This window comes from Cetorhinus maximus, chromosome 22, assembly GCF_964194155.1.
Source record: "Cetorhinus maximus chromosome 22, sCetMax3.hap1.1, whole genome shotgun sequence".
Taxonomy (NCBI): Eukaryota; Metazoa; Chordata; class Chondrichthyes; order Lamniformes; family Cetorhinidae; genus Cetorhinus; species Cetorhinus maximus.
Genome location: NC_135900.1, coordinates 28,059,451 through 28,127,621, shown reverse-complemented (window position 1 = coordinate 28,127,621; position 68,171 = coordinate 28,059,451). Strand labels below are relative to the sequence as shown.

The 68,171-nt window shown below is 42.2% G+C and overlaps 1 protein-coding gene across 3 annotated transcripts; it reads left to right on the top strand.

The window, feature by feature from the left end:
- The first annotated feature begins 19,777 nt into the window (after window positions 1–19,777).
- Window positions 19,778–49,241, top strand: mdm1 (Mdm1 nuclear protein). 3 transcript variants are annotated; one of them, XM_078567982.1, is made up of 15 exons: window positions 19,778–19,885; window positions 23,649–23,763; window positions 25,386–25,774; window positions 28,263–28,397; window positions 36,714–36,881; window positions 37,525–37,643; window positions 37,747–37,828; window positions 38,184–38,222; window positions 38,525–38,700; window positions 39,146–39,436; window positions 40,025–40,188; window positions 42,838–42,971; window positions 44,035–44,281; window positions 44,981–45,049; window positions 48,844–49,241. In XM_078567982.1, exons 1-15 carry the CDS (start codon window positions 19,868–19,870, stop codon window positions 48,957–48,959), a joined length of 2,262 nt encoding a protein of 753 aa, XP_078424108.1. In that variant the 5' UTR covers window positions 19,778–19,867; the 3' UTR covers window positions 48,960–49,241. The 3 variants fall into 3 exon arrangements, with proteins under 3 accessions (XP_078424108.1, XP_078424110.1, XP_078424109.1); XM_078567984.1 differs by lacking the exon at window positions 28,263–28,397; XM_078567983.1 differs by lacking the exon at window positions 38,184–38,222.
- The last annotated feature ends 18,930 nt before the right edge of the window (window positions 49,242–68,171 follow it).

Sequence of the window (68,171 nt, the reverse complement as noted above, 5' to 3'; positions counted from 1 at the left end):
ACAGGGGAGTCAGACTCCGTCAGACAAGCTTATTTCTGAGGGTGAAGCCCATTACATGGCAACATCCAACTTCAGTCATTGCGCTTCAGTATGCAGATGACGCTTGTCTGTGCGCTCTCTCAGAAACTGAGTTCGAGGGTCATTGTTGATTGATCAGTATATGAGAAAATGGGTCTTTCGCTAAACACCTGGAAAACTATGCTCTATTCCAACCAGTTTCAATGGACAACAACCTTGCCCCATCGTTAAGATCAACAGAGAGATCCTGGAAAATGTGGACTATTTTCCATATCTTGATAAAGACAGGTTATAGATGACGAAATCATCATTGCCTCCAATGTGCCAGCTCAGGCTTTGAATGACTGAGAAAAGAGTATTTAAGGACCAGGATTTCAAACCCAAGACTGAGGTCATTGTTTATCGGGCAGCACTGATCCTTGTGCTCCTTGGAGATTTGGTTAACATAAAGCAGACACCTCAAAGCACTGGAGAAGTAACATCAGTCATGCTTTCGCAAGATCCTCCAAATCCAGTGGCAAGAAAGCTGTCCAACAGCAGCGTCCTCTCCCAAGCCAGCATGCCCAGCATCAAGGTGCTCAGTACTCAGAACTCAGTCGTGGCAGGAAACTTCCAGGATTATAGCGGAAAAACTTCAGGGATGTCCTCAAGCATCCCTGAAGAGGTCAAACATCCCTGCCAACTCATTAGAATCCCTTGTCCTGTGACCAGCCAAAATGGAGAAGGGTTATTTGGCAAGGCACCAAACATAGAGAGCTTTCGTCAAGACCATGCAGAGGCAAAGTTGAGGAAGGACATAAACCTGCAAACACCTCATCTACCCCATCTTTCAAGCACCATCTGCCCCTTATGTGGCAGCGTCTGCAGTTCACACATTGGACTTATCAGCCACCTCAGAACCCTTTGAACCGGAGTGGAAGCAAGTCATGCTCGATCCTGAGGGACTGCCTAACAGAGAGAAGAGAGGGGTTCGGCCAGACATCCATTTTGCATCGCCCTCTTTTTACTTTACAGCGACTTCACCAGAGAATAATTTGGATTAGCTGTAAAACAAGTGGCTGACCAAAACCTGCCCAGCAGGTTAGTAAAATAACCTGCTGTTGCTCAGGCAACCATGAGCAAAAACAACCAAGATCAACAGGATTCTGTCTTGAAAATGGTCAGATGCACAGATTTCAGAAGAGACTTGAAACATTTGGGCATTTATAAATGCGATGAAAACTGTCCTCTTCTTTAAAGCAGCATGCAGTAAAAGTCTCTCCCAAATTTCAGAACAGATCTTATTGGAAAAAACTATAAAGATTGAAGAAATCGGTTTTAGCAATCTTTCTAAAGTCAATTGGGAATGGATCAGGAAAGTGTTCATGATTTAACTCATAAGAAAATAGCAGGGAAAGCCAGTGAAGTGATCCCAGAAATGACAAATAAAAGACTTTCATAAAATCTGACTGCATTATTACGAGAGCACAGACCTGTGTTTTCAATTTTGATGAAATGAGTTTTCTAGAATCTTCTTGCGGGGGGTTCATACTTTTTGCGACAGGAGGTGTAGTGATGGAAAGTAGAGCAAGCAGCACGTGACTTGTTTTCTAAGCACAAATAAGGCCAGGTCTGAGAAAAACCCCTCTCCTAACTTTACTCAGTTCTGCCGAAGGATCATGAGGACTCGAAACGTCAACTCTTTTCTTCTCCGCCGATGCTGCCAGACCTGCTGAGTTTTTCCAGGTAATTCTGTTTTTGTTTTGGATTTCCAGCATCCGCAGTAGTTTTTTGTTTTTATCTCTGTGTTTAATTGCTTGCCACTCCTCTTCAAGAAATACCTACCTTGAAGAAGTATTGCTCTGCTCTCCGACAGGATTTCCGCCTGTCTCTTCTGCCTTGTTCACCTTCATTGCTTTCCATTTCTCTCCTGGTGTTTGCCTTTTATCTGTGACATCTTTTGATTATCTGCTCCTATCACTGCTTCCTTGTCCCTACAACCCAACTTCTCTCCCCCCACCCTACCCCGCCCCCCAACCTTAAACCAGCTTGTATTTCACCCCTCTCCTAACTTTACTCAGTTCTGCCGAAGGGTCATGAGGACTCAAAACATCAACTCTTTTCTTCTCCGCCGATGCTGCCAGACCTGCTGAGTTTTTCCAGGTAATTCTGTTTTTGTTTTGGATTTCCAGCATCCGCAGTAGTTTTTTGTTTTTATCTCTGAGAAACTGTCTCTTTGGCTTATTGATAAAACTGAGGGGCCAAGTGTTTCAAAAATAGTTGACACTGCCTTGGAGGCATCATTACTATTCCAATCAGCAATCTTGGATGATTTTGATGATTTTTTGGAGAGTACATCTTACCTCTGGATAGAAAATGTTGAATTCAGCATATTAAACATGGGGCAGAGCTTTTCGCTCGGCATGCAGGCACGCGGTCAACATGCTCGAGTGTAAAATAGCGCATGATGAGGTTGGGTGAGCGCCCCGACGTCATTGCACACTTGTGCGATATTTTGGTCGGCGGGTGCACATGGATGCCGGAGCCAATCCAACTATTAATTAAGAGGCCAGTTAAGGCCATTAAAAAGCCAATTGACACCAACTTTCTGTTGATGGGTGATTTCGCGCTCATCGCTTGGGAAAACGGGCAGGCGGCCATCTGTCAATTTCAAAAACCTCATCCACGGGCAGGATAAAAAGGGTCAGCAGCATTGCCAGTATGAGTAGTGAGGAGTTTGGTAGATAGTTTACTGCTGGTGACTTATTGGTATATGGCAGCTTCATCTCTGTTCAGGGCTTCATTGTTAGCATTTCTAGGCTTCATTTCAGGAGTCCTTAGTATCTCCAAGGACCCCGGAGATTTCAGACCACGTGGACCCTCCCAGGTATCAGACAGCCTTCCGTTACCCTGGTAATGGGGATTGTGGTCTCCGCTGATGGCAGCTCCTTTGAGGAGGAAGAGAGGGGCAGAGGGGAGAGGAGGTCAGGTGTCCCGATGCAGCTTCCAGGGGAGGAGAGTTGCGGCACAGGGGGAGCAGGGCCAGCTGGCCGTCCAAGGCGTAAAGGGTCGCAGAAGATGCCACTATCCTTCTGCCAGGGTTTAACAGGCGGCGATGCAGCTACCTCAATATGCCTGAGGTGCAATGCCAAAGGAGGCGCCGCCTCTCAAGGGAGACAGTGACCTCCATCTGTCAGATGATTGGGCCTGAGATCACCTCCGACTGTGTGGGTGTGCATTACATGCCAGTGGCTCTGAAGGTCACAGTGTCCCTCAGCTTCTATGCAACCAGTTCTTTCCAGGGATCAGTGGGGGATCTGTGTGGAGTCTCCCAATCCATAGTTGCATCAAGCTGGTGACAGAAGCTCTGTTCAGGTGTGTATTGATATTCATTCATTTCCGTATGGACGAGGCCAGTCAGACAGAGCGAGCCAGAGGCTTTGCAGTGATTGCTGGGTTCCCCTGCGTCCAGGTTGCAATAGACTGCACACATGTGGCATCAAGGCTCCAGCAGGTCAGCCGGGTGCCTTCGTTAACAGGAAGGGCTTCCACTCCATGAACGTGCAGATAGTGTGTGACCACAGGATGCGGATTCTACAAGTCTGTGCAAAGTACCCTGGCAGCTCCCATGATGCGTACATCCTGAGGCACTCTCAGGTGCCGAGGCTCTTTAGTGCTCCAGCCTGACTGGATGGATGGCTGCTGGGTGTCAAGGGCTATCCTTTGAAAAGGTGGCTTATGACACCTCTCCGCTACCCAAGAACAGAGGTAGAGCAGCGGTATAACAGGAGCCATACCTCCATAAGGGCGGTGATAGAGAGGACCTAAGGACTTCTGAAGATTCACTTCTGATGCCTGGACCATTCAGGGGGAGCACTACAATACCCCTCAGAGTGGGTGTCGCTGATAGTGGTCGCATACTGCGCTCTCCACAATCTGGCACTGGCATAGGGATGTTGATGCAGCTGCACAGGCCACAGATGATGAATCCATTAATGAGTCAGAAGAGGAACACGGTGAGGAGAATGTTGAGGGCGTACAGTAAGACCTTTGTAACCTCCAGGGAGGCAGGGACACCAGGGATACCTTGATCCAACTCTCATTCAACTAGGCTGCCAAATAAGCGTTACCACCTCATGCCAGGGCTGCCACCTCCATCCTGGATGTCTGAAATTACCCTTTCCTGTGACCCCAAAGTTTACTCAGTGCCTGTGCAATAAAGTTTCGAGGCACCCATGTCCAGCATTACATACTGGCATACCCTGCACCACACTAAATAAAAAAGGTAAAACATACTCAGGCCATTACGACAAAAGGAAATTTATCTCATGTTGACAATCAAAACAAATTAACAGAACCTTCTCTGGTCTTCAACCCCAGACCAGTTAAATAAACAAAACATTGCACACCAGGAGGTCCCCCGTGACCAGTCCCTCTTGTGCCCATGGTGCCTTAAACTTACGTTTGTGAGTGCTACGTCTTGGTGCTCCCCCTTCACTGGTACTGGCATTGAAGACAGCCTGCTGACTCTGCTGTCCGGGTGGCTTTGATGACCTTGGTGGTCGTCCTTTGGTCAGTGGAGCCTGTGCTGGCCTCGCCTGGGAGGGAGCGGCCAGTGCCATGGCTGACATCTCGCCAGTCGCCGCGGTCTCATCAGGTGCCATGATCACTGGCAGAGGGGCAGAGGAGCTGCTGCCATCATCCAGAGCACCCTGAGAGGAGCCCGCAGAGACAACAAGCAGCTTGTGAGCCAACGTGAGGTCGCTCTGGACCTCCCTGCTCGCCATTGATGGATGGGCACCTAGCTGGGATACTGGGTGCCCCATCCATCTCCCACACAGACACTGACCACCTGAGATCAGTGCCTGTGTGAGGGCTTTCAGGTCCGAACGCAACCCCAGGAACCCCTGATTCTGTTCCTGGAGCTGCCTCTCCATGAGAGTCACCACTGTCTCAATGGAGGAAGCAGTGTGCTCGGCCATGAGGGTCAACGCTCTGCATGGATTCCTCCATAACGGAGATGATGGCACGCATACGCTCATAGATCTCCGCCAGATCCTCCCGCACATCTCGCTGGGCATGCAGCATCTACCGCCTAATGGACAACTCCAGAGGCTCATCATCTGCCTTTGTCTGAGCATCGTCCTGGTCTCAAGCAGTGCTTTGACTGCCGGCGCCCTGGGAACTCTCTGCTTCCACCTGCATCTCAAGTGAGTGTGAAGTGCCCTCACCGCTGTGCACCGAAGATCTAACACCCACCGAGGTGCTGGTATCAGTGCTGGTGCCTGGTTCAGAGAGCGGGTGTGACACAGGTGCATCTGGAGCCTGGCGGTCCTCTGACATCAGGGGTGGGTCTTCGGGGTCCTGCGATTGGGTGCATGGTGGCAAGTGTAAGGGAGAACAATGACATGTCATTTGTTTAAGTCATCACACTGTCATTGTGCATTCCAGACAACCTGGTGAGACCATGGTCATCTGCATCATGGTGCCAACGTCTTTCAATGATCAATGGGGAATCCAGTTTTGAGGCTCCCATCAATGATGCGGCTACACAAGGATGTTTGCACCATCCAAAACTCTCACCTCTGTGCACTGAACTCTTACCTTCGTCAGACACCCCAGCCTCCCACGGCCGGTTGACCAAGGTGCATGGTGTCTCTCCAGCTCCAAGGCGTCCTGCTTGTATCTGGTTAGGATTAGGAGGCTAGCATAGCCTCCGCCAGTCTGTGACCTTTTAATGTTGTTATGGGCCATCTTCTCCTGAAAGGACGTATGAGCATTGACTAGTCCACTTGCTATGCAGCGCCATTGCAGCCTGGCCAACCCCACCTGAGGAACACCTTGCAGGGCAGATCTGAGTCGTGACTTTCGAGCCGCAAGGCACTCAGTCCAAGCAGCCGGGGCTCAGCCCCTTGGCCAGCTCCAACATCATTGACAGTTGGCACTCAGACTCTAATGCCCCTGAGCTCCACGGGTGGACGGCCAGCCCTTAACACTTCAACACTCTGATCCAAGCCAACATGGTACTCACTCTTCCTGAGCGCAGCAGGTCATTAAACCTCTGGCGGCACTAGACCCAGGTACGTCACACAACATTGTGACTGCTCACCATCACTGCCACATCAGCCCAAGTTCTTTTTGTAAGGTGAGGTGGCCTCCTCCTTCCATCCCTGGGGACAAAGGTGTCCTTCCTGGCAGCCACCTCCTCCAGGAGGACCACGAGGCACTCATCAGAAAATCAGGGGGCCAAGTGCCCATCCGACCTGCCCTCCTGCCTGGCGCCTGCAGCCGCATTTGTACCATGATTTTTACTCTCCTTCTGACAACACCGAAGATGACTTCGTCGCCGGCAGCCTCCCAGGGCCTGACCGTGCCGATTTTAAACTGGTTGCTGGGTCGCCATTGGACCTGGCGGCCGAGAGGCCCCCTTGCCCCTTGGGGAGCCACTGTTCATGCTCAGCGGGCCTTAATTGGCCCGCTAAGCGTGAAATTGCGGTCGAGGGCTGATCGCAGGCGGCGGGCCGTTCCCTGGCCACTCCCGGGCCCACTGACCGCGTCCGCCCGCTGAATTCAAAATTCTGCCCATGGGTACCTGCTCTGCGCATCCTGAAATTTCTGGCCTAACAAATATGGGCAGAATCTAATTCCCCATGTCCCGCCAAACTGGACTGTGAGGTGGGGGGGATGGATGTGTATAATCAGGTGGGAAGGCACTGAGTGGGGGAGCCTGTCACCTTCCTGACTCCCTCCAATTAAGTCAGGGGCAGAGGAGATTTGAGGTTGGCCTTTTAAGGGCCACTTAAGGGCCTCATCCCACTACCGCTGCTGTTATACTACCAACAGGCAGGACATCACGTGGGGAGGTCATCAATCTTCCACTTCTAAGCTGCAATTGATGTATGCTGGAGTTTTCAAGCTGTTCAAAGGTTACGTTTGGAAGTTTCTGGCTAGTACTTATGAAGCCAAGACTGAATTCTCCTTCAGAAATAGGAGCAAGAAAAGCCCATATCGTAACTTGAGCCTGCTCTGCCATTCGGTTAAATCATGACTGATATTCTACTTCAACCCCACTTTTCCATTTTATTCCCATATCCCAAAAGTCTATCGATCTTAGTCTTGATTATACTCAATGACTGAGCATCCACAGCTCTCTGGAGTAGAGAATTCCAAAGATTCACAGCTATTTGAGTGAAGAAATTTTTCCTCATCTCAGTCCTAAATGGTCAATCCCTTATCCTGAGACTATGACCTCTAGTTCTAGACTCTTCAGCCTGGGGAAAACAGCCTCAACATCTACTCTGTCAATCCTTTTGTGAATTTTAATTGTTTCAATGGGATCACCTCTCATTCTTCTAAACTCCAGAGAATACATAGGCCCATTCTATTTAAGCTTACCTCGTAGGAAAACACTCTAATCCCAGGAATCAATCTAATGAACCTTTGATCCACTCCTTCTAAGCTACGCATATACTTCCTAGGTAAGGATATCAAAACTGTACACACTAGTCCAGGTATGGTCTCATCAAAGCTCTGTACAGTTAAAGAAGGATGCCCTTACTCTTATACTCCAATCCATTTGCATCAGTTTGCTGAATGCCATTAATTTTATTGCTATTGGCATTGCCAATTGCTTTTGCCACGAGGGTATGGCTGGTAAATGAGAGGAGAATTGAGAAATTTGAAGAAATTGAAGCTGATCCTGAGCTGCAGAGGATTTATGAGCAACTTCAGCATGTAGGACTGATCCATGGTGTTCCTCAGTCTGAGTGAATTGCCATTAATGACTCTGAGCACCCGAACATACATAGGAGCTTTCAACTACCCAAGCAGGAAATACTGAAATTTATGAGGAAACGGAGCATTTTGAAGCTCACAGCTTTGATCCTGATCGTCTGTCTCAAGATACTCTGAGATTGTACACAATGTTCCTCTCGTGACTTCAATTTGACTCAAAGATGTTGGCTGGACTGGCAAAAAAATGATTCAGCAATTGCTCCTTTTTTAATTGCTAAGGGAAAATGGTCAAAAATAACTGATTTTATTAAAAGAAATATTACAGTAAAACTTAAGTAAAATATTGGTGTTTGTAGGTTTGTCTTGAAATTGTTAAGCCTGCATGTGCTTATAAGGAAATATCCCCTTTATTATAGAAATATAATAGTATAATTTGTTTGGTCTGACAGGGTATAACATTAGACAGTTTTAATTAATTTACTTTTAGATGCTGCAAACTATATGGTATGTTTTACGTTATATTTATGTGAAATGTATATATTTTTCACCATTTTACTTAATAGCCCAATTGAAAAAAAAAATCAGAATAAGAACGTAAAAAGAAAAATGAAGCAATTGATATGTGGAAAAATGGAAACTATGGGCAGAATTTTACGAGTCGGCGAGTGGGGGTGGGGCCTGCTCGCCGACGCATAAAATGATGCGTGGTGACGTCGAGGGGAACTCCCGTCGTCACCGCGCCCGATTTAAATTTTCAGGAAGGCAGGAGCGCAGTGAAATCAGCTGCGCGCCCGCCGACCTGTCAATGGCCAATTGAGGCCATTGACAGGGTCAATTAAGTAATTAAAGGACCTCCCCGTCCAACCTTAAGGTTGGCGGGCAGGCCAGGAGCCCCAGCGGGAACTAGAAAAAACATGAAACCTCGTCCACAGGCAGGAAGAAGGCTTTAAAAAATTTTAATAAAGATTTTGTAAAAATTATGGACATGTCCCAACTCATGTGACATTGTCACATGAGGGGACATGTAAGGGAAGTTTTATTTTTCTATTTTTATCTTTTTTACATGTACAGCTGATCTCCCTGAGGCAGCACTTAGCCTCAGGGAGATGTGTGTGTTCTTCTGTGCGCTTGCGCGAAAGAGTGCACTCTCGATTTTGGGAATCCCCCCCATCCGCACAGGGAGCGCATAGCGCTTCTTTGCGACGTCACGCTATGCGGGCCTTAATTGGCCCATCCATGTAAAATGGCGGTGCGCTTCCGATCGGGGGCGCCTATTGGAAGCGCGCCTGTACACGCCCGGCCATCAACTTCCTCCCCGACGGGGGGAGAATTCAGCCCTATAAGTGCAGATATACTGTCATTACACAATATTAAGCTACCAAGCTGTTGAGAAAAGCTTTAGTATGCTTGAAATATACAAAAAGCAGAAAAGTGTAAATTATTTTCTAGACATTATTTTACCAAATCACGCGTAGGTTTCAAATCAAATCTTGTATTGCACAAACCCTTAATGTTGTGTCCTCCATAAGGCCAGGTCTGTTTGTAGTCTCAGTCATTAATCTGATTAGAATATTAGCCTAGTTACAGCAGAACAAGGTAGCTATTAGTTTCCATGCAGAAGAAAGGAGGAAAGCAACCTCATTTAAAATTCTATCACTTCATTTAATCATGAAAATGGCACTGTTGATTTACTTTTTGAAGTGCTCTTTGTATATAAGGTGCATTTCCATTTTGTGCAAACCAAGCACAAATGTTGCCATTAGGGATCACCATCAATAACATCTGAGTTACCTTTGTTATCTCTATTTCACCCTTTACTGAATACTTCAATGTTGTTTTTACAATATCACTGTTAAACACTAGGATATAGGGCAATAAGGGGTGGGTGGTAGGGCAGAGAAATGTGTTGATAGTAGGGTAAAGCACAATACATGAGAATGGCTTCCTGGAGCTTCCGTTATTGCTTTAAGGATTTGGGGAGGAATTTCACAAGTACACATGTCAGTGATTAGGCTGTAATTTGAATATTTTACCCAGTTTTGGGTGCATCAAAATGTACCAGCTGATTGGTGATTAGGAGCTGAAGCTTGTGTGGCAGGAGGCTGTTGTTTGGCACCATAAGCAGACATGGGGCAGTGTTTCGAGAGGGACTTTCAGAAGGGACATGGGTTCCCAATGGTAGGGGCGGCCATAAATTTTAAAATATGTTATTATGAGAATATATGAGGCAATGGCTTTGGCAGGAACTCAGCTTCAGCCAAGGTAGTGTTGGAAATTAAATATTCTTATCTACAAGTTTTTCAAAAGGTATAAATAGACCAAAAAGGGGGGAGAGATTGAATTATTAACTAAGGACATCATTAGGCAAGGAAGGTAATGTTCAGACTAAGGCACCGAAATTCTGAGTCCTGTAATTGGCCACTGGAAGTATGGCAGGGTGAGACTCCATAATCATGGTGCTGACCTCAAAAGAACTCATGGTATTATTTCATTTAAATATTTCTGAGCTGCGCCTGGCAAATATGTAAGGATATGGGGTGGGGAGGGAGCAAAGGGATTCATTTTGAGCGTTCAGCTGCAGCAGTTAAAGCAGTCAGCAAGTTGACGCATGGCTCCAATAAGTACAAAGAAAGCAGGGAGTGTTATGGATATTCTTCTTACTGAAATTGGATTGCATTAGTTTGAGTAGGTGGCAAAAGATCTGGCAAGCATTAAGGCTGCCATTAATGTATATCTTGCAGACATATTAAGAAAGGAATTCTGGCATAAAGTGTACACCGCAACTGGACAGACTGCCAAAGACATCAACCTGAGGTCTGATCAAAATTAAGCCTCGAGCCTCATTTGCATTAAACAGGCAAGCTGTGGATGCAATCAGGTGTCCTGATGCAGTTCATAAATCAGGGCCTAACCAGTCCCAACCAGAGCTTACAGGCGACTGGGCGCTGGAGAGTAAAAATGCAAATTTAATGAAGTAAAGTTTCTTTATATACAATGTAAGCAAACTAATGTAGATACTTACAGGATATCACACCAATTATAATGCTTTCTGGGAGTTTTCACAAATGCTAACTACTGCAACCAATAAGGGCCACCACCAACTGAAATTCTCATCAGGGGTTAGTCAGCATTTTCTTAGCTTGTGAAAGCAACTTTAACATTCTTAAAAAAAAGCGGTGTAATATTAGCCTTGGAAAATTACATTACAACTATTAGAATAACATGGAAATATATTTTTCTTATTATCTGCTAACCTCAGGCTAAAAATTCCTTTGGATGCTTATAAGAATATAGCTTCCTGTTGGCTTTGGTTCTTTAGCACTCAACAGGCCTAAATGTCTAAATCATCATCTTATGTGTCCCTGAGTTCTAAGAATAACATACTCTTTGAAAAGTAGCAGGTGGCTTTTTAAACTTTTGGCACTTACTGTAACATACATTATGAATATGGTTCAAAATTGAGACTTCCCATTTTAAGGAAAGAACTGACATTGAGATAGGCTATTTTACATCCTCAGGATATAACAAAGTTCTTTGCAGCGAAGGAATTAATTTTTTAACAGTATTTTTTTATTTACCAGGTCCTGGCTTAGTGCATTGAAGCACTACTAAATAGATAATTAGCCTGTTGTGTAAAAATACAAGTCTGTCATTAGCACGGTGGTGGTGGAGTGGTAATAGCACATGGCTAATAATCTAGCAGCCTGGGCAAATGTTCTAGCACATGGGTTCAAATCTTGCCATGGCAGCTGATTGAATTTAAATTCAATTAATAAGCCTAGAATATAAAGTTAGTCTCAGTAATGGCAACTATGACAACTATTATTGATGGTTGTAAACATCCATCTGGTTCATTAATGCTCTTTAGGGAACAAAATCTGCCATCCTTACCTGGTCTGGCCTGCCTGTGGCTTGTGCCCTGAAATGGCCAACCAAGCCTTTCAGTTCAAGGGCAATTAGGTTTTACAACAAATGCTGGCTTTGCTAGTGATGCCCACATCCCATGCAAGAATAAAGAGAAAAAGGACAAAGTTGTAAATTGAATACATTTTAAAATATGTTTTGGTGCTGATTCTTTAACTATATTTTAGATGTTCCTACAAGTCAATACAATAACATCCTTCATATATGCAATGCTTTTAACAGTGTAAAATTGCCCAGTGTGCTTTATTGGACTCAAAGGTAGGGGGAGAAATTAGTGATGGGCTGAAAAAGTAGGATTTATGGAAGCTTCATAGAGACGAACAATTCATTGAATGAGTATGTGTGAAATTAATACAATAGAGAAAAGACTGTGTTTGTGTTTTCACACGCAGTTACATGCCATGTGTACAGGCAGCAATGTGCAGCAGGGCACATGCGTGGTCTTCACTGGCCCTGGAATTGCAAATATTACAGTGTCGGCAGCATCAAGGTAACATTTTTAACAATCTGCTCCATCCACAGCCCACCTTAAACCTCACGGACAGGGCTGGAAAGAGCAAGTGGCAAGTGGGCCCCACTCCATTTGCCCGTGGTCACCCTCAACTCCCAATTAAAACGACACATAACATTGGCTTCTTTTTTAGAAATTTATTAAAAGATGAAATATCGAAAGAAATGGCTGGGGAGAGAGGGAAAAAGCAGGAGAGACAGGGAAATGGCTGTGCCCCGAGTGCTTGCCTGCTGCGGGGCTCAGGAGGCGTGGAATTGTTTGAAATTTCAGGCCAGCCATTTAATTAGTTCAGAGGGATGGTCCACCTGGATGCGTTTTTTTTGTGGTACAAATCATTTTGGGGATACATGGGCAATGAAATACGATTCATTATTAAAAGTTTGAAGACTGTCGAAAAGAAGCTGTCACCATTTATGAGGGTCGATTTGTGTCTCCTGCAAATGATGCCATTGGATTCTGCGCATGCGCTGCCAAGTGCATATGTGCAGACAGGTATCGCTGGATATCTCGCATGGCCATCTTGCGTTAGCAGGAGATACAGTGTAGAGGAAAATGAATCAATAGGATAGGAATCATGGGAATATACCATGACTGGTATAGTCAGTTAGGGTAAGGATAGGTAATACATGCTCAAGTGGTGTTGCTTTTTTAGGAGTATGGGTAAATTAATTTAACAACAAGGGCAAGGGCACTGGAGAGTGAGTGGCTGGGAAAAGCCTCTCCAATGGGGCCAAGGCCACTCTCCTGGTGCTGTGTCTTAGGACTTCAATTGTTCTGCACAACAACAGTTGTGGAATTCTGTAACTCCTTGTCATTGCTGGACGCCAGAGCAAAGTTTTCTGAGGCCTCAGCTTCCATGACAGCAATGTAAATGACCATTGACATTTCTGTACATGGCAACTGATTGAGGGTAAAATGTTGTTAAAGATTTGAGGTAGATTTGGTACTGACCATGAATGGACATAAACCATTTAGCACGTGTTAATTTTAAAAAGCTATGTTTTAATCATTTTTGTTGATTCTCACATCTCCAGTTAGTTTTGCAATTCAAGCTAACAATATTTTAACACTATTTTAAATATATATGTTCATTACTATATGGCATGACTTAGCCTCAGATATTTCAGTAGTTCAGCGATAGATGTGCTGGTGAGCCTATTAATTCTGTCGCCACAAAAATGGGGTCAGGTTACAGCTGGTCATGAGTTTGCTGCTGCAGAGTCCTCAGCGAGCCTACAATAAAGCCGATTGTCCTGGAGGAGTGCCACGTGAGCTCTGATATTATTCATTTTTAATTGCAACTACTTTTAAAAATAAATATGCTCACGGACAGAATTGCTGTGCTAGCCACTAAAGCTAAAAATTCCACAAATAGAAACTCATGATCATTACAAACCAACTAAATTCAATGACACTGCAACAGGATGAGGTTCAGCTAAGTAAAAATATAATTAGAGGAGTGGAGCACTATTAATATTGAGTGCCTTGTTTTTCAATCCAGCTTTTAATCATTGCTTGCTCACAGTAATTAGAATTACAAATACAGCAAATCTATTTTTTAACTCTGTATCTAGTGCAATTCTGTTAAGGAGCTTCACTGATATCTAAGTGGCTGTGAATGTGTATTATGAGCAGCCACCTGAATAAAACATACATTATAATTAAATATCTTAAAAATAATTTTAAGATAATTTCAACATCTGTATCTTTTCAACAGCTCTGCAAACTATTCATAAAAAGCAAGAATTCTTAGGAAGAGGAAAAGCCATGAGGTCCAACAACCCTGTTACCTTTTTGGCAGATTGACCTACTATTGTTGCCATAGAAACATGGTTAGAGTACAAACAAGACCAGCCACTTTGAATTAATTTGGATTTAGTTACTATGATACTATGAAATGACAGTGAGAAGTAAACTCATCACATGGGTGTAGCTTGTGAATGGAATATAAACTTTTTTAGCTTATGTACCATACAAGACAATTTATGTAATCCTACTCGATGTTAATTTCATTCTATAATTTATTTTGTTATAAGGTTCATTACTAAATGAAAATAAAGGTTAATATTGAGTATAAGAAGTGTAACTACTAAATGTTTAAATAGTTGCACAAACAAAACAACAAATGAATGTTGCTGAATGCAAAAACTGTTATTGATGGTATCAGGATTATCGCCAGAGGCAGAAGATAATGTACAGGATAAACAGCAATTGCATTTACTACATATCAGCACTTAATGTGCTTTCCCAAAAATGTTGTCAATTGAACAAACCAATGATAACTTCTTAAGAGTCTACAAATAGCAAGAGGCTCATAACAATGCAACACTGTATTGCAAACTACTGAATAACAACATTTAATGGTAAATAAAACTAGCATCAAAAGAGCTAACAGGAAAAAAACTCTCTTACAATGTATTTACAGTACAGAAACAGGCTATTCGGCCCAACAGGTACATGCCTTTGTTTAACTCCAAAAGAGTCATGTATCACCCTCTTTCATCTAACTCCATCATTTGTTTGTCTAGCATCCCCTTGAATGCATCTTCGCTATTTGCCTTTTACTCCATATGGTAGCAAGTTCCAATTCTAACCAGTCTCTGGCCAAAGGTGTAAACCTGAATTCCATTTTAGAATTTGGATTTATTAGTGATAACTTATATTTATGGCCCCTAATTTGGTCTCACACAGAAATGGAGATATCTTCCCTATGTTTACCTTATCAAAGCCTTTCATAATCTCAAAAACTTCTATCAGGTCACCCCTTGGTCTTCTACTTTCTAGAGAAAATAACCCCAAGTATTGTATATATTCACAATATTTAATGTAGTCAAAACTATATTCACACCATTTATATAAAAGCAAAAAACTGCGATGCTGGAAATCCAAAACAAAAATAAAAATACCTGGAAAAACTCAGGTGTGACAGCATCTGCGGAGAGGAACACAGTTAACGTTTCAAGTCCGTATGACTCTTCAACAGAGACTGTTGAAGAGTCATACGGACTCGAAACGTTAACTGTGTTCCTCTCCGCAGATGCTGTCAGACCTGCTGAGTTTTTCCAGGTATTTTTATTTTTGTTTCACACCATTTATGGTGGCCTAACATTTAATTTTCAATTGAGTTTAAACTTAGAAATTGAATTATTCTAATGAAACAGCCGACTTTAGATTTTGCATTTTAACCTGAATATTGGTCTACCTCTGGCTGTGTGATTGGCCAAGCAGTTTCTAACCTTATAGCTGAAGTCTAGGCATTTTTGAGGGTTATTTTGGCGAAAGGGAGAAAATGTGTGCAAAATGGGCGCTGTGTTACTAAGAAATGCCTATTTGAAGATATGGTTTCATCTCACAATTTTGTTGATCACCCTAATTTTTGATTACCATAATTTGAACTTGCTTGAAGGTGCTAAAACATAGATGTCTGCAGGGTTAGCATCAAAGTTGTTGTTCCATTACAATCAACCCCATCTGAAGCCCGCATCGCCTTGTGGAAAGACCTGCTCGCCAGTCTCGAACAACCCCCAGTGATGGAAATTCTACCAGATGAAAGCCTTCCCCCAGGAGTTAATTGCAACTGGGCAACCTGGAAGTGCTTTAACAGACTTAGGACTGGTGTAGGTCATTCAAAGGTGTCACTAGGCAAATGGGGATATACAACCTGCCCGACAACTTGTGAATGTGGAACTGAGCCACATACTATGCAACATCTTCTGCAATGTCTATTGCTAGAGGAACCCTGCATTGTTGCAGATCTTGCCGAATTCAACAACAAGGCGCAAAAATGTGTCCAGTTCTGGCTGGGCCATGTATAGACTGTCCGTGGACACGATAAGAAGAAGAAGCATCAAAGTGTGATTAGATGCAATTTTTTATGGAGCAATGTATGTGGGCTTCATGCATCCACTTCCACTGAAAGTGTTCCACCAAACTATTTTACCTGCTGCAACCGCAACTGGAGCCTTGAACCAAGAGATGGAGAGCTGTGCCTGTAGCTGTTTAGGTCATCATGGCCCTTAACATTTTTTGCCACTGGGTTGTTTCAGGCTGCAGCAGATGACATCAGCAACATCTCCCAGTTTGCTGTACACCACTGTATCAAAGAAGTCATGGAGGACCTCCCTGCCAGAAAGAACAGCTACATTACTTTCCTAATGGACCGAGTGAAGCAGAATTATGGAGTACTTGGCTGCAGTACATAATCATGTGTGATTTCCGCCAGTATCCTGACATTTTTCTGAAGGAAAAATAATCCAATCTCGTAAAGTTCAGCTTCTTTCAAATCACAGGCAATGTTTCATGCAGATCTGTGGCCAATGTCCTGGCAGCAGTCATGATGCATTCATCTTGGTCCAATCCTCCGTGTTGCTTTTATTCCAACCAGACTAGGTCACAGGCTAGTTACTGGGTGACTGGGGATATTACCTTCTGACATGGTTTGTAACTCCTGGCAGGAGACCTGGCACAGCTGCAGAGCTGACGTACAATGAGAGTCATGCTACCAACAGAAGCTTAATTGAGCAGGCCACTGCATGCTCCAGCAATGCTTCTGCTGCCTGGGCTATTTTCTGAAGCAGTTCTGCATGACAGCAATAGCTGTCATGTATATCCAGCTTTGTGTTGTGTACTGCGATAATGAGGGACCAACCCATAAGAGGATGAACTTCCATTGTGAGCTGCTGTGAAAGCTGCCAGAGCTGTTAGCATAGGTTCCATCATTGAGGGCACCTTTGTCACGTTCATGGAACTGCCACTCGTTTCACATTGGACAGAATGGTTTTCATGTTTTATTCATCATAGTTAAATCATATCACAATTTGTACCATAATTTAAATGTTGTAATACTTTTTGCAAAAATGGCAGAAAGAAAAGATACGTTTTCATGGTTATGCTTGTATCACAATGAAAAAACAATAAATAGCTTTAGAATATTTTCTGGTGCTACAAGACTCTTTCCCAACAAAGCTCCCTCATCCTGAAAGATTGTGGAAACTTTTTTATCTTCCAGTCAGCAGAATACAAAGTCTCATTTTACACAGTCTAAAGGTGCCAACATGGTCCAACTGAATAATATACCATGAGCTGAATTTAAGCTTCCCCGCCTGCAAAGCTGCCATCCACCACCTTTCCACTGCCCTCCCAACAGCCCCGACCTCTCTGCAATTTTACAGCGGGATGGGTGAGACCTAGGTCGGCCGGCCTGCCCGCCCTTGCCCCCTCTGAGGCCCTTAAGCGGGCAATTAATGACCACTTAAGGGCCGTTTTCATCCGGCCTCGATTTTCAGGTTGGTGGGAAGAGTTCAGGAGCAGAGGCAGCCCATAAAGTCACCCTGCTCAGGCCTCGGTGGGAAGGCCTCCTTCAACGGCCTCCTCTCTACATTGGAGTCCACACGGCTGCTCCCTCCACCCTCCCGGTCTCTTCATCAAGATGCCCAACCCCTCTCCCCACTCTGAGACCACCCACACTGATGTGGTCCTTTAATCTGGGACTTGACTCTGGGGACTGCTTGTAGTCCCAGTCCAAGCCACTGCGCTCCTGGCACCGCTGGAACGACTGAGCTTCTGACCAATCAGATCGGCTGACAGCTCTTCTGAGGCGGGATTTCCTCCCGAGTGACGGGTGGGATGTCCGTCTCCAGCCAATTAATGCTCCAGCGGTAAATGGCTGTGGGGAAGACAGTATTGGCGGGGATGCATTGCTCGCTGACACTTCAGGTGGTGGGGTGGAAGCGCCATGTTTATAGCCACAGGTGAGTGTAATAAATTATTCAAACAACATCAAAAAATATTGCACTGCAATAGATGTGCAAACTTGCCAAGGGAACATTTATTGCTGCACTTTAATTATAGATTTTGATTTTGGCTGTTACAGGAACTATATTTGTATGAGATTTGCTTGATCTAAGAACACCACATCTTTCAGGCATAAAGCAAATCAAATTAATAACTAGAATTAATTCATGGATTCTAATTTAAGATTAAATTGAGCTCTTTGGATTAAACAGAAAAGCCATATTTTGAGTTATTTATGGCTTGTCTTCCAAAAAACAATCTATATATTATTGACAATCTCAAATACTTATTACAGAAAGATGCATAGCACAGCCTTAGTAACAAAGATGATCCCTTTTACTTCATTTATGTCCCTTTGTATGCCTTTGGTTTTGTGTACCTCTGTGTTATCATTCACAGTTGTCAGTATAGATGATTCTAACTGAATACATTTTATAATTAATTGTCCTGGTATAGCGCTTTGTGTGACAAGAAAAAATATCAAGAGAGAGACAGGAACCTTTAATGATGCCTGTTTTCACATTAAATCAATACTTGGAAATTGCATTTGCAGTTTACAAAAATCAAGAATATACTTTTTTGTTATAAATATTGATCATCCAATAATTAGTAACAAGCTCTTAATCAAATTTTGGAAAAGAGTATTTAATTCAGTAAATGTGTTAATGCACCTAGCAGCTTTATATTAGTATTAGTGAACAGAAAATTTAGTTCTGCCACTTATATAGACTAATCACAGTAACCAAAGGCAACAGAAAAAGGATAATCCTTTCTCAGCTGATAAAATTGTAAGATAAAATACAAATAGTTAAATTCTAATTTAGAAGATATATATATACATCAAATACCACACATTAACTATCAATTTCATAATTCTATTACTTCATTTACCATGTGACAGATCAGCACATTAACCTGCCTCATGGTTTAATAATTACATAGGGCAGAATTTTATGAGATCTGCAGAGCTGGAAGTGGGACTAGGAAGGAAATCTGAGAGCTGGTACGGACACGACAGGCCAAGTGGCCTCCTTCTGTGCTGTAACCATCTAACATTCATATACAAGAGGTTGTGACACAAGATAGGGGAATCATGGGATCGGGGGTAATAGCACGGATTGAGGATTTGTTTTGATGGGACAGAAAATAGTAGGAATAAACAGGTAATTTCTGGGATGGCAGGATGTAACCTGTTGAGCACAGTGTTGTGCACAGTTGCTTGCCCTGTTCACCTGATCCTCTACAGAGGACATTTGTGTATTTTGGTTCTTTAATTTACAGTCGGTGCAAACGCTCCTCCAGCCCCACCCTCACTTCACAAAGTTTATGCCATGTACAATTATAAGGAGGAAGTCTTGTGGTGCAGTGGGTAGCATCCCTGCCTTTGAGCCAGAAACTCCAGGTTTGAGTCCCATCATAGGACTTGATGGTACAAGGAGTGTGTGTTTGGCATGTGGCCAAATAGGCTGAATAACAACCTGCAAAACCTCTAACACTCACCAATTGGCAGGTGTTAAATGCGGCAGAGACTCCTGGGCAGCCATATGGTGGAAAGCAAGTTGGAGCCTCTACCATCACTACCCATAGCTCCAGACTACAACACACATTGCCACAGTGACTCGGATTCCCTAAGTGAACTATAACACACAATCGCGATTGTAAGGTTAGCTGCTGTCACCAAAATCCGCTGTGGGGGGTGGTCCCTTTAAGAGGAAGACACGTCGGTGATTGGTTAAAAGTCGGCCCCGCGCTCCCAGTGCGCATGCGCGTGTCGAAGGACGCTGCATTTGCCAAGGAAACGGAGAGAGAAACAGAGGGAGAGAGAGAGGGGGAGAGGGGGAGAGAGAGAGAGGGGCTGCTTTCCAGACAGACCGAGAGAGGCACTGACGGCCTCGGGCCGCCGGGAACATGCCCCTGCAGTTTAAGGTGAGATCTTTGATTTTAAACCATTGGATTTTAATAACCTGCGTCTCTGCCAACCTCCAGGCCCCGCTCTGCCTGCGGCTCCCCCTCCCTCCTTTTCCCTTCTCCCCCTCCCTCCTTTTCCCTTCTCCCCCTCCCTCTCCTTTTCCCCCTCCCTCTCCTTTTCCCTTCTCCCCCTCCCTCTCCTTTTCCCTTCTCCCCCTCCCTCTCCTTTTCCCTTCTCCCCCTCCCTCTCCTTTTCCCTTCTCCCCCTCCCTCTCCTTTTCCCTTCTCCCCCTCCCTCTCCTTTTCCCTTCTCCCCCTCCCTCTCCTTTTCCCTTCTCCCCCTCCCTCTCCTTTTCCCTTCTCCCCCTCCCTCTCCTTTTCCCTTCTCCCCCTCCCTCTCCTTTTCCCTTCTCCCCCTCCCTCTCCTTTTCCCTTCTCCCCCTCCCTCTCCTTTTCCCTTCTCCCCCTCCCTCTCCTTTTCCCTTCTCCCCCTCCCTCTCCTTTTCCCTTCTCCCCCTCCCTCTCCTTTTCCCTTCTCCCCCTCCCTCTCCTTTTCCCTTCTCCCCCTCCCTCTCCTTTTCCCTTCTCCCCCTCCCTCTCCTTTTCCCTTCTCCCCCTCCCTCTCCTTTTCCCTTCTCCCCCTCCCTCTCCTTTTCCCTTCTCCCCCTCCCTCTCCTTTTCCCTTCTCCCCCTCCCTCTCCTTTTCCCTTCTCCCCCTCCCTCTCCTTTTCCCTTCTCCCCCTCCCTCTCCTTTTCCCTTCTCCCCCTCCCTCTCCTTTTCCCTTCTCCCCCTCCCTCTCCTTTTCCCTTCTCCCCCTCCCTCTCCTTTTCCCTTCTCCCCCTCCCTCTCCTTTTCCCTTCTCCCCCTCCCTCTCCTTTTCCCTTCTCCCCCTCCCTCTCCTTTTCCCTTCTCCCCCTCCCTCTCCTTTTCCCTTCTCCCCCTCCCTCTCCTTTTCCCTTCTCCCCCTCCCTCTCCTTTTCCCTTCTCCCCCTCCCTCTCCTTTTCCCTTCTCCCCCTCCCTCTCCTTTTCCCTTCTCCCCCTCCCTCTCCTTTTCCCTTCTCCCCCTCCCTCTCCTTTTCCCTTCTCCCCCTCCCTCTCCTTTTCCCTTCTCCCCCTCCCTCTCCTTTTCCCTTCTCCCCCTCCCTCTCCTTTTCCCTTCTCCCCCTCCCTCTCCTTTTCCCTTCTCCCCCTCCCTCTCCTTTTCCCTTCTCCCCCTCCCTCTCCTTTTCCCTTCTCCCCCTCCCTCTCCTTTTCCCTTCTCCCCCTCCCTCTCCTTTTCCCTTCTCCCCCTCCCTCTCCTTTTCCCTTCTCCCCCTCCCTCTCCTTTTCCCTTCTCCCCCTCCCTCTCCTTTTCCCTTCTCCCCCTCCCTCTCCTTTTCCCTTCTCCCCCTCCCTCTCCTTTTCCCTTCTCCCCCTCCCTCTCCTTTTCCCTTCTCCCCCTCCCTCTCCTTTTCCCTTCTCCCCCTCCCTCTCCTTTTCCCTTCTCCCCCTTCACCACGAGTGATTTTATTGCTGCATGTAATAACGCTGTACATTCCGAGCGCAGTTTCCAAATCCACTTCAGTGAGCTATTCTCATAGACGTCTACAACACAGAAGGAGGCCATTCGGCCAATTGTGTCCGCACCTGTCAACAAATATCTGACTGTACTAATCCCATTTTCCAGCGCTTGGCCCATAGTCCTGGAGGCTATGGCAATGCAAGTGAATACCTAAATGCTTCATAAACATTACAAGAGTTTCTGACTCAACCACCCTTTCAAGGCAGTGAGTTCCAGACTCCCACCATCCTCTGGGTGAAAACATTTCTCAACTCCCCTCTTAGCCTTCTACCTTAAATCTATGCTCCCTGGTTATTGACCCCTCTACTAATGGAAAAAGTGCCTTCCTATCCACCCTATCTATGCCCTCATAATCTTATACACCTCTATCAGGTTCCCTCTCAACCTTCGTCACTGCAAGGAAAACAACCCCAGCTTATTGAATCTTTCCTCACAGCACAGACCCTCCAGCCTAGGCAGCATCCTGGTAAATCTCCTCTGCACCCTCTCCAGTGCAGTCACATCCTTCCAATAATGTGGTGACCAGAACTGCATGCAGTACTCCAGTTGCGGCTTAACCAGCATTTTATACAGTTCCAGCATAACCTTCTATTCTACGCCTCGGCTAATAAAGGCAAGTATCCCATATACCTTCTTAACCACCTTATCTACCTGCCCTGCTACCTTCAGGATCTATGGATATGCATATCAACCGAAGCTCAATCTAAAACATATTCCCATCTTGCAAATAAACGCCAAGAGGTTTGCAGACCCAATTATTTAAGCAGCCGATAGTAAAACTTCAGCGATTGTGGAAGAGATTAGAGACATCAGCTAATAGCCATGAAAAAAACAATGAAAATCCAGTTCCCTTTTTGAAAATGAAAAGCACCTCCTACAATCTGGTACCAAACATGCCTCTGGAGATGAATGTGATTAAAACTAGGATTAGGTAAGAAAGCCGAGGAGGGATTCCAAGCTAAACACATTACTGCTGCAACGCAATACCTATATATACACACACCATCTGGCTGTAATTGCAGACCATTTAAAATGAACAGTTTGGACTTGATTTTTCAAAGGCAATTGATAAAACAAATTGCACCCGAATATTTCACCTATAAATTATACTTTAAGTTTCTATTCCACCAAATGAAGTGGTTGAGCCAGTTATACTGGACAACATTAGATTTATAATATTTATTACTGACAACTAAATGAGACTGGAATTATGGACGGATCAAGATGTATTTGCAGCATAGATTAAAATGGAAATTGTCATTTTAAAAACCAGATTCATAAGAGCACGATTTGTAGCTTGACCTGGTGGTAGACTAAACACTATAGCCACTTGAGTCAGAAGGCTGTGAGGCCTGATTTAAGGATTTAAGCAAATAATCTGATATTCCCATGCACTACTGAAGGGGTGCTGCATTGTTTGAGGTACTGTTGTTTGCACAAAATGTTAAACTGAGGTCCCATCTGCCTACTCTGATGGATGTAAGAGATCCCTCCACACAATTCAAAGAGCAGGGGAGTTCTCCCTAGCGATGTCAACCCTCCTAGACTACCTAGGAGTCTTTTGGAATGGAGGATTCATCTCCTGGGCAGTCCAGCAAACAACCTGGGAGAAGCTAGCGAAAGTGATGAACAGCTAGTGACTACGAACAGCCTGAAAAAGCTCACTGGGAGCAAAGGCACTCAACTACAGGGAGACAACTTTTATAAAGGAAATGCAATGATGTTTGAAACTGTGCCAAGTGTCCTGTGCTCAATGCTTCAGGAATACAAAGAAAGTTGGCAGCTATAGTTATTCTGCGTCTTGACCAACCTACATATCTTAATCAATGTTTTCAAATACAGCCTAACTGACAGTTTATCTTATTGCTATTTGTGGGACAATGCTATGTGCAATTTGGATGTGACATTAGCCTGCATTACAATATTGACTACACTTCCAAAGTAATTATTTCGGTGTGATGTGTTTTGGACATTCTGAGGATGTGAAAGTTGCTAAATTAATTTTCTCTTACATCTTTTATAAATATTTGACAGTCAACCAAGAAGACGTACCCGTTCAAAATTTGTTTTTGGCATGCAATAAGTGTTTGGGTAGTTTTACATAAGCAACTTCACTTGAGAAAAAGATCTTTGTTTTTCCAATAATTGAAATTGAATCCAACTTTCACTGACTTTTGAAGTTTCTACTAAATTATATTTTGTCTACTTACTTACTTAGGGTTTAAGTGAATACAAAAGAAATTTCAAATGGAACGACTCCAAGAGATCACGTTCTCGTAGTCCCTTTTCTAAGCAAAAAGTACCATGGGCAGGTCTGCCCTCAGAGCAGCTGGGTAAGCCTTTAATACGCAAGCAATGTTTTCCAATTAATCCATAACTGCTGCTTTAGTAACCCTTAAATTCAAACTGATCCATCCAAGGGTATAAGGTAGTAAAAACAGAAAGACCTGGAAATACTCAGGCCAGGTAGCATCTGTAGAGAGAGAAACAGAGTTGACGTCTCAGGTCGATGACCTTTGATCAGAGAAGGTGTAATGTAGTAATTCAGTTTGAGTTCTCTTTTTTTTTAACCCCACCCTCCCTATTTTAAAAAAATGTTTTTAATAAATTTGACATTGGTGTTGGAAGAAAAATATTGAAGTTTGCCAATACCAAATAAAGGGATATAGCAAATTGAGGAAACAGTGCAGGACTACAGAGGCTGGCTGCCAGAGTGGACAGGTGCACAACAGATGTAGATCATTGCAGTTAAATATGAACCTATAGATTTTGGAAATGAGCAGTGAAAAAAGTGTAAACTGTAAAATTCCAATAGATTGGAGAGAGAGAGATCAAGGAGTGCAGGTGCATTGGTCTTTGGAGGTTGGAGTGCAGATAGGAAGGCCATATGTAAACCAAATGGGATTACTGGTTATAGACAGGGGTGTTCAATACAACAGCAAAGATGTGATGGTGAATTTGTAGAGTAATTGATTAACCCAAATTGGAATATTGCTTGCAATATAGGCATCCTACTACAAGAAGGATATTAGAGCTGTGGAAAGGATACAGTAAAGATGCATTAGAATAGGAGGTTAGTTTTGAGGAAAGGCTTGGAAAAAATTGTTTCCTCCCCCTAACATCCTTCAACCATACACACTCTGGAACAGAGAAAGTTATGGTGGATCTCGTAGAAGTTTTGAAACATATGCAAAATTTTGAAAAGCTAAATCAGGAAACAGCATAAATCTCTTTCAATCATGTAGTATCTTTAATATAGTTCATTGTTCCAAGGCATTTCAGAGCTGTGTAACCAAAAATAAATGGGCACTAAGTCAAATAAGGACATGTTAGTAGGGGTGACCAAAAGCTTGGTGAAAGATGCAGCGGGGTGGGGGGTAGTGTAACGTTTTAAAAGCAATTTTTATCACAAATGGTTCTTAGAACATGCAGTGCTTTAACACTAATATATGTCAGCCATGGCTTAGCTGGTGTAACACTCGCCTCTGATTCACACTTCTGGGCTTGTGCACAAAAATCGAGGCTGGCATTCCAGTGCAATACTTAGGGAGCACTGCACTGTTGGAGATGCTGTATTTCACACGAGATGTTAAACTGAGGCCCTATTTGCCGGCTTGGGTGAATGTAAAAGATCCCATGGCTCTATTTTGTAGAGCAGGGGAGGTATCCCCAGTGTCCTGGCCAATATTTATCCCTCAATTAACATCACAAAAAGACAAATTATTTGGTTATTTTCATGTTGCTGTTTGTGGAAGTTTTCTGAATGCAAATTAGCTGTCGCGTTTCCTACAACAATGACTACACTTCAAATACTTCATTGGCTGTAAAACGCATGAGATGTTCAGTAGTTGTGAAAAGTGCTATATAAATACAAGTCTTTTTTTACAAAGCAGAATTTGTAAAATGGAATTGATTACTATAAGGAGAATTATACATGTCTCATTTTGTATTTTAGGGAATACAAGAGAACCAAATTTTATCTCAAAGAAACGAGTGTCATATTATAGACCTCAAGTTTCGCAATCTTTTCACTGGGACTGGAGCAGTGATTGTGGAAGCAAGCCTCATGAACCAATACTCAAAGAATCTGAACTAGTGAAATCACAGTCTTCTGTTTTCAATGAAAGAGTGACTGAGAAGGCTCAAGGTAACCAGAAAGAATCTAAAACTCCTAATGCTCCTCGAAAGCCTAAAATTGCCAGATCAAGGTCTGCGGACAGCCATTTGCATTTAGCGTTAGAACCATCACTGGCCAAAGACAAACAATTGGCTACAGATGCTCAGAAAGAAAAGGAAGACAACACACCTAGAAAAGAGGGTGCAGATAAGGCATTTAGCAATGATGTAAGTAAGAATGATGTTTATCAATGTGAAAGACCACTTTTTTTTTAGTTCTACTTTCTAGAATTTATTGAATAACTGCTAAAATGAACTTTTTACATTTGCAATTAGATTCTAGTCCTTCTGAAATATCAAGAGCAATGTTCAAATATTTTGAATTAATCTTTACATCTCTTTAAATCACAATTAAAATGACAATGCCTTGATGGGAACATGGTTTCATTTACCAGCTTAATAAAAAGTCAGAATCTTTTAAAGCAATTTTACGTCTTTATAAAAGGTGATTGGTAGTTACTAATATTATGATTCTTCCACCAGTTAGTTGAACAGGACAGCCATTTTGTACATACCTTGGTTTAGCAGTTAGTTTTACATATCTGCTCACTGTTAACCTGACTGTATTTCTCTGGCTGACACCTACTACTGGGTTTAAATGTGTGCTTGTCCAGAGGGAGGCAGGATGGCTAGATCATGTTGTATGATTCTGTTAGCCTCAGAAATGGACAGCTGTAGAACAACTATAGTTTCTGGGATGCCTGAAGACAATGGTAGTTGCAAACCGACCAACAGAAAGTTGGTCTTCCCCATGGTGGTTTGTGATTGGTTAGTAACCATGAGCTAAGAATAATATTTTAAAAGTGCACCGCTTCAGTAAAGATTATTTGGTTAACTTTTATGACACACAGTCATATGAATTGTTTTGAAATACATCATCATGCCATTAGCAAACAATCCCAAAGCAACAAAAGTTCAAATTTCTTCCCTAGTGCCCTCCCTCCCTATGAATTGTTGGCAGGATTTGCAAAATACCTCTGACAGAAGCAATGAAACTGGTTGTTCATTTGAAATTACTATGCGTTTTTAAAAAATTCATTCATGGCTTTGCTGGCTGGGCATCATTTATTGCCCATCCCTAATTGCCCTTGAGAAGGTGGTGGTGAGCTGCCTTCTTGAACCGCTGCAGTCCATGTGGTGTATGTACACCCACAGTGCTGTTAGGGAGGGGCTTCCAGGATTTTGACCCAGCAACAGTGAAGGAACGGCGATATATTTCCAAGTCAGGATGGTGAGTGACTTGGAGGGGAACTTCCAGGTGCTGGTGTTCTCATCTATCTGCTGCCCTTGTCCTTCTAGATGGTAGTGGTCATGGGAAGGTGCTGTCTAAGGAGCTTTTATGAATTCCTGCAGTGCAGTTTGGCACCTGGTATGCAGTTATGAGGGGCCTCATGAATGATTCTGGCAGTCATGTTAATTGTTGATAGTTACGTTTATTTTATATTTTTATTGATGGATTAATGATTTAACGAGTCTTTACAAACCTGTGGCCCCTCCTTTATACATTATTAATGTGAAAACAAAATAATAGCCCTTAATTTATTTCTGTTCTGCAATCCATGAATAAATCAACTTGGGAATTAGAAAATTAGTGGTCGTACCTCAGAGACAGAGGATGGTATCTTGTGCCCTCCCCTTTGGAGAGTTTAGTGGCGGGGAGGCATTTAATCAAGCAGGAGGTGGTGATTGGGGACCCCACCACCTTCCCAGCTACACCCCAATTAAATCCATGGTGGTAAAGCCTGTGGATGGATTTCCTGCCCTGTCGCCAGTTAATGCCCACTTAAGAGCCTCATCCCGCCAGTATCAACCCGGGGGGGGGGTTCGCCATGCGGGGAGCACGGAGCATGGCAAGTAAACCTGTGGGGGTTGCTTGCTGGTTCCCAGGGAGGGGTCCATCATTCAAAGGCAGGCAAACTAGCTCCCACATAGGTGTACATTATGATTGTCCCAATTTAGTTTGGCCATCGTGGCTTCTTATCCCAATTATTGCAGAACATTTCACAGTAAGGGAATTTCCTCAGCATTGCTTAGCAGCTCATTAGCATTATAGCTCATGTGTTGATAATATCCATTTGCCAAATATGCTACTTTTGTTTGCCTTCTTTTCAGCTGAAAATCATGGCTTATTCATTTCTTGGTGACTGCTGCTGTCATCAACAGTCTCATTTTTAGCTTGCTGTTAAAAGTCACCAAACATAGCTCCTTTTGGTTGTGACTACATTACGAGAATCTCAGTCATGCTGCTCTTTTTCCCTGTTGGCTGCTTTTAGGTAGAGAGGCACTTTTCAATTCTAGGGAAGGGAATTCCTGGTATTAGTGGCAAGTCCACTGTGACTCCTCTTGCATAGCAGGTAGGACGTAGGAGATGGGGACTAATATTAGTTTAAAGTCAATACAATGAAGTTACATAGAAATATATTTAAATTGTGGTGAAATAATTTAACTGTAAGAAAAGGAGCAAAGTTAATGTTTGGAATAATAAATTCAAGAGGAAAATTTGATTCCATCAAAACCCAATCTGAGAAAACAATGACTTTTAATTTGCCTTCCGGTGACTTGAATTCATTTTTGTAAATGAAGTTTCATATGGAATGTTTTAAAATGAGAAAAAAATCACCCATTACATTAAAGATGGTCTGCTTGAAATCAATAGGTTAGCTATGCACTTCAGAAGAAAGCAGGGTTGAAGACTGTACCACGGAAGAGTTTAGCGAGAAGCTCGGAGTACCAGAGACAATTTGCTTGGAAAAGTCAGTTGGACAATTCTTCATTACTGGCTGCAGAGCAGGTATTGTTGATCTTGTTTTCTATTTCACAGAGCACTCTTGTTAGTAAATACCAGGTAAGGTGGTAATAACTTAATGTACTGAGACCACGAAAACAAAATCTAAAATTTCCTCATAATAAAACCTGGTCTAAGAAATATAACATTCAACAATTGCACCAATTTAGAACAAATGTAACTTATAAAGCAGAACCACAAAGGTGGTAATCTCTGGATTACTACCTGAGCCATGAGCAAATTGGCATAGGATAAATAAGACCAGAGAATTGAATATGCGACTCAGACATTGGTGTGGGAGAAATTGGTTTTGATTCATGGGGCACTGGCACCAATACTGGAGAAGGAGGGAGCTGTACTGTTGGGATGATCTTCACCTGAACCGCAAATGAGACTCACCAGGACACTGGTCTCAAACTGGGGCTGTAGAAAGGGCTTTAAACGAAATAGTTGGGCAGGGGTAGGGCGTTCACGTGAGGGGAAATTTGGAAAGTTAAAGAGAAAGGACGAGGCAGTAATGCAAGATAGCAATATGGGTAATGGTAAGCAGGGTGTGACAGGAAGGGACAGAGCATACAAATAAGTGAACCAGCAAATATAGTCAGAGTAGGGAAAATGGCTTTAAACTAACAAAGGGAAGAGATAAAAGGAGATTTAGAAATTGAAAGATAAAAGGTTGAGGCAATGGAAAAATATATTGATGTGGGATAGGAAGGGATGGAGAGTTTAATGGTAATAGTGCATCAGAGAGTAGGGTCCATGCAGGGAATAGCAGCAAAAAAGTAAAATTGAAGTCACTTTATCTGAATGAGTGACGCATCCGCAATAAGTTGGATGAACTAGTAGCACAAATAGAGGTTAATGGTTCAGATCTAATTGCCGTTCCAGAGACATGGTTACAAGGTGAGCAAGGTTTGGAAATAAATATTCCAGGCTACACAACACTTCGAAGGAACAGGCAGAATGGAAAAGGTGGAGGGGTAACCCTGATAATAAAGGATGACAGGAGGAGATTGATAGGAAAGGATCGTGGCTCAGAAAATCTTGAAGTGGAATAAATATGGCCGGAGATTAGGAATAGCAAGGGTCAGAAAACGCTGCTGGGAATAGTTTATAGGCCCCCTTAAAGTAGTTATACCACTGGACGGAACATTAAACAAGAAATTTTGGAGTTTGCAACAAAGGCAATGTCATAGTTGTGGGGGCTTTAATCTTTGTACGGACTGGACTAATCAAATTGGCAAAGGTGATCTGGAAGAAGGGCCAGGACTTTTAGGATGGTGGGGTTTCCCTTCCTGCCATCTGACGAGTCCGTGGGGAACACATCCCCACTGACGTTGCCTGTCCCACAGCGATTTCATGCTCCAATGAGCATTAATTGGCTGTACATGGAACTTGCGCCCCTCACTCTGGAGGAAGTCCAGGTTTAGAGACTTGCTGGCCAATCTGATTGGCCGTCAGCTCTCAAGTCAGTGCAGCGCCAGAAACTGCAGTGGACAGAACTGGGATTGCAATCAGTCCCCAGAGCCTAAGTCCTGGGATTCCTGGAACAGATAAGCTTTGGGCGTCTCCGGGGAGGGAAGGCCCTGGGGGAGTTGGACAGAGGGGGGGGATTAGGGTGTTGGCAGAGAGGCAAGTGGTGGGGGGGGGTATGGAGGTCCTGCAGTTACTGGACCTTAAGTGGGGGCAGACCGATGTTCAAAGGGGGCTGCTGATGCAGGTGCCCCATCTTCCTTCCAGCCCCAGGCCTGAACCTGATTTATTTTTGGCCTTCCCCAAAGTCCCGGAACTCCGGGATTTGAGGCTGGGTGGGAAATGGCCCTTAAGTGATCAATAATTGGCCAGTTAAGGACCTCAACTGGGGCAAAGGTGGGTGGACCTACTGAGGCCTTGCCTGCTCCAGTGTAAAATTGCAGAGAAGTTGGGGCAGATGGGAACCCAGACTATCCTAGGAATTTTATGCTCACTCCCTGCCTACAAACTTGCCAGCGGGTGTGCGTAAAATTCTGCTCATGAGTTTGCAGAATGCTTTCATAACAGTTACCTGGAGCAATATGTTGTGGAACCAACTAGCGATAAAGCTGTTTTAGAGCTAGTGTTGCGCAATGAGGCAGGGTTAATTAGTAATGTCATAGTAAAAGATCCACTGGGAAATAGTGATCATAATATAATTGAATTCCACATTAAGTTTGGAAACAATGCACTTCAATCAGAAACAAGAATCCTAAACTTAAAGCCAATTAAAAGGTATAAGGGGATAGTTGGCTAAAGTTGATTGGGTAAATAGACTAAAAGGTATGGGGTAATCAAATAGTGGGAAACATTTAAAGAAACAATTCAAAATATTCATTAACAATGCATTCTACTGAAAAATAAAGACTCAGCAAAAAAGATCTATCTGTGGCTTACTAAGGAGTTTAAAGATAGTATTAGATTAAAAGAAGTGGCTTACAATGTTGCAAAGAATCATAGTAAGTCTGAGTATTTTTGAAATCGGCAAAGGGCCACCAAAATGTTGATTTTAAATAAAGGAAAACATGAGAGTAAACTAGCAAGGAATATAAGAACACACCTTACGTGACTATCCAAGTCCTAGAGTGGGACTTGGATCTGGAGATTTCTGGCTCAGAGGTAGGGAGGCTACCTACTGCACTGCAAGACCTCCCAAAATAGCAGAGGCATTGAACAAATATTTTGTCAATCTTCACAGTAGACGGTTACATATCAGAAATAGAGGGCAAACTAGGGGCTAATAAGTGTGAGGAAATTAAGATAATATCGGGAGAGAAAAGGTACTGGGAAAATCCAATTGACTAAAATCTGACAAACCCCAAGGACCTGATGGCCTATATCCTAGGATTCTAAAAGAAATTGCTGCAGAGATAGTGGATGCACTGGCTATAATTTTCCAAAATTCCCTAGATTCTGGAACTGTCCCAACCGATTTGAAATTAGAAAATGTAACACCGCTATTCAAGAAAGGAAGGAGAGAGAAAACAGGGAACTACAGGTCAGTTGGCCTGATATCAGTCATCGAAAAAGTGCTAGAATCTATTATTAAGGAAGTCTTAACAATGCACTTATAAAGCAGGATGTGATTAGAACGTCAGCATGGTTTTATAAAAGGGAAACCTTGTTTGACAAGTTTGAGAGATTTTTGAGGATGTAATTAATAAGGTGGCTAGAGGGGAACTGGTCGATGCAGTATACTGGTATTTCCAAAAGATATTAAATAAGATGCCACACAAAAAGGCAAGATAAAAGCTTATGGAATTGGGGATGATATATTAGCAAGGATGGAGGATTGGTTAACCGGCAGGAAACAAAGTAGGGATAAATGGGGCATTTTCAAGTTGGCAGGCTGTGACTAATATAGTGCCACAAGGATCAGTGCTGGGCCTCGGCTATTTACAATTTATATTAATAACTTAGGCGAAGAGAGAGAAAGTAATGTATCTCAGTTTTCTGACGATACAATGCTGGTGGGGATGCAAGCATTGAGGAGGACACAGGCTGCAAAGTAATATAGACAGGTTAAGGAGTGGACAAGAAGACAGCAGATGGAGCATAATGTGGTGAAGTGTGAGGTTATTCACTTTGGTTGTAAGAATGGAAAAGCAGAATAGTTTTTAAAAAGTGCGAAACCTGTAAATGTTGATGTTCAGAGAGACTTGGGTGCACTTGTACAAGGAACTCAAAGCTAGCATGCAGGTACAGCTAGCAATTAGGAAATCAAATGGCATGTTGGCCTTTATTGCAAGGGGATTGGAGTACAAGAATAAAAAAGTCTTTCTACAATTGCACGGAGCTTTGGGGAGACTATACCTGGAATACTGTGTGTAATTTTCGGTCTCCATATTTAAGGAAGGATATACTTGCATCAGAGGTAGTACAGCGAAGGTTCACTAGATTGGTCCCTGTGATGAGAGGGTTGTTTTATGATGAGAGGTTGAGTAAATTGGGTCTGTATTCTCCAGAGTTTAGAAGAATGAGAGGTGATCTCATTGAAACATTCAAGGTTATGAAGGGACTTAATGGTAGATACTGAAGCATTGTTTCCCCTGGCTGAGGAATCTAGAACATGGGGGCACAAACTCAGGATAAGGGAGCAATAATTTAGGACTGAGATGAGGAGAAATTTTTTTCACTCAACGGGTTGTGAATCATTAGAATTTTCTACCTCCAAAGGATTGTGGATGTGCCATTATTAAATATATTTAAGGCTGAGAAAGACAAATTTTTGGTGTCTCGGGGATCAAGGGTTATGGGAAATGGGCGGGAAAGTGGAGTTGAAGCCCAAGGTTAGCCTTGATCATATTGAATGATAGGCTTGATGGGCTGTATGTTCTACTTGTGCTCCTATTTCTTACGTTTTATCATTCTTAGATACCTAATTCTTTGAGGATAATTTTGCTTCATATGTTTTAAGAAAAAAAGAATAGATTCTCCAATTCAGCTGTCCATGACATTAGGTCAGCTGAAGTGACAGCTGCAACAATGTGCTTATGTCTATAAATATACAAAATGCAATCTGGGAAACGGGCAAGTTGGAGATGAGTGGAAATGTGCTGCTTCAGTCTGATCATTCCTATAATGTAACGTTATTTTGTCAGATTTTTGATAGAACTATAATATCTTTGTGAATTTAAATTGCAAGAACAACTTGCATTTATATAGCACCTTTAACATAGGAAACCATCCCAAGGTGCTTTTCAGGAGTGTAATCAGACAAAAATTGATACTGAGCCAAAGAAGGAGCTTTAGGAGCTTGGTCAAAGGGTTAAATTTTAAGGAAGGTCTTAAAGGAGGGCTGTAACATGAGAGGCAGAGGTTTAGGGAGTGACTTTCAGAAATTAATGTCTAGATAATTGAAGATGATCAATGACGGGGCAGTGGGAGTGGAGGATGTACAGGGATCAGAGTTGGAGGAACAAAGAAATGTTGGATGGTTGTAGGACTGGACGATGTCACAGAGGTAAGGAGCGGAGAGGCCATAGAGCAATTTTAACTCCAGGATTAGAATTTTAAATTTAAGATGTTGGCGGGCCAGGAGCCATTGTAGATCATCAAGGTTGAGGTGATTGGGTTTTGGTGCTGATTTAGGACACAGGCAGTAGTGCTTTGGATGAACTGAAGTTTCTGGAGGATAGAGGATGGGTGGCAAGTCATTTGAAAATTGAAATGGTTGAGTTGGGAAGTAACAGAAGTACGGCTGAGGGTTTCTGCAGTGGACGGGCTGAGGCAGGGTGGGGACAATTTGTTATAGTAGTGGACTAGGCAGCCTTTGTGACAGGGAGGATATCAAGTTGAAGCTTAGTTCAGAGTTACATGTGATGCACAAGTTGCAAATAGTCTGGTTCAGCCTGAGACAGTGGCCAGGGAGGAGAGTGGAATTGGTGCAAGGGTGTAGTGAGGCAAGAAGACAATTGCTTCGTGATCCTCAATATTTAATTGGAGGAAATTGCAACCATCCCACTCAACTGAACAATGGGATGGGGGGGCAGGGCATATTGAATGATTGTGTGGTCAACCATGTCAAAGGCTGCAGAAAGTTTGAGAAGGATGAGGAGGCATAATGTAATTTTGGTCATAGTCACAGGATGTCATTTGTAACTTTGGTTAATGCCATTTCAGTGCTGTCGCAAGTATGCAAACTGATAAGAGAAGTTTAAACATGGAGAAACAGGAAAGATAGGCATGAATTTGGGAAGTGCAACACATTCAAGGACTTTGAAGAAGAATAGAAGGTTGAAGAAGGGGATGGTTGCAAGGACAGAGGGGTTAACGGTAGCTTTTTTTTGAGGAGGGAGTGAAGTTGACAGATTTGAAAAGGATTGGGGCTCAATACCTGAGGAGAGGGAATCATTTTATAATGTTAGCTAGCATAGGGATCAGGAAGGGAAGTTGATTAGTCAGGAGTTTATTGGGAATTGGGTTGAGAGAGCTGGGATGGGTCATGTTACCTCCAAACTTTTGTTTACATGAGGGAAGATGGTAGAGAAACTAGAGAAAGATGCAAGTTCAGTGCTAGCATAGGCTTAAACTCTCAGGGGAAGCTGGGTTTTGCAGACAATGGGAAGGAAGGGATGCATCCAAGGCAGCTGGATTGGTACTCTCAATTTTAGGGATGAAGGAGCACTCAAAGGAGAGCGTGGCGGATAGCAGGGGAATGGGATTAAGAAGATGATTAGTGGAGGAAAGAACTTTGCACTCCAGTTGATCATGGAGTAATGAACAGTTTTGGCTGAGAGCAAGGCGAGTTAGTGATTGAGGTGATCCAGCTTGATCTAACGATGTATGACAAAACCAGTTGTGCACCATATATGTTGAAGTCTTGTGTGCTGGGAGTGAAGATGGGGGAAGCATCAGAAGGAATGATCAGGGTGAGAGATGGGGGTTTTACTCAGGGCTGTGTTTGGTGCCAACTAGGTGGCGCACTTCGCATCCATGCGCAGATGCCGTATTTTTTTGTTGATACATCACTGCCAGCGACACCAGGCAGCTGCCATTAAAAAAAAAATGGCACTCTTCGTTTCCTCACAGTGAGGATAACACTCACGTATCAAAACGTAGATTTTTGCTGTCTGGACTTGTCACTATAATCCCTAATTCCAGCATCTAAACAGATTAGCCCGTCACTCAGAATGAAGGAGGCTGCTTTCCGGTGGGGTGTCAAAGGCAGAAGTGAGCGTTAACTAAGCAGATCTAAAGCTGTAGAAGTGCTATAGTGAATGGAGGGCCATTAAGTTAAGAGTTTAAAGGTGCTGTTGTAACTAACTTGGGGAAGGATTTCTTTTAGGAGGAAATACAAAAGGAAGTGGTGTCACATGGAGATGGAGTAGCATGGGTTACAAGTAAGTGACCAGGCCTAGTCCAGTCTGTGATTGAGACAACTGAGGCAGGGTTTTCCCTATGGGCTTTTGAACCTTGCCCTCAGGCTGAAATGTGAGTCAGAAGCAACGTTATGTGGAAAAGAGCCAGTCATTGTAATTTTCCCTGGAGCAGCCAATTTAATGGTCAGAGGTTGGGCTCGCCATCCAGTTTAATAGTGGTTGGAAGGGGCTGTTGAAACCGGAGGGCCAATCAGAGACTTTCCAGCTTTAACAGAGCAGCAGGCTGCAATGGAATGTAAATAAGGGAGAGGGGACTTCAAAAAAGAGATGCCCTCTCTACAATGTTTTAAAAATTAATATTAAAAACTGGATTTTGCAGCCAGGCCACTATTGTGGGGAGTGAGGGTCGAGGTTCGGTGGGGGAGGGAGGTGTGCCCCTCTCCAGGGTAGCCTGCTGTACCCAGGCATGTAGGACAGGCCTCTAGGACTGTCTAAAGTGCTGGCCCCAGGTCTGCTGTAGGAAGGCCACATCCCATCGTTCATCTGGCGTCTGCTGCTTGAGGCAGCCTGGAGACCGACTGAAAATTCCCAGCTGCCTTTAAATGAGCTTAATTTTCCATTAACAACCTTAATTGGCTACCCACTGTGTGCAGGCAGTAGCCTTGCTGCATCCCACCTCTATGAAAATGGCTCTGGGGCAGATGGAGCTGGCAAACTGACATGCAGGCCAGTAGTGTCATTTTTAGCACCAGCCCGCCTCTGATCCCATCTCTGGCAGGTACTAGAAATTGAGCCCAATGAGAATAAAGCGGTCGTGCAAAATGTTAAGTTAGAGGAGCTGGCCGTGAATGTAGGTAGGAGAATTTAAATGGCAACAGAATTTAGGACAATAAAATCAGAGGAGTCGAGCAGGGTGAATTGAGATGGGGGTCGAAATCACCGAGAATGAAGAATCGCTCAGTGCAGAGAAAGGAGGAATAGACTGAGAATATTTTGGGGAGAAGATTTGTGCATGGCTGAGGATGATGATTTTGTAGCTGCTTTCTCCATTCCCCTTGCGGTTTCAGTTATATATGAGTATTTTTGCTTTAACCTCCAAGAACAATTCTACAAGTCGTAGTACACAGAACTCATTGCATAGAATGCTTTAATGGTAATAATGGGGACAAGTTTAGAAAGCATTGTGGTTCAATGTCTACATATATTTAAATCCTAATTCAGGTAACTATTATCTGCATAAACAATGTGATGACACTGAATTCACTAACAGCTCTACACCAGCTATTCTCGTTAGGTGAAACAAAACCAATATTTATGATATTTCTGTCTCGTTAGTGCACAAGTTAGTTAGATCTATGTCATATTCCAAAAACTTTCCTAATGCTTTAACAAGTGAGGATTGTAACTTGTAGTAGAAAGTTTATTTGAGTGCTGTTATTTATTATTAATCTTTATTCATAACACTAAGAAATATTGTTCTTGTCTCCAGGTTATTCACACCAGAAATAAGCATGTTTCTCAATTTAAATTGGGTAAGATGCTCAGTGAAACAGAATACTCAAGTCAGTATAAAGGTGTGCAGCTACCTAAAGGACCACGCTTCCGTAAAGACTTTGAAGCTTTACCGTTTGAACAGGAGAATCTTTCCCCACAAAAGGTAATTGGATATGGCCTGCTCAGTTTTTGTTTATGATCAAGAAAAAAATGGTAATTTATTTGTGAACCTGTTGAACATGTCTGAAAATGTCTCTTCCTCTATCTGCTTTTGTCACCTTTCCTCAGCTGGAAAGGTTAACAGGGAATGTGCTCTCGGGTCTCTGTAATTAGCTATTAGATGATTCCTTCCTTGGAATTTTACGTTATTAATTGCAGGGATATAGTTTTTCTTGATAACGTGATCAATCATGAATTAATATTGTCACAAGGGACTGCATTTCTTGGTACAGAATGTTGTTCACCATTACACAGTTTTACAAAATGTGTCACCAGTGGGGTCTAATTCTTTTGTATCCATTCTCAAAATGACACTCAGAAATATATCAAATAGTTGAAAATTATTTAAAATACTTTTTTTTTTACATGGCTATTTTTGTCCCACAAATCTCATTTTCAGAAGTTTCTCTTTTTTTCTCAAAAATGAATATTTTATACAATAACGAGAAACACTATTATAATTAAAAGAGCTTATCTACTTTTTAAAAAGAGCAGTTGTGAAAAATCAGCGGCCTGTTCTTTCGTGCATGTCTTAAGCTTTGAGTTTTCATTTACTCAGTAATAATCTGAAGCCTGTCTATCCTAAGTCAACAGGATCAACCTCAAAAGACCAGCGACAGGATGCAGAGGAACAACTATTTCAAGAGAAACAGCTTCTATACCAACAGAATCCACAGAAACCTGTTTTCTCATGCAAAGGGCTTAAGTATGCAGCTTTTAAATTTAAAACGCATAGTCTAACTGTAAAGTATGATTTACCACATTCATATTTGTAGAAATTATTATTCATATAATTTTGTTTTTTCCAGAAACATTAAGTCTGAATACAAATCTAACTTTCAGCCTCCAGGTCAGTATGACTACAGAAGAGGAGCATGTCAACCTGCAGAGGTAGGTGAATAAAGGATCACAGCACTTGTTTCTAACACCAGTGTTTGAAATTCATTTGAACCTTTGATAATGTTAGTTAATTTGAAAATAGTCTAACCATTTTGATAGTGAATATTAATACTTTATAAAGTAGGAATTATGTACTTTTGCAGTTATGAATTCATCTGATTGTATTTTTAAAACTGATCTTTAGAGGGAACTCTAGGGGGCGCTTTTGCACTGTCGTGGAATTTCTCAGTCAATGCATGCTGTGAATTCTTGTTGCTTCACTACTTTCAATTTTGAATATATATTGTTTTATTGGATTTTCAAAAGCAAGCTATTTTAAAATTATCTCTACCTTCTTTCTCTGTAGGGTACTGAAAGTAACCTAAATTCTAATTGGTATGCTGAGGTTAGTCTTTAGCTTGTATTTTTTAAATGCATGTTCTTGTTTATTTCATACATATTTAGCAAGAACACTTTTTAATGAAAGCTATAATTAGCAACTAGCTTGCTATGTTAGTGTTGTACTTCAGTATTATTTGCAGTTTCTGTGGTTAGAAGGGCAGCAATTGCTTTCCATACTTAGCAAAAACTCTCTATTCTGTAAGTTGATTTTAACAGTACTACCATATTGAACATAACAGGAGCTGAACAATTTTATAGATAGTGATGAAAGCTATTTGTAATTTTTCTTTTGCTCTGGTGCCACAGGTGAAAGAACTTAGAGAGAAAGCCGAAGCATATAAGAGGAGAGCACGGGGCACTCACTTCTCCCGGGATCATCTCACCCAAATTCTGTCTGAACAAAATAAGTTATGGGAGGTGTCCTCGACATCTGATACTGAAGAATCAGTCAGTGATAATGTTGAAGCTCTGGATCTTGCAAGGTATAGATTTAATAAATAATGATCTTGCAAAAGTTAATTAAAAGTAATTTTATGCAAACATCAACTAGTAGATTAGTATATCTTTTGAATTTGTTTTCAACATATGCTGTCACAGCAGAAAATAGCATAAACCCTTTTGGTCAGGTTGGAGTTTTTTTTTTGACAGCACCAAATGTGGATTAATTTTCATTCATCATATTTAAAGCCTCACACTCCATTCTAATGCAACACTGCAAGTGTCTGGCTGCCTAATTTTGAAAATCTTTCAAGAAATGTTAATGCTAAATGCTTATACTCTACATATATAAAAAAAAATTATGGGTTTCTTGAGCCAAACACATTTTGTGAATGACATATAAATGTTGCTACAATATTCAACTAAATACAAAAGGTAAATATATATAAATCAATTGCTAGCATAGAAAATATCTGTTTATATTTTTAGAGCAAAAGAAACACAGAATACTTTCAGCAGAGAGAGACAAGAGATGCACTCTGACTCTGTAGCACAAGTTACTACATTACCACTGAAGGCCTCAGCAAAATACAATGATACAGGAGAGAATGGTATGCCAGATGTTCGTACTCTTCCAGTCAGCAGGAAATTGGCATGGAACGATGAAGAAGAGAAGCCATGTGGAGCAGAACTACCAGAAGACAATCAAGATCAAAATTATGAAACTGAGAAGGAGATGGAAGTTGAGGGAAATGCAGAAACGGAAGCAGTTGTTGAAAGGTAGCCACTGGTTGATGAAAATATGTATTAGATAGGGAAGGAGTTAGTTAGGAAAAATATTAAAATGAAGCCAAACTTTGGAATCAGTTTGGCTAAGATATTACATGCGTTTATATAATCAAACCTCACTTTGATTCCTTTCAAATGTATAGGAAACAAGATCCTTAAACTTCCATACAAACGATTTTTGTCTTTATTTCCCCATTTTAGACCTATTTACAGACCTAGTAATTACTGTGTTGCAATTGTAGTGCTAGTTAAAAGCATGGAACTGTAACTTCAGATAATTTCTGCATGTACTTGGTTGAGGAGCTAATGCAAAGCCATCTGGGATTTTGACTGAAGTTCGCAAAATGAGAATGGGCCCCGTTGAAGTATTTTAGCTTTACAGAAATTAAACATAGCTTGTACAAGTGGTGTTTTTATTGTATGCTCAGTATGAGATTTTCCTCCTTAGTTGTTTCCTGCACCATTGAGGAAGCTAATGTTTAAACATTTTTATTTTGTTTTCTTCTTGCGTAAGTTCCTTTCTTGACAACCAAAAAAAACTGCTTTCAGAACTGTATAATAATTTAATTAAATTTCTAGAGAACCAGCCCCTGTAAGCATACAAGAGGCGGCAATAGTAAAGTCAGCATCAAATGAACAATCCGAGCTTGGTTCTGACGCAGGTGGGCGACTGCCTACCCCAAAGCTGAAGACAACAGGTGGAGCCCAGAGGACACATCATGATCTGACCACACCAGCTGTTGGTATGACCATTTCTTAATTTAGCACAAATAATATTTGGTTTATCTATAATAACTAGATATTCAAATGTTTTTACACCAATGCATTTGTATGTGATTCCAAAAGTTGTAGAAATTTGTATATGTAATAAAAGCTTTGACTAACACACTTTCTACTAAATTAAAAAGTAATTTTGCATGCTATTTTGAAGTATTCCATTCTAAGATTTGCTCTAGCTTGCTTTGCTATTGTTTTGTTTCTCCAGTCTACCCCAGCTCGTCCCTCTCCTCGCTCATTCTGTCTGCACCTTGCACCATGTTTCAACTTCTTGCTTTCTCAGCCAAAGCTATGTTATGGGAAGTGAACGTATGCATGCTGGCTAGCATTAGTTAACCACTGCTCAGTTACATGAATAAATTGTTTATTAGTGAAACTCTCTGTCCCCATCACCTAGAGAATCAGCAGAAATGAAAACATAATAAGAAGTGGTCAGGATAAGCAGAAATGTGGGCAAGAAGGAGAGAAGTGAAAAAAGCTTGGAGATCTTTAGAAAGCAGCAAGATTGCATTGTGGCAGGCAATTCTAATGAAAGGCAAGGTCTTCTAAAAGTAAGATAGATGCTCCATGGAATTCTGAATGGCATAAAATGTTTTGTGGGTGTTGCCATTTCTGAATTTGTAAGTATTTTATGTAAGTGGTATGCGGGAAGGAGGTAATATAAAAACGGACAGTAAGAGCTTCTTTAAATATATAAAAAGGAAGAAAGAGGCCAAAGTGAACATCGGCCCCTTACAGCATGAGGCTGGGGAAATAATAATGGGGAACCAGGAAATGGCAGAGGAGTTGAATAAATACTTTGCTTCAGACTTCATGGTAGAAGATACTAATAGCATTCCAAAAGTACTAAATCAAGGGGCAAAAGGGGGGGAGGGAGAGAAAATAAATACAATAACCCTACAGAAAAAGTACTAGGGAAACTAATGGGGCTAAAGGCCAATAAGTCCCCTGGACCTGATGGGTTGCATCCTAGGATATTGAAGTAGCTACAGAGATAGTGGATGCACTGGTAATAATCTTCCAAGAATCCTTAGATTCTGGAAAAGTCCCAGAGGATTGGAGAACAGCCAATGTAATACCCTTAATCAAAAAGGGAGGGAGACCAAAAAAAGGCAACTATAGGTCAGTTAGCTTAACATCTGTCACTGGGGAAAATGTTGGAGCCTATTATAAAGGATGTAATAGGAGAGCGTTTAAAAATACATAATCTAATCAAGCAGAGTCAGCATGGCTTCATGAAGGAGAAATCGTGCCTAACAAATTTATTAGAATTTTTTGAGGAGGTAACAAGCAGGATAGATAAAGGGGAACCAGTAGATGTAATATATTTGGATTTCCAAAAGGCATTCGATAAGGTACCACACATAAGGCTACTTAATAAGGTAAGAGCCCATGGTATTGGGGGTAGTATATTAGCATTGAAAAAGGATTGGCTAACTAATAGAAAACAGAGCGTTGGGATAAGGGGTGCATTTTCGGGATGGCAACCTGTAACTAGTGGAGTGCCACAGGGATCAGTGCTGGGGCCTCGATTTTTTACAGTATATATCAATGACTTAGATGAGGGAAGTGAATGTACTATCGCCAAGTTTGCAGGTTACACAAAAATAGGTGGGAAGGCAAGTGGTGAGGATGACACAGGCGTCAACAGAGGGATATAGACAGGTTAAGTGAGTGGGCAAAAACTTAGCAGATGGAATATAATGTGGGAAAATGTGAGGTTATGTACTTTGGAAGGAAGAATAGAGGAGCTGAATATTATTTAAATGGAGAAGACTGCAGAAAGCTGTAGCACAGAAGGATTTGGGAGTCTTTGTGCATGAATCCCAAAAAGCTAACATACAAGTTCAGCAGATAATAGGGAAGGCAAATGGAATGTTGGCCTTTATTTCAAAGGGAATGGAGTGTAAAAATAGGGAAGTCTTGCTAAAACTATACAAGGCACTAGTTAGACCACACCTAGAATACTGTGAATAATTTTGGTCCCCTTATCTAAGGAAAGATATATTGGCATTGGAGGCAGTCCAGAGAAGGTTCACTAGGTTGATCCCGGGTATGGAGGGATTTTCTTATGAGGAGAGGTTGAGTAGTTTGAGCCTATACTCATTGGAGTTTAGAAGAATGTGAGGTGACCTTATTGAAACATATAAAATTCTTAGGGGGCTTGACAGGGTAGATGCTGAGAGGTTGTTTCTAGGGAGTGTCTAAGACCAGAGGGCATAACCTCAGAGTAAGGGGTCGCCCATTTAAGACTGAGATGAGAAATTTCTTCTCTGAGGATAGTGAACCTGTGGAATTCTTTACTGCAGAGGGTTATAGAAGCTGGGTCATTAACTATATTCAAGGCTGAGATAGACAGATTTTTAATCAGTAAGGGAATCCAGGGTTATGGGGAAAAGGCAGGAAAGTAGAGTTGAGGATTATCAGATCAGCCATGATCTCATTGAATGGTGGAGCAGACTTGATGGGCCAAATGGCCTAGTTCTGCTCCTATGTCATACGGTCTTATGGGTAGGGGTAATTATATAAACAGCTTGAAATTTCCTCTATAAGCCCCATTAGACTAAGCATTTAATAATTATTAGATCCTAATTTTAATAATTTCTCTCCACCAGGGGGTGCTGTTTTAGTTTCTCCTTGTAAAGTCAGATCACCATCACCCCATCGTAGAAGGACCCAGCCTCCATTGGGAAAACAATATTCGCCCTATAAATATTTATCAGAATCACCGAGCAAAATACTAAGAAAGGTACAGAACTTTTACATGAGGGATATCTTGGCTCCTGTTACAAGAAGGACATTCTTAACCAATTCAGGTTATACAGTCCAGGTTCAAGATTCAGTCCAACTGGTCTCAGTGTGCCAGCAGGGGAGCTTGAATTGGCTTCAATGCTCCTGGATTAGGAAAGGAAAAACTGCTCATGATTCCTGCCAAAAGTCTGCATGTGTGGACAATGGGGTGGACAGATTTAGCACACTGATTCTCCTGTGCTCAAATGACCTGCTGAAACTCCTGAGTCTAAACACTCATGTGAATGAGCCCCCTTCGACAAGGTACTCAAGGATACAGTAGTGCCCAAGGAAGGGTTTCAAAATGCAATGCTGCACACTGTGGGGAATGAAGAATTTTGTTCAACAAAAGCCCTTCTCTACGACCTTGGCTTCAAACCTACATTTCATATTTACTGTAGCGTGAGTTATTCAGATGGCATTTTCACATGGCTGTTTTAATTATTTAAACTAAACATCAACTTTGATGTAGTTGTCATTTCAAGCTTCTAATTTGAAACCTAGTAAAAAGAGATGGAAATTAGGGTAATATTAGAATGGGTCCCTTTTTAATACCTTTTGAAAAATGACAAGTATAAAATAGTTTCATTTAACAAATGGCACAGCGTATTCCTGTCAGTATGTAAATATGTTTTTGAGAAATAAATTAAAATACAAGCGCCAGTGACTATGCAACTTGCAAGCTGAGATCATGGGTGTCTGTAAACTGTTTGACTGTGGACAATCTTGTAGCCAAGCTCAATCATTTTTTAGACCCATGGGCTTTTCAGCAAGTGTCAGAGCTGTTATGGCACAGAAGGAGGCCATTCGGACCACTGTGTCCATGCTGGCTCTCTGTAGAAAGGATTGTAGAATTTTTAGATTACAATCAGATTTGGAACCCCAGATTGACCCCATTTACTCAGGCCACTGAATGAAACCAATGTATTGAATAATTCTATAATCTTTGCAGCAAAATATTTATACAAGGTATGATTTGAATAGTACATAACCAAAAAAATGGTCTTTTCTGTGTTACTTAGACTGAATCACTCCAACAGTCCCCAGCAGCTGGTGTTAAGACTTCTGACCCAATTCCTTTGAGGGAAGAATATGGACCTGCAGATTTCAGTAGCCTATCTCCTGAAAAGACTGAACCTTCCATTCTAGCATCAGCGAAATCTCATCCTGTTTTTAATCCAAAATGTGCTTCAGTCACTGTTCCACCATCTTGGAGCTGCCCTCATCGGATACAAGGAACTCTTAGACATCCGGAATTCCAGCACAATGGTAAACTGTCAATATTCGGAGGTAGATAGACCAACTGGTGAAATGGGCAGACAGATGGTAGATTAGATTTAACGCAGAATGAAGAGAGGCAATATAAACAAAATTGCACAATTTTTTAAAGGACGTGCAGGAACAGAGAGGCTTGGGGATACACACAGAAATCTTTGAAGGCAGCAGGATAAGCTGATAAGGCTGTTAAAAATCCACAGCTTTAAACATAGAGGCATAAATACAAAAGTAAGTTATGCTACACTTTTCTAAATTGTTGTGGTCTTGCCCTTCAGTCAGGCTGGAATTTGCAGTAAGCAAGCAGGTCCCGAGTACAGCACAAAATAGGTAGCTGTCCAATCATTCGTGACTCTTAATGTGAAATTGTAGATCCAGTGCCTGGCTTTTTTGTAACTCAAAAGCTCTTCTTTTGTTAACGTTGGTAATGAATGTGATATGTTGGTTGCCCCTCCCTGGGTATGGTAGTGTCCCCCTTCTGAATTGAGTAAAATTCTGTGTTAATATATTTGTTAGGAGTTATAATGTTTTTAGCATCAAGAAAATCTTGCAAGAAAGTGTAGATTTTTCCTCCAAAGTAATTCAGTATTGCTGGAGGGTTATGAGGGTTTAACAATCTGGGTAGAATTGCATTTATTATTTTTAAAGCCCAGCTGTGAATCAATAGTAACTTCTTTTTAACTCCACTTGAAGGCAATACTGGAGGACTAAGGACCAGTCTGCTGAGGATACAATCAACAGACCCAGCTGCTGCTGATAATGGTATTTGTATGGTTTTCAACTTAAAAATTGCTTGATATAAACAGTTGCCATGTCAGAACCACTTTATAGAATTCAAGTTAACTTTGACTCAAAAAGAACAGCTGTAATATCATTTCAGCAATTATTCTGATAGAAGTTGTGCCATTGTCTAGCAGACCTTATACTTTATTTTTTCTTTATTTTTCTTTAGTTCTGATGAAGAGTCATATGGACTCGAAACGTTAACTCTGTCTTCCTCTCCACAGATACTGTCAGACCTCCTGAGCTTTTCCAGCTATTTTTGTTTTTATTTCAGATTTCCAGCATCCGCAGTATTTTGCTTTTATTTTAGACCTTATACAGATTTGTGGTATTTGTGACTATTAACCATATTCAAATAGCCTGGCGAGGAAATTATATATTAAAAAGTTAAGCTATAGGAAAGAAAAAACAGAGATGAGCTAACTCATTAAAGAGCAGCTTGGAAAACAAATAGAATTAGAAGTTTTGAAAAAAAACTGACAGGAATAAGCTTACATGTTGGTGGATGATGTCTGAGTGAAGATGCATTTTTGTTAATGTATCAAGATATTGGTTTCTTTCTGTCTTTCTCTCTGTTACAGTGCATTTGGGGGTTTAACAATGCCTCATAGAAAGGTGACACTTACTTTGATCGATAATCTAACATTACCATCTCAGTCTGGTGTCTGAGGAGGGCTAAGACATTCAATTCAAATACAAGCACCTTGTGCGGTTTATTTGCACAAGATTGAGTGGCAGCTGTTTTGGAGTTTAGCATAGACATATTTAAATTGTTCCGAACTTTTTTGATGAATATTTCTTGACGTGTTTTAAAAATGATTATGGTATATCTGAAGCTATTAGCAAGGAATAGATAGGCCAGAGAGAGAGATTCCATGGAGGATCAGCAACAAACACCACTCAAAGAATAATACTGAAGAATCGTTTACTTTAAAATTGCAGTTTGGTGTTGCCAACAGAACTGTTACAATAGCCCAGATCTTCCATCTCCTCTGGAGAGTCGTACCCTGGAAGATGCGCAGGGGGCCTCCTCAGCAGTCCCCACACTAGGACTGCACGGGAATTGCCCAGGAAGTTTCAGTTTCTGTTGGGCAATTACCCTGTATCTGAAATCCCCCAAAACTGATTTTAAAATCAGAAACTTCGGATGGTTCTGTCTCACTAAGTTAGAATGATTAAAACCATTTCTAACTTCTGGTTAACTATCGTACTGACCCTCATGAGCCTCCCACTGGACTCTCTGACCATGACCGCCCTACCCCCCTGCCCCCTGACTACTCCCCTGAAACCTTGAACACCCCTCCCCAACCACACATCTACATCCCCCCAACCCTGTGACCTCCCAACCCAGCCTAACCCCTCATCCACTTACCTTACATGCTTAACTTCTCTCCTAGCTTGTTAAAGTGCCTGGGACATTTAAACTTACTGAAATACAGCAGCTAGTGCTGTAAAAACGGGGCGTGGCTTCATTTCCCCCGATCCTGCATTTCACTGAAGGACTTGAGGAACAGCTGTGCTCCACATTTCTCAGCAGGTGCATTTTGGAAGCCCAGGCGAGAAACGTGCAGCTCCAGTCTAAGGTAAGAAAATAACAGTGGAGTGGCAATCCGACGATGATTGCCATTCCATGGAGTGTCTTTGTGCCTTAAAAGGAGCAATAGTTATGTATCTTCCCAATGTTAAACTTACAATATGTCATTTCACCTGTTCAATTAGCCATTAATTGTTTAATAAATATGTCAATTTTTAAACCTAAACCGCAATCCAGTGAAGCGCTTTTTTCACTACTTTCCAAAGTCAAGGAAGATCAATTGAGGTCACACGATATATCAGGAACACAAAATGCAGTGAATAGGTTCTCTGTTTGACCACTGATCTGTCTACAGGTTATTTAGATATCAGGAAGCTAGAGGTACATTCATAGTCATATAGAACAGAAACTGTTTTATGAGTGTGATCTAGATACCTTTCTCAACTTCATCACCTCAGATAAAAACTCCAAAACATTGAAGAGTGTTCACTGCCACATTTTAGCCTCATCTTTTTTTTTCATATGAGTATTTTTGGTGCTAGCTTTTATTAGGACCATTTTTCGATTAGACCAGTGGAATGGCACTGGGGGTAACCCAGTACCACCAGAACAAAAACATCACAAGTGCTCCCTTCAGGAGGAGGTAGGGTTGTCAACTGTGACTGAATGTATTCTTGGACATTTCATCACATGACTTGCCCTCACGCTCCAGCCATTCATCAGCCAACACACCCATCCTTGTGACGTACAGCTTTCCTATGCCAATTGGAAAGCTAAAAGACTCATTACCCAATTAGATGAAGCTTGACTGTCAGCCAAACAGCCTTTTATCTACCCATTTTCAATATTTTTATATCTGGTAATAGAGGGAGGTTTAAAGAAATTTTTTTTAAAAAACTATCTTTTTCAATGTCCCTATGATTTTTCTCCAGGATTGTTAATAGCAGTGTCCTGGAGATTGATCATCAATTCCTGGAGACTCCAGGCCAATCCCGGAGGGTTGGCAAATCTAGGAAGAGGGTACCACTAATTTGTAACAAACATAAATCACTCACCCAAACTAAAGCGTGCAAAATAAAACTAAATCTAAAACATTATCCAATTTCTTTAACTGGTCTTACAGTTAAAAGTCCTGCAGTGTCTATGGTTTACAGAATGCCTCAATTAGAACTAAAATATTCTCCCATTTCTAGGTGATAACTAAAAGGGCTTGCAAAATCTCCTCTCTATTGCCTTACTTCTCGAATCAAGTTAAAATGTGTGATAATTAATAATGTATGACTTTAAAGTATTCACTGTTTCCTTGACACTTCTGGCTTCCAGTCAAATGTGTTCTATTGAAAGGCTATTCTAATATATTGCAACTATGTTTTTTTTCCAGTAAATTATTTGTTTCATGACTGTTCAATCCTTTTGTATTACATCACATTGATAAGGTTTTGACCAATGAGCAGCAAAGGTGAATGTCCAGTTACAATCCACACATTTTCCAGTAAATCACTCAGCCATTCTTGTCAATAATAGCAATGGTAATGTCTATGGTACTGTGATAAGGAAAATATATAAGTGCAGGTGAAATTACCATATTCTATGGTATGTATTTTAAAGACATTAGTTTCCTTATAGACTAATTGTTCCACAGAGTTTCCAATGCACAAAAATGACAAAGATCAGTAGAATGCTTGAGACAGTAGTGTAGGTTACAAAGAATACACAGCACAGAAATAGGCCATTCGGCCCAACTGGTCTATCGTAGTTAAAAGCAAAATACTGCGGATGCTGGAAATCTGAAACAAAAACAAAAATAGCTGGAAAAACTCAGCAGGTCTGACAGAATCTGTGGAGAAGAATACAGAGTTAACATTTTGAGCCCATATGAATCTTCATCAAGACTCGAAATGTTAACTCCGTCTTCTTCTCCACAGATGCTGTCAGACCTGCTGAGTTTTTCCAACTATTTTTGTTTTGGTCTATCATAGTGTTTTGTACTGCAATAGAGCCTCCTACCATCTGTTTTTATCTAACTCTATTGGCCTGCCCTGGTTGATTCTGTCCCAGGACCTGATTCTAGCCCATGTTCAGATAACTTAACTTAACTTAAATTAGTGTGACCTAGTAACACTGAGATACATCACTTTAGGGCAGTAGAGAAATGGAGCTCTCCCATTTTTGTGCGAAGAAATTTCATACACTAAATAAAACCAAAATTGATTCAACTCTACCTTATTCTCTCTTTCAGAGGATGATCGAATGTCACAAATATCTGCACGATCAGCAGCATCCAGCTCACTCGCCTCTCAAGTTCTTGAGCGTGCTCAGAAACGGAGAGAGAATTTCTGGGGCAAGAGCCCATGAGCTAAACTTTAAATGGTGTTTATTCCTAGAAGGACTTGTAGGTTTTGCTAAGGATTTGACTTTTTTTTTAAACCTGAGAAATGAATCCACTTCAACTCTGAATACGAATGTCTCTTTATATGTTAATTGTTATACTTTTCCTGTCTATTTATTATTTAAAATTTGTTTGATTTATATTGACCCATGCGTGTTCATGCTGAGAGCTAAGACTCAAGTTTTGATGTTTGCCAATATTTTACTGTAAAATACATTATGTAAAGTATAAGCTGATTTCTACACAGTGTCTTTAAAAAAAAAAATTGAATGAATGTGTATGCAGCAATTTTAATGAATTTTTAAAAAAAATAAGTTTTAAAACAATGAATTCATGGGATGTGGATGTCTCTGGCTAAGTCAGCATTTATTGCTCATCTCTAATTATACTTGAGAAGGTGATGGTGAGGCACCTTCTTGCACTGCTGCAGCCCATGTGGTGATGCAATGGTAAGGGAAGGAGTTCCAGGATTTTGACCCAATAACAATGAAGGAATGACGGTATATGTTCAAGTTATGTTGTGTGTGACCTTGGAGGGGAACTTGCAGGTGGTGTTGTTCTCATGCACCTGCTGGCCTTGTCCTTCTAGGTGGTAGAGGTCAGAGTTTGAGAAGTACTATGAAAAGCCTTGGTGAGTTGCTGCGGTGCATCTTGTAGCCATGGTGCACTGATGGTTGTGGGGGATGGGGTGCCAATTAAAAAAGGGTTGCTTTGCCCTTAATGGTGTTGAGCTACTTTGAGTGTTGTTGGCACTGTATTCATCCAGGCAAATGTGCCTTATAGATAATGGGAAGACTTTGGCGAGTCAGGAGGTGAACCATTCAGCACAGAATACCCAGCCTCAGACCTGCTCTTGTAGCCATGGTATTTATGTGGCTGCTCCAGTTTCGGGTCAATGGTTGACCTCCCAAGATGTTAATAGTTAAAGATTTGATGATGATGGTAATGCCACTGGTTGTCAAGGGGAGGTGGCTAGACTCTCTCTTGGAGATAGTCATTACCTGGCACTTGCATGGCATGAATTTAACTTATCAATGATCAACCAAGCCACAATATTGTCTAGGACATGCTGCATGTGGGCATGGACCGCTTCATTATCCGGGGAACCGTGAATGAAACTGAACACTGCATTAATCGCGAATAGCCCCACTTCTGACTTTATGATGGAAGGACAATCATTGATGAAGCAGCTGAAGATGATTGGGCCTATGACACTAGGAACTCCTGCAATGATACCCTGGGGCTGAGCCGATTGGCTTCTAACAGTTGCAACCACCTCCTTTGTGTTAGGAATAACTCCAGCCAGTGGAATGTTTTGCCCAGTACCTACTGACTTCACTTTTACTAGGGCTCCTTGATGTTACACTCCATCAAATGCTGCCTGAATAGCAAGGATAGTCAATCTCACCTCACCTGAAATAGCTATTAAGATTATTGATTTAGGTAAGGCTGACTTAATGGAAAGAGTCAGAGGTTAGACACTATAACCTGAGAAAATCTGTTAATGAGTAAAATGATAACAAATCAGTGGGGGTGTTCAAAAAATAATTTCATGTGATGCTGAACTAGTTTGTACTCCTAAAAGGGCAAGAATTCTACTTGCTAACAAAGACAGCCATGGACAACTAAAGTGTGAGAAAAAAATATAAAACTGAAGGAAAAATCATACAAAAATGCAAAGCTAGCATAGCTTCTGGCGAATGGGAAAGATGCAAAGGAAGATAGATAGTAAGAGCTACAAAATGGCAGTTTGAAAAGAAACTTGCAAGAGGTATCAAAATTAATACAAAACACTTTTACAGTTATATTAGCAAAAGGTGGATGGCCAGAAGCACTACAGGCCTCTTGAAAACTTACTTTTTTGTTACCAATGATAAGGGAATGGCAGACATATTGAATAATTACTTGGAATTGGTATTTACTGTGGAGGAAAAGATTCAAGAAAACTATGAAGCAGGGGCTCAACAAAATTAATGTAAACTTGATCATACAAATGGGAGAAATTAATTGCACAAAAGAGCAATAAATGCCCAGGACTGGATGGTTTCCAGCCTGAGATTTTAAAAGAAATGGGTGAGAATATTCGGTGCTCTAAGTATAATCTAATAAAGTTCTTTTGTTTCAAGAACTGGCCTTTAGATTGGAATATTGAGCATGCTGCTATGCGATGTAAGAATGATGAGAGAGGGAAACCAGGGGATTATAGACCAGTTAGCGTAATACCTGTTGTAAAAATTTAGCTAGAGTCTATAATTAAGGATAGGGTGATTGAGCACTGAAAATTTTCAGCTGATCAGAGTGAGCTAGCATAGATTTGTAAAAAGTAAGTCATGCCTTATGACTGTCAGATAAAGTTGAAGCCCATGGAATTGAAAGAAAATTACTAACCTGGTTAGAAAATTGGCTGATCGGTAGGGGACAGAGGATAGAGATAATGGGCAGGTACTCTAATTAGCAGGATGTGATTAATGGTGCCCTACAAGAATCTGTGCTGAGGCCACAACTATTCAATGTATTCATTGATGACTTAGATGCGGGATAGAAAGCCACATTTCCAAATTTTATGATGATGCAAAGATACCCTGTTTTGTAGGTGGTGTAGATGGAAGTATAAAATTACCAAGAGCTAATGATAGAATAAGTGAATGAACAGAACTGTGGCAAATTGATTTCAATATAGACAAATGTGAGGTCATCCACTTTGGATTTATAAAGGATAGAACGAAAGCTGCATCTGCAATATGAAGAACGGAAGTGAGCAATTTGCACCAATAGTGGCATCCAACAGCTGCAATGTTAAGGTAACCAGTGCTAGAACCACTTTAAAAAAAATACTGGTAGACTGCTGTGCGACCATTTACATTTTGACAAGAACTTTTTCAGTAATTAACATGTCAGGAACAATGGAGGCCATTAAACAGAGCTGTTATTCATGGGCAGAGTTCTACTTTTCCTAATTTAATTGCTGTTTAAAATAGAATTGCTACTGTACCCCTTAGTGTAGCAGACAAGACACAAAACAGCTCCAGTCCTATCAATGCTGGAATCCAATGCAGAATTTTGCTGTTATGTATGATTTATATTGTAGGACTTTTATTAAACTGCTGCTTACTGTTAACTATTTCTCCAGAAACAGGTATATTTTCCTAATGTTGCCACAAGACTTCGTTTGTTTCTTGGTATCAATGCAGTGTGCAGCAGAAGTGACCAAGCATTTTATTTTTGCTAGACACTTGGATGCCATGAAACCTCAAGGGTGCCGTGTTTAAAATTTTAATTGGTGTTCTCATTAATTTGCTGATAGCATCAGCAACTTGAAAGATCGGATCTTGGATAAATCCTGATTCAAAATACCACCAATGGGGCAACAGCACTAAGAACTGCCTTTTCTAGGTCCAGGAAATTCAAACAGGATAAACCAGTAGATAATAACATAAACAGAGCATAATTGCTGGAATTTGAAGCTGCACTTCAAACTCATTTGCACAGTAGCAATGGTGACAATTGTGCCTATATACTTGAATATTGTATATTACGCCTCTTGTAGTGCATTTATACTGCAACTACAACCCTGTTGATTTGCAGCAAACTTTACAAAATGCAACAGGTTAGGACCACTTTAGAAGGAAGTGATGCATCGGGTTCACAACACATGGAACGTTGCCAGGTTTAACATTGATGTGAGTCTCTCGGGCCCTACAGACTTTTTAAACTTGCTCAGAGCTTGTGTAAATGCAGAGAGCGTAGGTGTTGCTAGCTACATTTTCAAAATGTGCACAGTCTGGAGTGGCACAGTGCATATGGAAATTCCAAATGCAGTCAGACAGTATAAACATGGTTTTGGCTGGGCTATTGGTCTCAGAGTTGTATATAGTCATGAGGGTATGACAACATGGTGGTTATGTTACTGGAATAGCAATCCACAGAATATAATTTCATATCACACCATAGCTATTTGGAAATTTTAAATTCTATTTGAAATAAAATCGGGGATGGGGTGAAAAACAGAAAGCTGGTACCAGTAAAAGTGTTCTTACCTGGCCTGGCCCATAGGTGTCTCTAGTCCTACACCAATATGCTTGTTTCTTAACTGCCCTCCAAAATGGCTTTGTAAACTACCCAGCTCTATCAAATCAACTAAGAATGGCAATAAATGGCAACCTTGCCCACATTCCAAGAATGAACTTAAAAAAGCCCTCAAATTTCTCTCAATGGACAGCTCAAGCTTTGAAGGGCAAACTATATATGTGTTCCTGGGTGTTTTCATAGAAATACACATATATGATTTAAAAAATAATAATTCAAATAAAGTCTTCCCCAAATCACCAGTAAAGTTATGTGTAGAGCAACAATAGTGAAAATATTTTGCTGCCTTTAAAAGGTGTTGGTCACAGAATCATTATGGCACAGAAGGGGGCTATTCGCCTATCTAGTACATACCAGCTCTGTAGAGCAATCCAATTAGTCACATTCCCCATTCCCCTACTCTATCCCCATAGCCCTGCAAGTTTATTTCCCTCAAGTGCCCTTTCAATTTCCTTTTGAAATTATTGATGTCTCCTCTTCCACCAGTCTCTAGTTCTTGCACAATCATCAAATGGGAACAGCTTTTTCTTATTGAAGCATGTCATAATCTTGTAAACCTCTATCAAATTTCCCCTCAATCTCCTTTGCTTTACAGAGAACGACCCCAACTTCTCCAATATAACCGTGTAGCTAAAATAACTCATTCCTGGAACCATTCTGGTAAATCTTCTCTGCACCCTCTCAACGACCCTCACATCCTTCCCAAAGTGTGGTGGCCAAAACTGGATGTAATAATCTCTAATTGTGCCTAACCAGAGTTTTATAAGGTTTCAGCATAACCTCCCTGCTTTTATGCTCAATATCACTACCACTTTCTAAGATAATGTTTTTTAATTTATCCCATTGACCTTGGCAATAGCTTTCTGAACTGCTGTTAACCTCAAACTTTTTCTCTATTCTCCATGAAACTTGACCCTTTCAGAGATCTGCATCTTCTTTCTGTTCTGCCGAGGCTTTCGATTTCCCCTTTTGACTGAATTCATCTGAATTTTTACTTTCATGGCAACAAGATTAAGATCTGAATCTGTGATTGCACCTGCATAAACACATAGTTTATGCTGTTTCAATATCTCTACTCGACAAGGAGTAATCAATTTGGTACCCCTTCAAATCCCCAGGTGACTTCCAAGTGTACCATATCCTCTAACTGTGCTTAAACCAGCTGTTGATGATGCAGTTTCCGTCTTCGGCAGAACTCAATCAGCATTTCTCCTCTGATGTTTCTGACACCCAGTCCGTGGCTTCCAACTTTGTTTCCATCTCTGCCTTCATTGATACAGCATTTCAATCTCCCATGATCACTAAGTTGTTTCCTTTTCTCTTTTCTATCAGTTCTTCCAGTTTCTGGTACACTGTCTCTCCACTTCTTCATCTGGACTCTCTGATGTGGGCATGTACACTGCTATAATAACAACATCCACTTGATCAGCATTGAGCACACCTTCAGCAGTCTCACTGTGTTGATCAGTTCTCATCACACACTTTGCCATTTCATTATGCAACATTATAGCAATACCACTTTGGCTCTGTTCACCACCTGCATAAATGACTCTTGTATTGTCACTTTCAAAATCACCACAATCTCTCCATCTTCATTCTGTCAGACAGAGAATATTCAAGCTGTATCTTCCCATTCCTCTCTTGATATTTTCCAGCTTTCCCCTTCTCATCATTATCCTCACATTCCGAGTTCCCATTCTCACCAATTTTCATAAGGAGTTTATATGTTGACAATCTGGGATGCCTTGCTCCCTCCCCTGCTAGATATGGCACCAACTATTTTATTGGTTCTGTTTACGTTGTTTGTCTTATGCCTTTGAGTTGTGTTGGCCATGAGCAATATGATTGGGGAAAAAATCCATGAGGTTGTTTCCTGTTGCCTTCCTTATGTGTGCTTAAACAAAACATAAGTCCTCTTCCCGAGAGGCAGTTGTTGTCCTTCAACATATGAACATAAGAGTTAGGAGCAGGAGTAGGCCATTCAGCCCCTCGAACCTGCTCCGCCATTCAATAAGATCATGGCCGATTTGATTGTAACCTCAACTCCACCGTTCCACCCATCCCCGATAACCTTTCATCCCCCTAGCTTATCAAGAATCTATCTAGCTCTGCCTTAAAAATATTCAGTCTCTGCTTCCACTGCCTTTTGAGGAAGAGAGCTCCAAAGACTCACTACCCTCTGAGAAAAAAAATCCCCTCATTTTTGTCTTAAATGTGTGACCTCTTATTTTTAAACAGTGATACCCAGTTCTAGATTCTCCCACAAAAGGAAACTTCCTTTGCACCCTTTCAAGACTCCTCAGGGTCTTGTATGTTTCAATCAAATTGCCTATTATTCTTCTACACTCCACCAGATGCAAGCCAGTCCTTCCTCATAAGACAACCTCCCATTCCAGGTATTAGTTTAGTAAACCTTCTCTGAACTACTTCCAATGCATTTACATCCTCCCTTAAATAAGGAGACCAATACTGTACACAATACTCCAGATGTGGCCTCACCAATGCCCTGTATAACTGAAGTATAACCTCTTTGCTTTTGTATTCAATTCCCCTTGCAATAAATGGTAACATTCTATTAACTTTCCTAATTACTTGCTGCACCAGCATACCGACCTTTTGCAATTCATGTACTAGGATACCCAGATCCTTCTGCATCTCAGAGCTCTGCAATCTTGCACCATTTAGATAACATGCTTTTTTATTATTCCTGCCAAAATGGACAATTTCACATTTTCCAACATTATACTCCATTTGCCAGATCTATGCCCACTTACTTAACTTATCCATATCCCTTTGTAGCCTCCTGATGTCCTCTTCAGAACTTACTTTCCAACCTACCTTTGTATCATCAGCAAATTTAGCAATCATACCTTCGGTCCCTTAATCCAAGTCATTTATATAAATTGCAAAACGTTAAGCCCCCAGCACTGATCCCTGTGGCAGATCACTCATTACATCTTTCCAACCAGAAAATGACTCATTTATGCCTACTCTCTATTTCCTGTAAGCTAGCCAATATGTTACCCCCTGCACCATGAGCTTTTATTTTCCACAATAATCTTTGATGTGGCACCTTATCAAATGCCTTCTGGAAATCTAAGTATTGTACAGTCACCCATTCCCCTTTATCCACAGATGTTACTTCTTCAAAGAACTCCAATAAATTGGTTACATGTGGGGCAGAATTTTGCCGTCGGCGAGCAGGGGGCGGGGCCTGCTCGTCGACGCGTAAAATGACGTGGGATGACATAGGGCGGAACTCCCAACATCATCCCGCCCCATTTAAATTTTCAGGAAGGCGGGGGCGCAGCAAAATCAGCTGCGGGCCCACTTACCTGTCAATGGCCAATTGAGGCCATTGACAGGATCATTTAAACAATTAAAGCACCTGCCCATCCAACCTTAAGGTTGGCGGGCAGGCCAGGAGCCCCGGCGGCAAAAAGAAAAAACATGAAACCTCATCCACTGGCGGGATGAGGTTTCATGCAGGGTTTTAAAAAGTTTAATAAAGTTATAGTGTAAATTATGAACATGTCCCATCTCATGTGACATTGTCACATGAGGGGGACATGTTAGGGATTTTTTTTTTCTATTTTAATCTTTTTCGAAGTAGAAACGATCTCCCTGAGGCTGCACTTTGCCTCAGGGAGATGTGTGCTCTTTCGTGCGCATGCGCGAAAGAGTGCGCACTCGCTTTTGGGGAATCTTCCCCACCTGCACAGGAAGCGCATAGCGCTTCTCGGCGGACGTCACACTGGGCGGGCCTTAATTGGCCTGCCCACGTAAAATGGCAGTGCGGCCCGCTTCTCCAGCGTGGATTGGCTCCCTGCCTGCCAGAGATTGGGTCGGGCCCACCCGACAGAAAACTCTGCCCGTGATTTCCCTCTCACGAAGCCATGTTGACTCTGCCTGATTACCTTGAATTTATGTAAGTGCCCTGCTACAATATCTTTAATAATAGCTTCTAGCATTTTCCCTATGGCAGATGTTAAGCTGACTGGCCTGTAGTTTCCTGCTTTCTGTCTTCCTCCCTTTTTTAATAAAGGAGTTACATTCGCTATTTTCTAACTTAATGAAACCTAGGGAATTTTGGAAAATTAAAACCAGCATATCAACTATCTCACTAGCCACTTCTTTTAAGTCCCTAGGATGAAGTCCATCAACACCAGGAGACTTGTCAGCCCGTGGTTCCAACAATTTGCTCAGAACCACTTCACTGGTGTTATGGCACAGCGGATGGTAAACGCTGAGCTGTTCAAATCCCAGAAGTGCCACAACTATTTCATAATTTGTATGCCTTGAATTCAGTAGCAATAAGACAACCGAGTCTTATAGATTTCTTACAAAACTAAATGAACCTTTATTAATAAAAAATGATTTTAAGCACATACATAGATTTACAAATTACTACTATGATAACTCCTAGCTCCCCTTGTTAATCTAACTCTCAGTTACACCTCTGTTAAGGCAACAGTAAAACACACAGATTTTAAAAGACCAGGCAAAGTAACACGATACCCTGAACAGTCGAATTCAAAGTGAGGTTTCTTCATTTCAGCTTGTGTAGACAGCAACTTGAGGCTTAGAGGCTGGAGGCTTTTCACACTTGTTAGATCTTAGAATTCCTTTCCTTACACACAATCTCATCTCCTTTATACAGGTTTCTCCCTTTTTAATATAGGACAGAATATTGCCGTCATTATCCGGGGGCGTGCCCGACACGCTGAAGCACAAAATGACGCAAAATGACATTGAGCGTGCATCCCAATGTCATCGAACGTCATTCCAATATTGCGTTCGGCGGGCGAACTGTCAAAGGCCTTAAGGAAGTCATTCAGATAATTAACACCGCTGCCCATCCAACCTTAAGGTTGGCGGGCAGGCGAAGAGCTGAAGCAGCCTTCGCGTTTTCCAGGAAACCTCATCCACGGGCGAGATGAGGTTTCCTGAAGGTTTTATAAAATTAATGAATAAATTTGGTGAACTTGACAAACGTGTCCCAGCTCCTGTGATACTGTCACATGAGGGGACATGTTTAAATTTTTTACTTGAGTTTTTAAAAACTTTTATTGCCCATTCAATCTCCCTGAGGCACTGAGCGCTCTTTCGTACACATGTGCGAAAGAGTGCAGGCCCCGACTCTCCCTCCTCCCCGAGCCCACACAGGTAGCGCTCAGTGCTACCGGCCACATGTTACACTGGGTGGGCCTTAACTGGCCCACCCACGTAAAATGGTGGCGCGCAACCGATCAGCTCCATGCCCGCTCCCGCCCAGCCCACCCGACATAGGTAAGATGCAGCCCATAAATCCCATTATCCCAATATAACTTTTCAACTCTACTTTTCTAATAACACTCCTTCATAGTACCAATTTTATCAGTAAGCTTTGGGAAAAATAAACACACTGTTTGGCTTCTTCTGTTGGTTAGGTGTAACACCTTATCATCTCTGAAATTCACGACTACTCTGGTTTATCTAAAAATGCAAATGTTCCTTTATACCTCACATTCTAAAACTTCAACCGCATTTACTTATTTAGCATTTCAAACCTAGCTTCTCTTCTAAGACATCAAAGCTTTCAGACCACCTGTCTTTAATTCAGTTAAATCCTCCCCTCCAACCACCCCCCCCCCCCCCACATACACAGACACACACACACACTACTCCTACCTTACAATAAATTCCAATGACATTATGAAAATTACTATATTTTCCTGACACCTGGTGATTGTAATTTTATGGAGTTCTTCCCTCCTTTCCATCTCCTGATTTATAGCTACTTCTGGGGTGTTACTTGTATCCTCTATAATGAAGACAATTGCACAATACCTGTTTAATTCATCTACCATCTCCTTATCTTCCATTATTAATTCCCCAGACACACTTTCTATAGTGAGATTCACTTTCAAGGTTCCAGCTCTAACTTTATCACCACCAAAAAATCAATGGTTCTGCCATTAGCCATGGCTTGTAACCCGAAGCATTGGACCCTCACCTGGGCCGCCATAGAAAGTGCTAAAGAAAATATTGGTATGGTTAAAGGGAAAAACATTAGAAAGCCATGAATCTCAGAAGAAATGCTGAAGATAATGGACAAGAGAAGAAAGTGGAAAATCAAAACGCAAATGAAGGTAAACAAATGTATAGAAAACTAAACAATGGGCTAAGAAAAGAGACTGACTAGACAAGAGAGAGTTGATGGTGATACCAGTGCAGAGAATTGGAAGAAGTACAAAAAAAAGGAAGAAGAGGCACTCTTAGAAAATAAAACAATTGACTGGAGAGGAGAGGTAAGCAAGTACAAAGAGGAATTGATGGTAGAGATGGTACACTGCTTATAGAACCTAGAAAATAAAAAACAAATGGAAAGTGTATGTTGAAGACCTAAGAGTTCTGAAGAAGAATCATATTTGATTCAAAACATTAACTCTGTTTTCCCCTCCACAGATTCTGCCAGACCTGTTAAGCATTTCCAGCACTTTCTGTTTTTATTTTAGACATTTTTTTGCTTTTATTAATACATCAAAGAGCTGTTTGACAAAGATGACATGCAAACAGATCTAGAATCAGAGAAAGAAGAAGACATTTCACGAGGTGATTTAGGAACTGATCTTCTGGAGTGTGAAATATTTAGAGTTATCTAAGAACTGAAGCCAAAAAAATCAGAAGGATATGATGGAATCCCTGCAGAAATGATAAAAGGACTTGGTGGGAGGGCATCAAGAGAATTGGTTAACTTATACAAGGAGATGCACGCTAAGGGAGATTGACCAGAAAGCTTTTTGAGGAACACAATGGTCCCATTGGGGAAGAAGGCAAAAACCACAAAATGTGAAGAGCATCACATCTTAACTTTGATTACACATGCATCCAAGGTAATGTTAAAAATCCTAGCAAATAGATTTGGAAGCTAAAGTAAGCCATTAAATTGGCTGTGATCAATTTGGTTTTAGAAAGGGTTGCAAACTAAAGAGGCTACAGTATTAATGAACATTATAAGAAAGAAGCATAGAACATCAGCAACAAGTGTACACCTGCTTTGTGGATTATGAAAAAGCTTTTGATTGAGTGAACTGGAAAAAGCTGTTGAAAGTGCTGAAAGTGATTAGAGTTGGTTCGTGAGATAACAGAATGATTGAGTCTCTGTACTTGGGACAGACTGCCACAATCACGGCAATATTTGGTGAAACTGAAGCTGGTGTAATAGGGCGTAATTGAGACAAGGCTGTCTACTATCACCATTGCTCTTCAACATCTATACAGAAGCCATGATAAAAGAAGCACTAAATGAAGTACAGAAAGGTGCCAAAATAGAAGGTCAATTGAAGGCCGTGAGATTTGCAGACGACCCTTAGTGCAAATGATCTACAGATACTAATGGATAGAATAAATGAAGTGGTGAAAGCTTACGAAATGAAAATTAACTTAGGAAAGATGAAAGTTATGAAGATTGGAAGAAATAATGGTGTGAAAGTACAAGTCAAGATAAATGATCCATAGCTGGAACAGGCATCACAATTCATGTACTTGGAAAGCATTTTGTCAGAAAATATTATTGCCATAAAGAAATCAGAGCTAGTATAGCAATGGCAAAGAATGCATTCTCCAAACATAAAGAATTGTTCAGCATAGGAATGAGTAGAGATCTTAAGAAAAGAATTATGGAGACTGTGATTTGAAATGTCTTGTTCTATGGGGCTGAAATGTGAATGTTTAGAAAAGTGGGCATCCAAAGATTAGAAAGTTGTGAAATGTTGTTCTGGAGAAGGATGGAGCGGATCAGTTGGAGAGAAAACAAAAGCAATGAAGAAGTTCTCAGGATGGTGCCGGAGGAAAGATGGTCAGTGAATATCATCAAGAAAAGGCAACAAGGTTGGATTGGCCATATTCTAAGGCATGCAAAATTGATGAAGGATGGGATTGAAGGAAGATTAGAGGGCTGTAAACCAAGAGAAATAGAATGATGATGTTAGACAACTTGAAGTCGAAAATGGGAGACTCCTATGAGCAACTGAAAGGGAAAGCACAAGGCACAGAGAACTGAGGGGAGACCTACCCTTAGCAAATGACTATTACGCTGCTACCTCAATTTATGAAGCTCGGTATTCCATATGCTTGGCATATGGAGTCCGCCTGACTCCCCAAAGCGTGTCCACCATCTACAAGGCACAAGTCAGGAGTGTGATGGAACACCCCCCCATTTGCCTGAATGAGTGCAGTTCCCACAACACTCAAGAAGCTTGCCACCATCCAGGACAAAGCAGCCCGCTTGATTGACACCACATCCACAAACATTCACTTCCTCCATCATCAATGCACAGTAACAGCAGTGTGTACCATCTACAAGATGCACTGCAGGAATTCACCAAGGCTCGTTCAACAGTACCTTCCAAACCCACGATCTCTACCATCTAGAAGGACAAGGGCAGCAGAAAAATGGGAACACCACCACCTCCAATTTCCCCTCCAAGTCACTCACCATCCTGACTTGTAAATATATCGCTGTTCCTTCATGGTCACTGGGTCAAAATCCTGGAACCCTCTTCCTAACAGCACTGTGGGTGCACCTACACCACATGGACTGCAGCAGCTCAAGAAGGCAGCTCACCACCACCTTTTCAAGGGCAACTAGGGTTGGGCAATAAATGCTGGCCCAGCCAGTGAAGCCCACAGCCTGTGAATGAATGAAAAAAAATCACTCTCTTGGTATCTGAGTGGATACTTCAACCTCAACAGGCAATCAGTAGATAAATATCAGCAGCTACTTGCTCAGCATTTATTCTGCTGTTGAAAGGACAGGGTGAACACATTTTGAAAGTGTACACTGACTATTAGCACTACTTGTATTCAGCTGCCACATTAATACACGAGCAGCCTTCTGGCTTTGGAGCTATTATTGGCTGCAGTGACAAATAACAATAGTAATACAGCTGACAACAGCTGTAGATAAGTTTTTTTTTGAGGAAAAAAAACTCTAGCCAACAAATCAAAATTAAACACCAATATATAATGCAAAATAGCAGGTGTAAACTTGAAGGAGGTTTGGATCAAAAAGAGCAAAATTAATTTCTGATGTCTACAGTTTTAGTCAGATTGATTCGTGTCGCTACCGCATCATCCTTCAAGCGTACAAGCGGGCCAAAAGCGATGAAACAAAACACTTAGAGCATTATTTTTAAAATGTTTATTTGTAAATTCCTGTGCAGGCGCATCTTATAATGTCGAGAAGTGACGGTTACTTACAATTCGCAAATAAAAAACAAAACGTTTTTCTCATGTATATAACCATAGAGATTTGCATATTTGAAGAGTTTTCCAGGAAAGCGCTGTGACTCCCCCAATGTTTCCTCTGTCAATGCAAGCAGTGATCGAAATCTGGGTGCTTTGGTTTCGCAGAGATTCCCCTGCGGTACACGAGCAGCTCACTTGGAAGCGTTCAGCTTTACAGGGAAGACTGGGGAACTCCGCTGCGGAGCTGGGGCCGAATAGAGTGGTTTCCTACTGGTGGTTGTTCGGAACGTTACAGAGCAGCGCCGAACGGACATTTGACACAAGCTGCGAACACAAGTTGGGGAGTTTCAGCATCAAACACTTTCACATGTAAACACGCACGTGCAGAAACAGTACAAGACACTAAAAAGGTTCTTTCAACAGAGCATGTGCCTGCTCGCATTCAAAATCAGAACTAAAGGGCAGGATTCACAAATGACCTGTGAGAGACATTGTTTACGGATTGCCGATGCTTAAAGTGTCGGGGATGGCGTCTGGATGTACAAGTTACAAATTTGTTGGAGCATCGAGTTGTTTGTATACAGAGTTGTCTGTAACACATTTCTTAAAATTTGCAGCTCAGGGCATACCCTGGTTACATAGAAACAAAAAATTTGCAAGTAATTCGGCCCACCACGTCTGCGCCTGTAAATACCAGATTTGAACATACCCAAAGAAAAACATGCAGCAGTGTTTTATTGATGTGCCTCAAACAGCTGCTGCAAAATCTGATGTTATAAGAATCAATTGAATAATCGACTCTTTTTAAAATATAATTGTAGCGTAAAGATTGTTCAGCACATGACTTAAACTCTTTTAAACGTTATTCATTAAAACATTAGTTTCATATTGGTTGTAATTACGACATGAGACTTCAACCCCCAAATGGACTCAACCAATTTTTTGTTCATTATTGGGATATGGCAGTGCTGGGAAGGCTGGCATTTATTCACCATCTCTTTTTGCCCCGAGAAGTTGGTGGGCTGTCTTCTTGAAGCACGACAGTGTGTGTGGTGAAATGCTCCCATAATGCTTTTAAGTAAGGAGTTTCAGGATTTTGACCCAGCAACAAAAAAGAAGTGATGATGTATGCTCATACCAGAATGCTTTGTAACTTGGGCGACTGCATCTGCATCCTTTGTCTTTCTAGGTGATGATGGTTGCAGATTTGAAAGATGCTACTGAGAAACCTTGGGAAATTGTCATAATGCATCCAGTAGATAGTACACACTGCAGCCACAGTAGGCTGTTGGTTGAGGGAAAGACATATTGACTCGTGAATGTGGTGCCAATCAAGCTGACTGCTTTTTTTATTCCCTCACAGGATGTGAGCATCACTGGCAAAGCCAGCATTTGTTGCCTGCGAACTTCTTGGGGCAAAACAGCAAGATTTAACAAGATTCAGTATGGAGCATTCAGAATCAGAACTGCAAATGCTACTAAAACATCACAGAATCACACAGTGCAGAAGAGGCCCTTTGGCCCATCGAATCTGCACTGACACGTGAGAAACACCTGACCTTCCTACCTAATCCCATTTACCAGCACTTGGCCCATAGCCTTGAATGTTATGACGTGCCAAGTGCTCATCCAGGTACTTTTTAAACGATGTGAGGCAACCTGCCTTCACCACCCTCCCAGGCAGCGCATTCCAGACCGTCACCACTCTCTGGGTAAAAAAGCTTTTCCTCACATCCCCCCCTAAACTTCCTGTCCCTCACCTTGAACTGATGTCCCCTTGTGACTGACCCTTCAACTAAGGGGAACAACTGCTCCCTATCCACCCTGTCCATGCCCCTCATAATCTTGTACACCTTGATCAGGTCGCCCCTCAGTCTTCTCTGCTTTAACAAAAACAACCCAAGTCTATCCAACCTCTCTTCATAACTTAAATGTTTCATCCCAGGCAACATCCTGGTGAATCTCCTCTGCACCCCCTCCAGTGCAATCACATCCTTCCTATAATGTGGCAACCAGAACTGCACACAGTACTCCAGCTGTGGCCTCACCAAGGTTCTATACAACTCCAACATGACCTCCCTACTTTTGTAATCTATGCCTCGATTGATAAAGGCAAGTGTCCCATATGCCTTTTTCACCACCCCACTAACATGCCCCTCCATCTTCAGAGATCTATGGACTCAGAAGCCAAGGTCCCTTTGTTTATCAGAACTTCCTAGTGTCATGCCGTTCATTGAATACCTCCTTGTCAAATTACTCCTTCCAAAGTGTATCACCTCACACTTTTCACGGTTAAATTCCATCTGCCACTTATCTGCCCATTTGACCATCCCGTCTATATCTTCCTGTAGCCCAAGACACTCAACCTCACTGTTAACCACCTGGCCAATCTTTGTGTCATCTGCAAATTTACTAATCCTACCCCCCACATAGTCATCTATGTCATTTATATAAATGACAAATAATAGGGGACCCAGCACAGATCCCTGTGGTACGCCACTGGACACTGGCTTCCAGTCACTAAAGCATCCTTCTGTCATCATCCTCTGTCTCCTACAACTAAGCAAATTTTGAATCCACCTTATCAAATTACCCTGTATCCCATGTGCATTTGCCTTCTTTATAAGTCTCCCATGTGGGACCTTGTCAAAGGCTTTGCTGAAATCCATATAAACTACATCAACTGCACTACTCTCATTCACACACCTGGTCACCACCTCAAAAAATTCAATAAAATTTGTTAAGTATGACCTCCCTCTGACAAAGCCATGCTGACTATCCCTGATCAAACCTTGCCTCTCCAAGTGGAGATAGATTCTCTCCTTCAGAATTTTCTCCAAGTTTCCCTACCACTGACGTGAGGCTCACTGGCCTGTAGTTCCCTGGCTTATCTCTACAACCCTTCTTAAATAGCGGAACCACGCTAGCTGTTCTCCAGTCCTCTGGCACCTCCCCCGTGGCCATAGCAGAATTAAAAATTTGGGTCAGAGCCCCTGTGATCTCCTCCCTTGCCTCCCTGAGCAGCCTGGGACACAAATCATCCGGACCTGGACATTTGCCCACTTTTAAGCCAACACCTCCAATGCCTTGTCACTCCCTATATCAATTTGCTCAAGAACCTCGCAGCCTCTTTCCGAGTTCCATACCTTCATCCTCATTCTCTTGGGTGAAGATGGATGTGAAGTATTCGTTCAACACTCTACCGATGTCCTCTGGCTCCACCCATAGATTGCCCCCTTGGTCCCTAATGGGCCCTACTCTTTCCCTGTTATCCTCTTCCCATTGATATACTTATAGAATATCTTGGGGTTTTCCCTGCTTTCACCAGCCAGAGCTTTCTCATATCCCCTCTTTGCCCTCCTAATTGCTTTCTTAAGCTCCACCCTGCACTTTCTGTACTCCACTAATGCCTCTGCTGATTTGCTCCCCTTGTACCTGCTAAAAGCCTCTCTTTTCTTTCTCATATTATCCTGAATATCTCTGGTGATCCATGGTTCTCTGGGCTTGTTACTCCTTCCTATCACCCTAGAGGGAACATGTTGAGCCTGTACCCTCCCCATTTCCTTTTTGAACATCCCCCCACTGCTCCTCTGTAGATTTCCCCACAAGTAGCTGTTCCCAGCCTACCTTGGCCAGTTCCTGCCTTATTTTACTAAAATCCCTCTCCCCCAATCCAAATCATTTTTATGCAACTTGTCTATTTCTTTGTCCATAACAAGCTTAAATTGTACCATATTGTGGTCTCTATCACTGAAATGCTCCCCCACCACCACCTCAGCCGCCTGTCTGGCTTCATTCCCCAGAATTAGGTCCAGCACTGCACCGTCCCTTGTTGGACCCTCTACATATTGACCTAAAAGTTCTCCTGTACACATTTCAAGAAATCCACTCAATCCAAGCCCTTAACACTATGTCTATCCCAATGAATGTTGGGAAAGTTGAAATCACCTAATATAATCACCCTATTGTTATTGTTTTTACACACCTCCGCAAATTATATTTGCTCTTCAATTTCCCGCTGACTACCTAGGGGTCTATAATAACCTAACAATGTGGTTGCCCCTTTTTTATTCCTAAGCTCTACCCACAAAGCTTCATTCAATGCCCCCTCCAAGATATCATCTCTCCTTACTGCAGTAACTGACTCCTTAACTAATAATGCAATGCCTCCTCCCCTTTACCCCTTCCCCTGTCTCGCCTGAAGATTCTATATCCCGGAATGTTGAGCTGCCGATCCTGCTCCTCCCTCAACCACGTCTCTGTGATGGCTACTATATCTCAATTCCATGTGTCAATCCTCACCCTTAACTCATCCGTTTTGCCGATAATACTCCTGGCATTAAAGTAGAGGCCATCCAGCCTTGCCTTACTCCCTTGGAACTTAATGCAGCTGTACCCCCTCTGACTTGATTGTTTTACTGTATTATGATGTGTCCCTATTCTGCTAACATGCTGTGTCCCCTCCCCCTGCCGAATTAGTTTGAACGCCTCCCAACAGCACTAGCAAACCTGCCCGCAAGGATGTTAGTCCTGCTCTGGTTCAGATGTAGATCGTCCTGCTTGTATAGGTCCTACCTTCCCCACAAACGGTCTCAGTGATCCAGGAATCTAAAACCCTCCCTCCTGCATCAACTCCTAAGCCACGTATTCATCTGTGCTATTCCCCTATTTCTGAGCCTGCTAGCACATGGCACTGGGAGTAATCCAGAGATTACAACCCGAAAGGTCTTGCTTTTTAGTCTACTGCCTAACTCCCTGAATTCTTGATGCAAGACCTCATCCCTCTTTCTACCTATGTCATTGGTACCAACATGTACCATGACCTCTGCCTTATCACCCTCCCCCTTCAGGATGCTCTGCAGCCGTTCAGTGACATCCTGGACCCTGGCACCAGGGAGGCAACACACCATCTTGGAGTCATGTTGACGGCCACAGTAGCGCCTATCTGTTCCCCTGACTATAGAATCCCCTATTACTATTGCTCTTCCTCCCCTCCTGTACAGACAGGCTGCTTGTGGTGCCAGAAGCTTGGCTCTGTCCGCATTCCCTGGAGGAACCAGCACCCTCATCAGTCTCCAAAATGGAATACCGATTTGCGAGCGGGACCCCAGGGGACTCCTGAACTACCTGCCTGTTTCTCTTGGACTGCCTGGTGGTCACCCATTCCCTTCCTTCCTCAAGCCCCTTCAGCTGCGGTGTGACCACCTCTCTAAACGTGCTATCCACGATGCTCTCAGACTCATGGATGCTCCACAGTGTCCCCAGCCGCCGTTCCAGCTCTGAAATCCGAGCTTCCAAGAGCTGTAGCTGGTCACACTTCCTGCACACATGCTGGTCCCACCCAGCCCACCCACATGGGCCTGGATTTTTCCTATGGCGGGTGGGCTGGGTGGGAGCGGGCAGGGGCGGGCGTGGAGCTGATCGCTGCTGCGATGGGCTGCACACCACCATTTTACATGGGCGGGCAATTAAGGCCTGTCAAGCGTCATGCGCAGCCGGTAGTGCTCAGCATTACCTGTGTGGGCGGAGGGAGGAGGGAGAGTCCGGACCTGCGCTCTTTCACACATGCGCGTGAAAGAGCACAGCAGTCTCCCTGAGGCACGGAGCTGCCTCAGGGAGATTGAATGGTATGAAAATAATTGAAGAATTGATTGAAAAATTTATTCAAACATGTCCCCTCATCTGACCGTGTCATATGAGTTGGGACATGTTTGTAAAGGTGGGAAAGTTTATTTATTTATTTTATAAAAGCTTCAGGGAACCTCATCCTGCCCGTGAATGAGGTTTCCTGAAAAACACGAAGGCCGCTTGGGCTTTTCGCCCACCTGCCAACCTTAAGGTTGGACGGCCAGCGTTCTTAC

Coding starts and splice junctions, on each gene's coding strand:
- mdm1 (XM_078567982.1), top strand. Junction 28,398..36,713: donor CATTACTGGCTGCAGAGCAG/GTATTGTTGATC, acceptor TCTTGTCTCCAG/GTTATTCACACCAGAAATAA. Junction 36,882..37,524: donor AGAATCTTTCCCCACAAAAG/GTAATTGGATAT, acceptor GTCTATCCTAAG/TCAACAGGATCAACCTCAAA.